The 72,089-nt window shown below is 31.7% G+C and overlaps 2 protein-coding genes across 5 annotated transcripts; one reads left to right on the plus strand and one right to left on the minus strand.

The window, feature by feature from the left end:
* Positions 1-12,690: 12,690 nt before the first annotated feature.
* Positions 12,691-24,336, plus strand: LOC132742967 (limbic system-associated membrane protein-like; the record flags this gene model as incomplete). The annotated part of the gene is made up of 8 exons (XM_060731472.1): positions 12,691-12,800; positions 15,833-16,037; positions 16,774-16,923; positions 17,936-18,064; positions 18,504-18,642; positions 19,086-19,243; positions 22,286-22,420; positions 23,460-24,336. Coding segments are annotated over 8 exons (1,157 nt in total), but the record flags the coding sequence as incomplete, so codon positions are not given.
* Positions 24,337-28,375: 4,039 nt separating this feature from the next.
* On the minus strand, positions 28,376-52,157 carry LOC132742966 (uncharacterized). 4 transcript variants are annotated; one of them, XM_060731468.1, is made up of 4 exons: positions 52,047-52,157; positions 42,136-42,184; positions 30,524-30,803; positions 28,376-29,622 (listed from the first exon to the last, which is right to left on the minus strand). In XM_060731468.1, exons 1-4 carry the CDS (start codon positions 52,140-52,142, stop codon positions 29,091-29,093), a joined length of 957 nt encoding a protein of 318 aa, XP_060587451.1. In that variant the 5' UTR covers positions 52,143-52,157; the 3' UTR covers positions 28,376-29,090. The 4 variants fall into 4 exon arrangements, with proteins under 4 accessions (XP_060587451.1, XP_060587452.1, XP_060587453.1 ...); XM_060731469.1 differs by lacking the exon at positions 52,047-52,157 and adding an exon at positions 50,808-50,964; XM_060731470.1 differs by lacking the exon at positions 52,047-52,157 and adding an exon at positions 45,305-45,663.
* Between the last annotated feature and the right edge of the window lie 19,932 nt (positions 52,158-72,089).

Consider the following 72,089-nt stretch of genomic DNA (forward strand, 5'->3'; position numbering starts at 1 on the left):
CGGGGGGGACATCGCCACCAACGTTAAAGATTTGTTATTGTTACCCTTTTGTCGAAGAAATCGTTCCAACCAGTGTATATGAGATGTTCCTAATATTAGTATAGACATTTTACTAACATAAAATTGAAGAGTTAATCATCCATCGGTGTTTTTATACACATTATGCAGTAATCCAATCGCAAAACGTACTGTAGACACAGATTCCTAAATGTTTACAAAAATGTGAAAACAAAGACAGTCAAAATACCAAACTGTGGCAAACATTCCTACAGTGTTAGCTATTGCCGGATAAGTTGTAACCTTCCTGGACTAATAAGCGATCAAACAAAGTATAAGTACCGTGTATAAAAGCAATTTATTGAAAATTTTTATGAATTATTTCTTCTTCTAAAATGGCGGACTTAATCCGCATCAATTATCAAATTGTACTTACTCATAACGATAACCTTAGTGTACTTACTAGTACGGCTTTTTCGAACCCAATATATTTCGACCTATGACTAAAGACCTAATGGAACCCACCATCAAGCTTGTAAGTGACCATAAAAACATTTATTTTGCAATAAATTAAGTTTTATAAGTCATAGGCGGTCTCTAATGCGATACTCTGAAACATTTTATATGTTTATATGTTTATCATTATATACATTTCAATATATGCACGGAAGAGGGCTGTATTGCTGGTTTTTTAAAGTATTGAAAATGACGTTTGTAAAATACCTCCAAGCCTTCACGTGATTTTGTTAGGTGACTGTTTTACTGGAATCTTCTATGTAGAGTTATGATTTAAGCAAGCAGAAAATAATAACGACACAATGAAATAATTTTGCCTTTTCGAATTCATTGTTATTACATTAATAGGAGTAAGAAATTTATACTTCAAATTAAAATCAACTCTCTCAGAAATAGAATTTCTCTATCAATAACTTGTCCATCAGTGTTGTAGATCATTAGCTGCGGCGATAACAATATTAACAAAATTATATTGTTATAGAAGATTCCAGCTAATATTAGCTAAATATCAGGTACGGCAGCATTTATTTGTTGATGTCGTGTTAGAATCGAAATAATCCAATAAGTTTGTTAAACACATGTATTCTATTTAAGAAATAATATATCCCAAACTGTGATTTTATTGCTCAATAACATCACTGTTTGGAGTTCGGATGCGGGGAATTATATCACGAGGGCGTAGCAATAAAATCACCAATTTGGATATATTATTTCGATTCTAACACGACATCAACAAATAAATGCTGCCGTACCTGATATTTAGCTAATTTTCGCCTGATCTTTTTCCGTACTTTTTGTCAGCGCGTCACATTTTTAGTGGTTACGTCACGTGTATAATGATTACGTCACATGTCTAAATATAGAACGTCAAACAGTGATTTTATAGCATAATAACACACACTTTCGGTTCTTCTATGTTTAATAGGAAAAAATGCGGGTCGTGTTAGAATGCTGTATAAAATCATAACAATCGTAGGAGGAAAACAAATTTTTAAATGTTTGATGCCTGTATAGTCATAAATCATATCTATGCCTGGTATTTTTGGCAAATGATTCATTGTTTTCTTAATAATGGTTAACATTTTACCCTATGTCTTTTTCGGACGAAGTCCATCTGAGAACGGTTTGACTCAATACAATAATCTAGTGACTTATTGTTTTGTTACAAGAGTTAAGTATACAATCTTATAACACGTTATAGGTTTGCTTGGAATAGATTTTGAAGCGAGCGGTTTCTTGGGTTTCACGAAGGCTTCTGTGATATCATCAAACGCTGCCAAGAATCTGCTGTGTTCTGTCGGCCGCAACTCGGTAAAGTAGTGCATTTTGATAGAAAAATACTTAAACAATACCCCAAGGAATGTAAAACTAGACATATTGTAATTTATCAATCACATATCTCTGTCAAAAAGTATCATACAGATAAAGTGACCAAATTGTAATGGTCAGCGGATTTGACAAAGCGTTATGTATCCATAATTGTTTTCGCAAAAAGGCTAATGAGCAGTTTAGGATGAAGGTTGGTTACCTTTCCAATTATAAGAGTGTTTGATAGAAAAACGTACAGATTTAGCAATTTATCATATGCAAAGGGAAAACGAAATACCTAAAAATCGCCCAAAAACGACACATTGTCAATTAAAAATACTGCTGGCTCGGTTTGATTCAGCCTTTTAATGGACGGCAGTGGTAATTGCAAGATACCGTGCACCACCCGCAGAACTTACTATGGTCACATTTTAGAAACATCCATAGATGTGCATCCGATATGACACACTCGTGCCATTCCACTCGACGTATGGTCCTAAAGCAATATGATGCGTGCGCTAGAAAACAATATTAGGAAGAAAAGAAATTAAATTTTGAAAAAATGGAATCGTTCTAGGTTATGAAGCCTGCATATCACATATAAGACGTCAAAAGACTAATCTAAAAAGCAGGCAATATATCCTAAACGGGTGATTATACAGTAGACGGACAGGAATATGGAACAACCCTTTTAGAATAAGAACAAATAAAAAGAACTAAAATACATATAACTTCTAAACTTGAAGATATTTTTGGTGAGCGATAAAAGGGGAGGGTCAATTTGGCTAATGTATGAACCATCGTAGATGAATATCAGTCTTGATATTTAATCAATGAAATATAAGCGCATGTTTTATGATTATCATGTATATCTCATTGCCTTTATTTTTCTGACTGTTAAATGAGATTATTACATTTTTTCATTATACATTTATTGGGATTAGGTATCAAATTGGGAAATCGATTCTTCAATAAGGTAGTGCATCTTTTTTGTGTGCCAAATTTGAATACAAAATTAATTGTTTTCAATCCATAATATTTAATATTTTACCAAAATTTTTGGAATATTTTTTTCTATTTACTCTAAAATGAAAATACTTTTGATGAATTCTTGTACCCATGGAAATTTATTGAACTAAAATGACCAAAATATTCCATCGTCACTATCTATCTATTCAATGCACTCCAAAAATCATCAGTGACTCTTGCGTTACAACAGAGATTTCGAACCAATAAACAACCCAGGCGATACAGCTTGTTACAAAATTCCCGAGGGAGTAAACACAGAACTATCGCATTCAGATACTGAATACTAGTAATGATGAAACCCTGGGTAAGATATGACTCATTAACTGATTTTTATTGACCATGATCCAAGAAAATGTGATTTGACAATGGGTTATTTGATAGTTACGTCAGTTGTTTTTTTGTTCTCTAATTGTTTGAGTAAATACAACAGAGAAGAAAAATTCGGAATATCTACAAAATTGATAATGTTACAGTCTCTGTTTGTTTGAGCCTGTTCATGGACGGTATTAGAAAGTGCAAGTTACCGTCCACGGCCCCTAGCACTGGCGAAAGACTTTTATGCTATTACACTATGTATAAAGATGCAATTGAATCTTAAAAAAAATAACACTTTGGACACTGGATATTTCACAAGTCATGGTTTCATTATCCTTTTATTGCCATGTGTTGACTCAAGTAAATGTACTATCGCCTAATTCAGCGAAAACTTTAATGTGCGATTGTTAAATGACGCCATTATCTCAAACAAGACCCGAAAAGAGCAATTACATGGAATGTTATCTACTCCTTGAAAATCGTTATCGCAATTTTAGCCTGTTTTAAGATCGTTTTTTATTTAGATATATTACCCTTGCAACATTTAAGCCTAGGTATAATCGAAGATTTTAATATCCTTTATTGAAAAAATTAACTTCCGGTAATATAAAAATATTATAAATGTTTACGTGTCCTGTTTGATGTCCTGTTGGGCTCATTGCCAGCGGTCCTGTGTTGAGGGATGCGTTCATTGAATGTCGACCTTCCTTCTTGATCTTGTTTTTCATATAAAATGCGATATAATTGGACTTTTTCGATAATAATTTGAATTAAATATTGATTAAAAGTATGAAGTGAAAAACAGACAACAGCATTACTGCAGAAATCAGATCAGTACATTAGAAATCCTTGGTATCAACATGAATAGATTGCACTATTGGTTTTAAAATTAAGCAAAAAAAACCTGAAATTCAATAGCTTAAATGGCTGCTAAGACGCATTTTCGCTGATGATTTTTTTTAAACTTATGCTTTATGTTTAGTTTTGAAATCATGTTATAATTGAATAAACAATCAAACAAACAAAACAATGTGCTTGCATTTCGATCTAAAAAATATCATGTTTATTCTTAAAATTGGATGATGTAATTAGTTGTGATTGACGAGAAGTGTCTAAGTAAGCGGCATCAGAATATGCCTTAAAAAGATTTTCTTTTATAGACATGGTATGTTGTCATACAATAATGCTACAAGAAATAAAGTGCATTTACTTTTATAAGATTCTATATCAAAATTAAAATGTTTGTAGATTGTAAAAGTGGTCATTCATACTGAAATCAGCTTACGTTTTTCTAGCTGATATTGTAATACAGATTTTCGTCACTCGACATGTATCTTGGAATATTGATAGAGATAATGTCAGATGTTACTGTTTAGCGACTACCATATGGCACATTATTGTCTGTACAGATCTGTTTTACTCAACATTAACTAGAAAGAGAATTATAAATGGTATTACTGAGGATAAAAAAAAATCCCATGATGTTCGATTATTCAGAGAACGTTTAGTGTGGAAAATCTTCTATGAACCTCTAAAAACATAATTCCCCGTGTTTATCACATTTAGAATAATTGGTAATATTTATTGTGCGTTAAATCAACGATTTGTGTTGGTCAGCTAAGCGTCTCTCCACTTTGCGCTTAAATTGAGCTGCGTTTCATAGACTGTCTTAAGTGTATATATAATAAGTGTACAGTAAGTTTCAGAATTTAGACCAAATTTAAGACTATCATAAGACCGTTTCAATAAACATTCTTGTCTTAAATTAAATACTTTGGACTTCAATTAAATTCAATGAAATTTCTCTTACGAAAAGTTTTAAAGAACAACAATGGAACGCGCCTTAATCAGCAAAGTTAGTGTGCATCTTTTCAAAGAGATGGAGTCCTGAAAAAGGAATCATTAGTAACAGACGTTACGACATTTTCTTTGAAATGCAATGCAGATGACAACTAACGTTGCTGATTAAAGCGCGTGCCATTGTATTTCTTTAAAACTTTTTTAAGAGAAATTTAATTGAATTTAATTGATATTAGTTAAACTTTTTCATCACAGTTAAGTTACTGCATTTATATACTCTATTAATTGAACAGACATGCCTCATTTCATATAAGCAAACAACCAACAAAACTTTTTAGCATCATTTCGTGTTGTTGGTTTTTTCTCTTAATGTAATTCGATTTCTCCATTTTTTAAAAAAACTTTTCCTTCTTGTAATAACAACTATTGAAAGACTTATTGTTTTGTTTCAAGAATGAAGTAGACAATCTTGTGACACGTTAAAAGATTTGCTGGCTATAGCTTTTAAGGCATGCGGTCTCTTGGGCTTCACGAAGGCTTCGTGTGGTATCAGGACATGCCGCCAGAAATCTGCTATGTTCTGTCGGCCGAAACTCGGTAAAGTAGTGAGTTTTGATAGACAAATACTCAAACAAGACCCCAAGGAATGTAAAACTAGACATATTGTAATCTATTAATCACATTACTCTGTCGAAAACTATCATCCAGATAAAACGAACAAATTGTAATGGTCAGCGGATTTGACAAAGCGTTATGTCACATAAATGCTTTCGCAAATAGCCTAATGAGCACTTAAGGATGAAGGTTACCTTTTCAAATTATAAGAGTGTTTGATAGAAAAACGTACAGGTTTTATCAAAATATCATATAAAAAAGGGAAAAATGGAACACCTTAATCGCCCAAAACGACAAAATTAAAAATGTTGCTTGCTCGGTTTGATGAAAGCCTGTAAATGGACAGCAGTGGGAATTGCAAGATGCCGTGTACGCCCTTAGCACCGGGTTAAGCAGAATTTAACATTTAATCATGATAATGGTCAAGTTTTAAATAAAGAAACAACCGCAGAATTGTTCATAATGAGACTATCATGAAACCTCTATCATGACACGCTCGTGCCATTCAACGAAAATACAATGGATGTGTTCTAAACAAGAAAACAATGAGCGGAACTAAAAAAGGGGATCATATGTTATGAGGCCTGCATATCACAGACAAGACGTCAAAACAACGAATCTAAAAAAACAGGCAATATATCCTAAACGGGTGATTATACAGTAGACAGACAGGACTACTGGAACCACCCAACTAGAATAAGAACAAATAAAAAGAACTAAAATACATATTAGTAATAAACTTGAAAATATTTTGGTGAGCAATAAAAAGAGGAGGAGGAGGGTCAATATTGGCTGATGCATGAACCATCAATTTACGAAAACTGATTCAAGTATAAGCGCATGTTTTATAATTATCATGCATATCTACTTGCATTTATTCTTTCTGATTGTTAAATGAGATTGTTACATTATTGTACGTTATGTATCTATTGGGATTTAGTATTTTATTGGGAAATCGAATCTCCAGTAAGGTAGTGCGGCTTTTTTGCCAAATTTGAATACAAAATTAATTGATTTCAATCCATAATATTTTACCAATATTTTTGAAATATTTTTTTTTCTATTTACTTTAAAATGAAAAAAAAAATTTTTTTGGTGAATTCTTGTACCCTTGGAAATTTATTGAACTAATATGACCAAAATATGACATCGTCACTATCTATCTATTCAATGCACTCCAAAAATCGTCAGTGACTCTTGCGTTACAACAGAGATTTCAAACCAATAAACATCGCATTGTAACCAAACGATGCTTGTTACAAAATTCCCGAGGGAGTGAACACAAAGTTATCGCATTCAGATACTGACCCTGGGTGAAATATTTTTACGTCTCATTTACTGATTTTTATTGACCATGATCCAAGAAAATGTGATTTGACAATGGCTTATTTAAGAGGTTCGTCAGTTGTTTTTTTTTGTTCTCTAATTGTCTGAGAACGTACAACAGAGTAGTGAAAAACGGAATCCCTAGAGAACGCCCAAAACGACAAAATTGAAAATGTTGCAGCCCTGTTTTGAAGAGCCTGTTTATAGACGGTATTTGAAAGCGTAAGTTAACGTCTAGGCCCGCTAGCACAGTCAAAAGACTTTTATACTATTATCATATATAAAGATGCAATTGAATCTTAAAAAAGGTAACACTTTGGTCACTGGATATTTCACAAGTCATGCTTTTAATTATCCTTTTATTGTCATGTGTTGACTCAAGTAAATGTATCATCGCCTAATTCAGCGAAAACGTTTATGTGTGCTTGTTAAATGACGCCATTATCTCAAACTAGACCCAAAAGAGGAATTATATGGAGTGTTGTTCACTCCTTGAAAATCGTAATCGCCATTTTAGCCTGTTTAAGATCGTTTTGTATTTAGATACATTACCCTTGCAACATTAAAGCCTATGTACTATCTAAGTTGATAATATTATTTATTAAAATATTTACTAATATAAAAATATTATGAATGTTTTCGTGTCCTGTTTGATATCCTGCTTAGGCTATTGCCAGTGGTCCTGTGTTGAGGGATGCGTTCGTTGAATGTCGACCTTCCTTCTTGATCTTATTTTTCATATAAAAATTACTTTTCCATAACAATTTGAATTAAATATCATTTATTAAAGTATCAAGTGAAAAACAGACAACAGCATTACTGCAGAAATCAGATCAGTACATTAGAAATCCTTGGTATGAACATTAAAAGATTGCACTATTGGTTTTAAAATTAAGCAAAAAAAATGAAATTCAATAGCTTCAGTTGCTGCTAAAACGCATTTTCGCTGATATTTTAAACTTATGCTTTATGTTTAGTTTTGAAATCATGTTATAATTGAATAAACAGTCAAACAAACAAAACAATGTGCTTGCATTTCGATCTAAAAAATATCATGTTTATTCTTAAAATTGGATGATGTAATTAGTTGAGATTGACGAGAAGTGTCTAAGTAAGCGGCATCAGAATATGCCTTAAAAAGATTTTTCTTCATAGACATGGTATGGTGTCATACAATAATGCTACAAGAAATAAAATGCATTTACTTTTAAAAGATTCTATATTAAAATTAAAATGTTTGAAGATTGTAAAAGTGGTCATTCATACTGAAATAAGCTTACTTTTTTCTAACTGATATTGAAATACAGATTTTCGTCACTCGACATGTATCTTGGAATATTGATAGAGATAATGCAAGATGCTACTGTACTGTTTAGCGACTACCATATGGCACATTATTGTCTGTACAGATCTGTTTTGCTCAATATTAACAAGAAAGAGAATTATAAATGGTCCTAATGAGGATAAAAACCAAACAAAATTCCCATGATGTTCGATTATTCAGAGAACGTTTATCTTCTATGAACCTCTAAAGCGTAATTCCCCGTGTTTAACACATTTAGAATAATTGATAACATTGATTGTGTGTTAAATCAACGACTTGGACAGACGTTCTGTGCGGTCAGCTAAACGACCCGCCATGCTGCGATTGAATAAACTTTAGTCTTCAATTTAATAATTATTAATCAATGTGGCCATACCACGTGACTTTTCGGGTACGGAACACGCCGATTTTTCACCCGATTCAGGTATGTTTTTTATTCACAACTTATTTATTACTCAACCGATTTTGATCAGATAAGGCGCAGAGTACCCGTAATTATATCAGCTATCAAACGGTATATCAAAATTCTGAAAACCCCTGAATGGTTTTTGAGAACATTCGAGTACAGTTTTCTTTTCATAGCCTGGGCCGAGGGGAACGGTACACACTCATTTGTCATAACAAGCAATTTCTAGCAAGTCATATGCTTTTTGACACTATTTCATAGAAAAATACATGTTAAATCTAATATATTTACTATGTCCAATGTATTTAGTGAATGCAGTGATGTTTTAGCATATTTTCATAAAGTTATGTTGAAATGATACGGAACACACTGTTATTTCAAAAGATACGGTACACACACAATTTCTGTGAAGCGTGATCTCTTGAAATATAGTGCACAAATACATGTAAACATTAAAAGTAAGCATTATGATACATTGCAAAACATGTCCCCGGGTTCTCGTTTAAATTAATAAAATGTATAACTATGAAAAAAATCACTCACATTATAATTTAAATTAATTTTTTTATATATTTTATAGAATTGTTTCAAAGACAGAAATTGTGTGTGTACCGTATCTTTTGAAATAACAGTGTGTTCCGTATCATTTCAACATAACTTTATGAAAATATGCTAAAACATCACTGCATTCACTAAATACATTGGACATAGTAAATATATCAGATTTAACATGTATTTTTCTATGAAATAGTGTCAAAAAACATATAACTTGCTAGAAATCGCCTGTTATGTCAAATGAGTGTGTACCGTTCCCCTCGGCCCAGGCTATGAAAAGAAAACTGTACTCGAATGTTCTCAAAAACCATTCAGGGGTTTTCAGAATTTTGATATACCGTGGATAACTGATATAATTACGGGTACTCTGCGCCTTATCTGATCAAAATCGGTTGAGTAATAAATAAGTTATGAATAAAAAACATACCTGAATCGGGGGAAAAATCGGCGTGTTCCGTACCCGAAAAGTCACGTGGTATGGCCACATTGTAATTCTCAGGCGAAAAGTTGTAAAGAAATACAATGACATGCGCTTTAATCAGCAACGTTAGTGTTCATCTGCATTGCTATTCAAAAAATTGGAGTCAAAAAATAGGAACCATTAGTAACAGACGTTAAGACATTTTCTTTGAAACGCAAAATTGTTACAGCTTTTGTTTTACTGACTTCTGACTGAAGACTTTCTATGAAATGCAAGCCTGGTCTTAGAGAAGTTACAGCATATGTTAAATGTTCTGCCACAATTAACTCGTTATCATCATTTAAACACTAGCTTGTTATCAGGGATATAACATATTTGATCGGATACAAATAACATTTCTCTGAGAGTTTTGAATGCAATATATAGATAAAATCATATTTAAATATCTCCCATAATCCCATAACACTTTATAAGGAATATTCTAAGTTGAACAATCTCTAAACTGTGGGTTTATGTTAAGGCACGTTACGTCCAAGAAATGCTTACTTAATATTTCTTAAATTCTCGTGTTTGGTGTCTTAACAGGTTATAATTTCTGATATATTACTCATTGACCAATTACCTTAATTATTATTTGCTTTTGTTGCTTTTTTGGCAATTAGTACAGATTTAGTGATTTAGTATTTTGTATGGAAGTCAAAATACCACTGCGTTTACATTTTATTACTTTTTTCACAAAAAGAAATCACATTCAACACTTATTTCTTAGGGTGATTATCACAATATAAACACGTGACAACAAAAGTTAGTGAGTTTTTGTTTTGTCAGAAGAATTAAGTAGACACTTTTATGATACTTTAAAGGGTATTCTGTCTACGTGCTTCGAGTCAGGGGGTCTCTATGGTTTCACAAAAACCTGTTTTGTTATCATTACAGACTGCCATAAATCAGGTACGTCTGTCGCCTAAAATAAAAGAATGAGACCTATAAAGTAGAGCTGTTTTGATAGACACATTCTGAAACAAGCCGCCATGGAATTAGTGTACAAATGAAATAAGACAATATATTTAGACAAGCAATCGCAAATTTGAAATAAGCGGAGTTGACTAATATATATATATATAGTCCATGGAACATTCAGAATTAGTATGATGTCTATGGACTATTGAGGATGACGTTCATGGACCATTTAGACCATTCCGTTTTATGTAAAAGTTGACTTCTTTTAAACGAACAAACTTACTACTACTTAAAACTACTACTACTACTGCTGCTGCTACTGCTGCTGCTGCTGCTGCTGCTGCTACTGCTACTGCTACTGCTACTGCTACTGCTAAGCTACTGCTACTGCTACTGCTAAGCTACTGCTACTGCTACTGCTAAGATACTGCTACTGCTAAGCTACTGCTAAGCTACTGCTACTGCTACTGCTAAGCTACTGCTAAGCTACTGCTAATGCTGCTGCTGCTGCTGCTACTACTACTTCTACTGCTACTGCTACTGCTACTACTACTACTACTACTTATTCCTGTTCTTCAATCATTATTTAAAGAATTAAAATTGCACCAAACCACTGTTTTGTTGTATAAAAAAGTTAATTACTTTGAAATGACTGTTATTTTTCATTTTCAAAGCTTATTCAAAATTGGTAACCGAGATATCACAAAGTGAAAACGCGAAATAGTCTTCATTCAGATAACGCAGCCATTATGTCGATACAAAATTAATTGTTTTCTTTCCAAATTATACACATCTATGAACAAAATGCGGAATCTTTTGAAATATGATGGATTGCCTATCAACTTAGGGGCAACAAAGTCATAAATGCGTGCTAAGAACGCGTTTAAACGTCAAATCATTCTCACCCAAACGCTTCTCCCTGTAATTTTGTATAGGGAAACAGACATGGATTCTATTATTACTGGATAGCTCATGTGTTTTTGGATGTTTTTATAAAAAACTATTGTGAAACATTTAGGACTAGTCACATCAATAGAAATGTTTAAAATTTTATTTAGGTCATAATAATGCAAAATCATATTTTGAGAAAATATGTGATAAAGCGTGTAACTAAATACACTTCGACGCAAATTAATGGACACAGTATTTTTTAATAAATTTGAAAGCAAATATACGGTTAAAAAATTTATATATAAATGGCAAAAATAACAAAAAGAATAATAAAATGCAATTGAGGCGGACTATTTTTGATTACTTCGTTGAAACAGAAAAGAGAAAGTCTTCAAAAAAGAAAGAAAGAAAGAAAGAAATGAAAAAAGGAAAAAAGAAAGGAAAAAAGAATGAAAGAAAGAATGTAAAGGAATGTCCCCCCTTCTGCTTGGGGGTTTGAAGGGGGCAGCAGAAAAGAATATGAAAGAATATTTTAGACTTGTGAGAGGCTAAAATGGTCAAAGGTCAACCTTAGGGTAACGTGTAGCCAAAGCTGAAAAGCCTGTGACTCTATCTCAATCCATTGAGAAGTTGCAGCACTTTGGAAACAGTTTTGATGGAAAAATTAACGCAAAATAGTGATTTTGGGCAATTTTGAGTTGTCCCCGCGTTGCCATGATAACAGGAAATTAAAGATTGAGTATGCCGTTACAAAGGCTATGGTCCAGTCAACATTTGCGCATTGAAGCTTTTTTTATAGTTTCATAGCGATTTGAATTTGTAACAGGAGGCTTTTCAATGAAAACATCCTTTCACAAAATGCTCATGCAGTAATGGTTTAATTAAGTTGAGATTTATTATTATATTTGAACAGATGTATGTTTGAACATGTAAGAAATATTTTTTTTTTATAAGAATATTATAAACAGTCAAACGCATTTGATTGACTACCAATATAACATTGGTTGCATGATCATTTATGAGTTGTCTCCCGTTTGGAGAAATTGATGCACATGTACGTATTAAATATTTTGGCTATGTTGATAACGCAGTGAACGTTTTCGACTTAATTCAACAATTTTTAGTTTAACTATCAGTAAAATGTTTTTTTTTTTAAAACGGGTAAAATATATAAACAATTAGTATAGATTCATTCATTGTTAGTATTCTGATTTTGTTATTTTTCAGTATTTGCCGCCGAGCCTAGTTTTGGTATACCAGCCACGAATGTGACGTTTGTTGAAGGAGAAACTGCAGTTCTAGAATGCTCAATACTTCATCTAACAGAAGATCACAATGTATGTATATAAAATACAGAAAAACGGAATCCCTACAGTTTTAATTATAGTCTGAAAATGTTTATGTTTCCTAACGGTTAACCTCGATCTGTTTAGGTTTTTTCCCCCAAAAAATTTTGTACCATTTTATGTAAGTCTGAATTAAAAACCTTTTGTAGCCCTGTTTTTACAGAATAATCATTTTTATTGTACAAAATGACCAAAAAACTGCATTTCTTTTTACTCGAATCGTGGCTTAATTCGTGCAAAGTCGATTTTCAATTCACCACGAAGAACTAGTATCTTTTTTATCATTTACATATATTTTTTTTCATTTAAAGTGCATTACTTGATCTATGCAAAAATTTTAAACTTATGTTGAAAGGTTTTTATAGTCAGTGGAGCTGTTTAAAATATGTCCAATTTTTATTTGTAAAATCAATAAACTCAGTATCACAAATGTTCGAGTATTTTCTGTTTGATAAATACATTATTTGTATATTAAAGGAACTTCACTGAGTTTTTTTGACAATACACGAATGGACATTTTTTTCCAGTTCATAGATTTTAATCTGCGTTCGACTTCAATAGATTAGTACTGTTCTCATATAATTACTCAATGAACAATAAGGACTTAATACATGTATGAATGTTTTAATTAAATAGCAACGAGGCTAGATAACTGCGATATGAATCTGATATGATATTTTTGACTCTTAAAATGAAAACGAAGCTAAATTGTTAATACCGGATCCAATGATGATTTATATTGCATCATCACGTGGTTCAAACGCTGGTGGTTCATTGGTTATATTTTGTAAGTTGTGAAATAAAGATAAACAGTGTGTATAAAATGTTTGGATATGATGTATGAGTCAATCAACATTTTCTTCATCAAGATCATTGGCTTATAAATATATAATATAATTGACTATCATTGGTGTTTACAATTTCGCGGAGGAAAAAACTATTATGACAAAGGGTTTGCTTCCCTGAAAAATTGCTTCCCGTTTTCTGTTTTCTTTCATACCTTAATAGTATTATTCCATTTGGTAAAACTATTTTTCTACGAATTCACACCGAGGACCGCTCACTTAATGCAGTTGCATGTGTGAACTTCCATTCCGAAAGACGGTAAATTTTATCGCATGACAAATGACCTGTTTTATAAGCAATTGAAGCATGTTGCCTAAAATGTCAACGCTTCCTTGAGAAAAGATAATTTCGAAATTGCTGGATTTAAAATATAACAAAACTTATCAAACCAATGCATTCTGTCAATATCATAAAGTAATAATATTCTTTAGAAAAACATAAAAAGGAATCTTAAAATATTCATCACATTTGAAACCTAAAAAAGTCTTGTATAAGGTCGAAGACTAACGATATTATGGAAGTTGTTTATCTTGCTATTTTTAACATTAACGTCGTTTTCCATCAGTCTATAGCGAGTTCCTCTCAACTCGATATTAAAGTCGCAATCGACTACGAAATGTCGCAATTTGATACAAGTATAAGCATTGCCCGTATTTATTGTTTTTAGTCAGAGTCGCGCTAGTTTGCATAATAAAACAATTTTCGGTATATTAGTTAGAAACCAGAACCGCGTAAAGACATGACCATTTTAATGAGCTATGACTTTTATGAATAATTTACGAGTACATAGCATGGCATTTTCAGTTGATTTTGTCATGCAATGGGTAGACAAGGAAAACCTTGTCGTAGGAAAAAATACACGAAGTTATTATGGGTTTGCATAAAACGATATCATGCTATTCTCTATGGTTTTGGTGTTTCTAATTGGTATAACGATGCTCCGTCAATTTGTGTTTTCTTCTTTGACAGAAAATTAGCATTTTGAAAGAGACATTTTTGATTATTGTAAACAGCGCTGTCAACATTCTAATTTGGTTGTATAAATTAAAATAAATACGGCATGTTTTTCTGAAAAAGCAAAATTACAAATTTTTACTTCCCTTTATTTAAGACCATTTCTTTAACTAAAAAAATATTAATGATGAATATCTAATGCAAGTGTTTAAAATTATGAAATATTCTAAAAGAGATTAAAATCGATCGCTCATCATAATCATCGTCGTTATCATCAAAGAAGACATCGTTATCATCATCAATATCATTATCACCATCGTCGCGTGACCGACTACTAATTTCCCACATTATTTCTGAATAACGGTGAGCCGCGTCATGACAAAACCAACGTAATGCGTTTGCGACCAGCATGGATCCAGACCAGTCTGCGCATCCACGCAGTCTGATCTGGATCCATACTGTTCGCTTACAAACCCTATTACAAGTAGAGAAACTGATAGCGAACAGCATGGATCCTGACCAGACTGCGCGGATGCTGGTCGCAAACCCATTATGTTGGTTTTGTCGTGACGCGGCTCAAATGAACATTAGACTCATTGTCCGAGATCAATTGTCTCAAAGAAAAAATGCCTAGCCCGTGGATCGAGCCAGCTTCCATTGAGTCACTAATCCAATGCTTTTTTGGTAAAAGAAAACTAGGCGTTATTGTGAGATGATGGTGAGGAAAAATAAACTTTATTGCATTAAAAATGAGGGTAGATGATATTTTAGGAAAATACTGTTCTTTGCTTTATTTGTGGGGGATTTGTAATGTGCCCTCATTTTTTTTCCCTTGTGGTGGAGGAGTTTAATTTAAGGGGTTGAGGCAACAATATTACAGCCATCGTTTATCTCTGCGTGGTCATAAGAGGTGAATAAATGGTTCCGAATAACTGGAGTCTATTAATCTTTTAGCTCTAGCAGGTAAGGAGGTTTTGAGCCCTTGCATTGCCTTTACGTTTAGTACACTCAATGTTAGCCAAAATCATGTTTCCCGTTTAGGTGCCATATGATGAATTGTTTTGGCGCGCCGTTAATCCAACCAAACAAACAAATCTTATTGTTGTTGTCGATGGTAGCAATAAAACAATATACACTTTATTCAACGAAATTAGCAAAAAAGCATACTAGAGTATACTTAATATTGATATAAAATTTAGCACCAGATTTTTTTTTCCATTTAGGTTGCGTGGACAGACGCACAAGGGTTTCCTCTTACACTAAATTCTAAACGACTAATTGACGATAAACGTATGAGTGTTGAGAGACCCCTGGAACAACTCTGGAACTTACATATACGTGATGTTAGATACTCAGACAGGGGGAAATATATATGTCAGATCAGTACAAGTCCTGAAAAACATAAAGATGTTATTTTGAATGTTATAGGTAAGTGAAAGAAACCACCACCAGCAACTACAAAAAAATAAATAATTAATTTAATTAATAAATTTAATAAAAATCAATCTTTGGAGACAAAACGTCGAATACTAAAAGAAAATCGTTTGTCTTTTATTGAACTGATTATATAGGCAAGTTATTGTCACTCATTCATGGAATCAAAGGGCATAAAGCTATATGTAATGAAATATTTTATAAAATTTATTGACAGTAAAATTATATGGGTTTTCATAATCTTATGACTGATTCTTCAAAGCGTTGCAACATGGAATGTCTGCCTCTCTGTTATTTCACATCCATGAATATTGTGCTGAAACAGAATATATAATAAAATGTTACGGAACAAAATACTATACTGTTATTATAAAAGAAGGGTTTTAACTATGTAGCAATGGTTTCTTTCATGAGCCATTCGCTTTTAAAGCAATATATTAACCATCGCCTGATAACCACGGCCTAACTATTACATGTTCTGCTTCTGATATGAGGAGAATACGAACAAAGTAGTTCCTACAACATGAATAGTAAAAACAGGTGCATAATCAAATAACATTAGTAAAGTTGATTACTTCTATATGAATAATTTGCTATATACTTAATAAAAAGTAGGGAACAATTAACATTCATCATCACTGGCATTTATTCTGTATTTAGTTATGAATATGTATATAGTCGAAGTACTTGAACGTAATTACCGTGTTATATGTCTTTTATTTGTTTATAGTTCCACCAATCATCATTGAACAATATTCAAGCACTGATATGACAGTACAAGAAGGCGATACAGTAACTATCGTGTGTAATGCCACTGGTGTACCGCAGCCAGAAATTAGCTGGTTCCGGTTTCTAACAGATCCTATGCAACAAAGAGAGAGTAAGAGAGAATTAAATCTGTTCTCCCCATAGAGATATTAAGCTTTTAGCCGTCCCTCGTAAACCGAAAATGAACGCTTATTGTCATTTTTATTATGCAATATGATGTTTTTTTTTGTGAACATTAGAAATGATGTTAGTCATTGTCTGGAGCTTTATGTCTCTAAATTGTCTGCTTGTATGATAACTTGTATGCTTGTATGACACATTCAATAGCATGCTGTCAATTCGGTCAAAATTTCATTGTTGAAAATCGTTTGATTTAAAAAGCTATAACTCTTTACAATGATGACAATTGAAAACAAGATAAATTGTACTTTTAAGAATAAAATTTTCCATTGAAAGGCACATTTTTCCTTAAAAAAATAAAAAAATCCGAGTAAATACTTACTTCTTTTGAAGGGGCAACATGAGTTATATAACGTTCAAATAATGGTATTTAAGCATGTTGGATGCTTGTTATTTGAAAAAGAAGCGCTAAATGTGAAATTACGGAAATTATTTGTTATAACAGTAGCACAATGTAAAGAATGCAATATTTGCCTTCCATATAAAATACTATATCAATATAACTGTATTTATCACCAAAAAGCAACAAATATAGAAGAAAAAATGATATAAACGACATAAAGTATGATATACATTTGATAAAGATATTTTGGGCTCTTTAAATTAATAAGAGGCTATATAGGATGAGATATGGCTTTGATATGAGTTTTTGGACTGTGGACACGAAACCGAAGCTATATTGGGTGCGATATAGATTTGATATGGAGTTTTAGACTCCTGAAATGAAATAGAGGCTAAATTAATACGTTTGGATCCAATAATGATTCTTATTGGTGCAAACGCTCAAAGTGCATCGGTTATATTTTATAAAGTGTGAAATAGAATAATGTAAATGTTCCATATCATAAAGAGTCCGGATTGAGATTTTGCATGAGACCAACCTTGTTTATTCTACAAAATTATTAGGCTAAATATTTACATTAATTATTGTTGATATATTTTAGAAATAGGGACTACTGGTGAGGTTTTGATAATCCACAACGTGTCCCGTGAGTGCGGAGGAACATACGTGTGTGAGGCTGAAAATGGGGTGGAGCCTAGTCAGTCACGTGAGATTAATCTAGTAGTTCAATGTAAGTGCTTACTAGTAAATGTTAAAAATGTTTACATGCAAGTATTGATTAGTCATATGCGACATAATCTTAAGCTATAATATATATTTATTTTTTTATTTTGTTTTCATGCATTTCCTATAAGACACATTGTTAAATTAAATGTTTAACAGCGTTTACCTTTTTTAGCTTTGTTCTGGTCGAGGGCTCTACAACGAAATTGTCCAGGGCTCTCATTTATACAGATCACCAAAAATGGGACAGAATCACTGTTAAGTAAGGGTGAAACGTAGGAAATTGAATTTGAAAATGATTCAAAATAAGTTCTTCTCAGCATCGAATAGATGATTAGTAGATATTGCCATCAAGAATATAGTATTTGGATGTAGTTCATTTGTATTCACATGTGTATGTTAAATAGTTTTGAGAGTGTATGATTTTATTTTATGTATTTGCACAGATCCACCAGAGGTTTTCTTGCCGTCTGCGAAACTTGGCCAGCATCCTGGCCGGGAGACTTTCTTACAGTGTGAGGTGACAGCCAATCCACATGGTACCATGTTCTGGGAAAGAGACGGGCATGATCTAATTGCTGACATGTAAATAAATCTTGTACATTACTGTATTTTTATATGTCTAACAAGACATATAATAAGGCTGTTACACCGATAATATAATGTAACCACCATTAGCTACATGTTATTACATGGATTTTAAGCTTTACACATTAAAACGTTTACTTGTATGACCAGATAACGCTATGTGGGTAAAAAAATTAGGGACGCTAAGATAACGTAAGCTATTTTTTCCATTTCATTTATAATTTTAAAGATTTCTTCAACCCCGCCCCGTCCCCGTTTATGTGTTCTCTGTTCGAACAACTTGTCCGTCCTTTTTTGTTGCAAACGATGGAAGATCGCCATTATGAATATGGCATTAATAATGTTAAGGAAATTGACAAAAAAATCCTTTGTCAATCCCAAATATTTTAAGCGCTTATTATTTAAAATATTGCCTTATTAAATTGTTTGAACTGTTTCAGAAGCGGAAAATTCAATGTGGAAATATTTGATACTGACTTCGAACAAAGAAAAATATTAAGCCTTCGAATACGTGAAATAAAAAATGAAGACTTTGGACGATATACATGTGTGGCAGATAACTTTGCTGGTGAAGATAAAGAAACAATGATATTGTATGGTAGGTTAAATTGTTATTATTAAAATTGTTGTGTAGTTTTCTTTGGTATTGCATAACTTATATAAATAATAGAAATTCAACAAAACTATATGCAACGAAATATATATTTTTTCTGCACTTGTAATTTTGTATACATACGCTTTTGTCTGGTCATACATTTGATATTGTCTGATCTTATATTTGTTATTGTCTGATCTTCTTACACTTGTTATGGTCGGTCTGGTCTTACAATTGTATTTTGTTAGGTCTTACACTTGTTATAAACTGGTCTTACACTTCTTATTATCTGGCCTTACATCTATTATCGTCTGTTCTTACATTTGTTATTTTCTGATCTTCTTACAAGTGTTATTGTCTGGTCCTGAACTTGTAATTGTCTGGTCTTATGATTTTCATTGTCTAATATATGTAATTGTTTAGTCTTACACTTGTTATTATCTGGTCTAATATTGTGTTTTGTCTTGTCTTACACTTGTCTTTGTTTGGTCTTACACTTTTTGTCTAATCTTGCACTCGTTATTGGACTTACACTTTTGATTGTATGGTTTTATATTGGTTTATACAGAATTTATTTTAGTTCTATTGTGTAGGAAGCTATAAACTTATAAACACACTTTTGAATCCTTGAACCAACCAGGACTGAGCAATGAGTGCAAAGTTTCTTGCTCAAGGAAACAACGACTTGCCCCTGACGGGGTTCGAACCCATGCGGCTAGCGATCATTAGATTACTAAGTCCGACGCGTTTACCACTCAGTTATGCCGCCATGGTCTTACACTTGATAATGTCCGATCTTACACTTGTAAATACCTGGCATTACAAGTATTCTATTCTGGTCTTACACTGGTAATTACATTTGTTATTAGATTGTCATACACATGTTTTTGTCTGACCTTACACTTGTTATTGTCTTGCCTTACTCTTGTTATTGTCAGGTTTTACACCTGTTATTGTCTGGTCTTATGTTGTATGACATATTGAATCTCTTTATTTCCATTATTTTTCAATGTAATGCTAGCATCCACCAGCTCAAATGTCGGTTTGATTACGAATGATTCCAAGTTTAGTTAATAACTTTAAGTGGGAACAAAAAGTTACCATCTAGTACCCGCCTGTTACATTTTAACAACATAGGAATGATTCTGATATAAATAATATCTCATCGGGGATTTAAAACATTTGAGTGCAGGAAAAGTGCAGTTTGATAATTTCATCTTAACACATGAATTGTTCCCGCTTGACAGTGTTATTAAATTATCGTTAATATTGTCATGATGCGCTGTTTTTGATACTTGTTTCAGACAATTTTTGTATAGCTATATTTACCGTTTTAACGGGAAAAAACCCCAGCAAACTCATCACATGACTTTTATTGTTTTACATATTTATATTATAATAATAATAATGATAATAATAATAATAATAATGATAATAATAATAATAATAATAATAATAATAATGATAATAATGATAATAATAATAATAATAATAATAATAATAATAATAATAATAATAATAATGATAATAGTAATAATAACAATAATAATAATAATAATAAAGACTTTATTTAACGATAGAACTCATTTGAACAACAAACCAAATTCCCATGAGGCACTCAACAAGGAGCAATATAAATTTTACATATTAAAACTATCGAAATACACAAATATTACATGTATGATATTATCAATTTGTATACTACGATGTGTGATAATATCTCAACTATAAGGTTTAAAATGGTTCACAGATGTAGCAGACTTGATATAATCAGGAAAAAGCCGTTCCAAATACAAGATCGAGAATAAAAAAAAAGTCTTATGAAATTGTTCAGTATTTATAACTATATTTTACGCGCGTGTAATATATATCGGCACTTTCTTTCTGTGTTTAGTATAATTATGTATATAATGTTGTTTGGGTTAAAATCAGTCACGTGATAAACATAATCTGACATTCTGTTGTCAGTTGATACAAACTTTTGGTTTAAACATATTATTTAAGCTCAATTGCTGAACAAGGTTTTGCAACTTATATAATCACTTTCGAGTCCGCTTCCTGGAACCAACCCGTTGCGGTACCATATGAAGAAACATGGTCGTGACCCGATTAGTGCTCGAACCCAAGATCCCTCAGTTGAGAGGCAGACACCTTAACCACTAGGCTACCGCTCCAAAACAAACTTTTATTAACGAGTTCAGGAACTTGTTATTAAGAAAGCACACATAATGCCTTTGCTCAATGCAATTAGACCCCTTTACACAACGTAGTAGAGATGTTATTTTTATATCATTATTTCGCTTTAATAAGCAATTTCTAATTGAAACTCATAACTAGTTAACTAGTTTTCTCATATAACGTAAATACCCTTGTTTGTTTTTTGTCATTGGATATTACACACGCAATATAATTTCCTCAGAAAATCTAGCAGTGACTAGATAATTAGAATAAATGAGGTTTAGTTGATCTAAGCTCATACATGGGAAATACGCCAGTCTCAGATTTGTACTGTTATGCTATAGCTCAGAAATTATAACTGCTTATGTCGCTGGGATTTATTTATATTATCTCATCACCTGGTGACAAGAAGTTTCATTCTTTTTGAGACGGTCGGTCTACTTGCATTGTTAGCTACATGCATTTTGAGTTTTGCTAAATATTTGGTGGATAATTTATAAAATTATATACTAATTGCCAATGCCCATGCCACATACACACTTAAACAATTAATTTTTTCAAATACCTTTTCAGCCAAATCGATTCAGTGGTTTACTCTTATATCTAAAATACAGTAATTTTATAGATACACATGTATATTATATATGTATCACACACATAATGAAATTATATGTGTTCTAGGTTGTTGATACATTTACCAGATTAATGACCCGAAGTTTTATATAAAAAAAACCTTTGTTTTCCAAACAGTACATGTTTTCTTGTTGGTACATTTACTAGACTATCCAAAGTTTTTTCTTCTTCTTTTAACATTTTTTTTTGCCAGTCAATCATTTATCGGAAAAAAACATGTTTTGCACGTTTCAGATTACTCCATTCACATGCGTCGACCGGAAACGACGACAGAAAGTCCAATAATTGTAATGCCGGATGACACGGGGCGCTGGAAACCACCGGAAACTAGACCCGAGTACAATCCTGGTAGACGCAATCACTATAATGGTAAATAATAAATTATGTGAAATGACATCACAGCATAATTTTCATTTTATAATTTAGTTGTGTTCAGCCATTGTTATATATGATAGAGTTAGCACGATAATTAATAAACTTAATGTTCCTTTTTTCATAAATTAATTTGAATCGAGATCGCCGAGCTATCGGCCTGCATCCACGCACAAACATTTGAATGAATCACGTTTTCACGTGTACGATTTTGAAATATTAAAAAAGAAAATCATTCATAAAGACCATTTTAATAACTTTCACAATTTATATATAAAAGATTGTGTTCTTTTTTTTTTCTTTTATTTCTGACAATATCATTATATACATACATAAAGTTCCATTTACTTGAAAGTAAATACTAAGCGTTATTACTTATGTGCATTTTCATGCCACAATAGTGCAACGAAGTTTTGATTAAAAAAGGTTGCGTTTATTTGGATCAGACAAACCCTTCACCTCAAATGAAACATAAATAACTGTATTGTGTTTCAGATTGTTCAAAAAATTGTTTTTCACATTCTTGAAAAGTTCATTTGATCACAAAATGCTCGATTAAAGTAAATCTATATTTGCGCCTGTGGTCGAGTGAGTGGAGACGATGACTTCAAAAACCCCGATGACTTGCCCCTCAGCAATGTCGGTTCGAATCTCGCACGGGCATTTGCCTGGATACTTTCATGTGAGGTAACTTACGGAATATCGGTGGTTCTACTCAGGTTCCCTTTTCATGTCTGAATAAATGCACGGAGGGGCACCTGAGGTCTTAACCCAACCAGTTAAGCTGGAAAGTCGCCATATATATGACTTTAAAAATATTTTGTGCGACGTAAAGTCAAACAAACAAAAAAAGAAAAGAAGAATCACATACACATTTCATCATGACTTAAAACATGAAAGAATGAAGGAATATTCATTGTTTAAAGCGTGTATTGCGATCGTTTCCATTGTTTAAAGCGTGTAATTGTGGTTGTTTTCATGGTCTAAAGCGGAAATTGTGTTAGTTTTCTTAATTGTTTAAATTGTTTATTTTCAGACGACAACAATGAAAATGTTGGAGCAATACACGGAGAAGGCGGATCAAATCAACTTTCCATGCCAGTGAAATATATATCTCTAATCGTTTTAATCAATTATTGGACAGTTTTCAACATGCTGACGTCATGACCTGATCCGGAAGTTTGATATCCCGTTACAAACCGGAAGTTCCATAGTGTTAACTGTACATATCTGTAATAAAGCTATATGAAACGATATTTCTAATATAAATTCTAAAGTCATTTATAACTTGTGATGTATTTGAAGTTTTTCTTGTGCATTTACATTGAATTATATGTAATTATACATGTAATTTGAACCATTATCAGTTTTAAATTTACTGGTGTCACAATCATTCTGAGTGTATTAAGATAAACATACAACAATTACTGTCCATACAATTAGCTCTACTATTCCAGTCATAAATTATGATTTGTGTGGTTTTATTGTTTATCGCACGGCTGTCACTTGGAAGAATATTTGATGAACTGACGTCAGATTCACGAATTTTAGGCAAAGGTGACACATAATTATGTGCTTCTGTGACGATATAGTCTACAGGAATATTTAAATGTTGTCACAAAGCATTATGTTACTACAAACGAGTTAAGCGTGGAAACATTGGCAACAAATTTATTACTGATACATCTACGAATATGAAGACATTTTGTATAACCCTGTTTGGACGATTGAAATGATTACCCGAAGCGCACGTCGATTTTTATACCGTTAAAACTTTACAGTGTAACTTGACCAAATTCTTTATTAGACTTTATAGTACTGTTTCATACATAATAAAAACGCAATAAAAAAAGACGTAACAAATGTGCAGTGTTATAAAAAGGCTTGATACATGTATTAAGTGTAAAATACTGCAAAGTTTACTGCACAATCATGAATATTAAAACTTATTACAAATTCTTCATTATATTCTTCATCCGCTTATTTAATCGGTCTGTGAAATGAATTATATTGGAATACTAATTAATCTATATCAAATTTAAACATTACATTAATGAATTGAAAAATACCGCATTCATTTGGTACAACACACATATCCAATTAATAATATGAGAACGCAACAGTATTTTTTTTCCATTAGATAAGGGAGAGAACTCTTGAAAAGAAATTGTTTAACTTATTTACGAGTTAACTTCCTTGCTTAATTAAAAAAATGTTTTTTTTTCTTTTGAATTATCGCGTCTCATGTCAATAAAAATCTAATTAAGTAATCTATATCCAGAAATAAAGACTGGTCAAAATTTAATTTCTTTTGATGCATTTTTTCTATGCTTTGTATTTTCCGCGCCTTTGAATTTTATTGCTGAAATATATAGGGTGATTTGTAACATTTAAAGGCGAATGCCAGGGTAACATATGGATATATAGTTTTCAATCTGGTTTATTTCCATATTTAACCTCAGCATTCGCCTTTAACAAAAAGTTAATACCCGCATTTTCCACATCAGTCTAAGGTATTTTTACAGAAAATAAACAGGTATAATTGAAATTACATCATAGTCTAAGTACAAGAGAACTTAAAGATGGTTGTGTGTTAATGATAAAAGTTACTTGTTTTTTTCTTCTACAATGAATATACTGTTATAGGAATAAGATAATTCTATTAAATATGTGATTATTTGAAAAAAAAGATTATAAAATTATATAAAAACTAATAAAACAGACAGAAATTTATATTTGCATATACAGTATGGTTTTTGTTTATAAGGCAGTCTACGTTACAGACGTGACTTTAGATGACTTTTTTGACCAATGAAAACAGAAGTAAACAGTCATTTCGAATTTGATATAATTGAGCCGTGCCATGGCAAAACCATCATAATGGGTTTGCGACCAGCATGGATCCAGACCAGCCTGCGCATCCGCGCAGTCTGATCAGGATCCATGCTGTTCGCTTACAAATTCTATAACAAGTAGAGAAACTGATAGCGAACAGCATGGATCCTGATCAGACTGCGCGGATGCGCAGGCTGGTCTGGATCCATGCTGGTCGCAAACCCATTATGTTGGTTTTGCCATGTCGCGGCTCATTTATATTTGCATAAACAATATGGTTTTTGTTTATAAAGCAGTCTTTGTTACAGATGTGACTGTAGATGACTTTTTTGACCAATGAAAACAGACGTAAACAGTCATTTCGAATTTGATATAATTATTCTTTTGTACATATTCAATATTGTAAATTTGCTGTTACAATTTAAGTAAATCGCTTGTCTGTTGAGTACAATCTTAAATTTTTGATGTATAAATGGCGACTGAGTCAAAGAATGTGTAATGTATGTTTGTATGAAAGGAAAATGAAACTGGTGAAGTTATCCTTTAGCACATTGTTTTATATGTTGATCTTTGATTCTGTTGTATTTTGTCTGCAGATTGAGATAAAAAACTGCGCTACAATCTTCATTTGTTGTTGCTGCTGTTGTTGTTGAAATTGTTTATATGCTGCAATAATGGATGAATTAGTTGTATTGATTGAATAAAGCTAAATGAAACCGTAGGCTGTGAGAAAATGACTAAACGTTCGCCATTATATTCAAATTGTACTGAAGGAACTTTTATGATAGTAATAAAGATAGAATGTACAGTTGTTCAGCCTGATATTGTTCACGCAGCTATATTGAATTCGGAATAACGTTAAAAAGGGGACATAATCAATAATCACATCAAGTCGGCATGAGTTATCTTTCTTTATGCGTGATCAAACAATATATCGTAACAATAAAATAAATAGTAGAAACTAAAAAGTCATACTGTAGGCATCTATTTATTTATAAAATAGCATACTGAACATATCAAATTAACATAACTTCAAACAATAGATAAAGTTTTTTAAACGATATAGGAAATGGTCCAGAAATAGCAACCGATTTACTTTTACTGATAAATTTTACGGAAAGTCCCGAAACCTTTGTCTTAATTTTGGCGTAATTTACCGAATACAATCGGCTGCTATTACTGGACCTTTACCTCGAAAGGCCACATAAAACGGAAGCAAAATCATGACATTTATTTTGCAGTAAAACTAATCTTTACATTAAAAACATACTAATTACTAAATAAACTTGTGGCTAAAAGTTTGTTTCAAACAATTAAAATACTTATTTCTAAATTATCTATTTATTTATTTCATTTATATTTTTATTTAATTTGGGAGGGGGATTGAGGGGGTAATATATCTTTAATACAGCTAAAAATCTTAACATGAGAAAAACTTTTTTAAAATTTTAAACTCTAGCAAAAATGAATCTTTATAAATTATACTCCTGAATGTATTCACTTCATGTCTATCTAGTTACAAACGGAGTAACCTTTCTTGAAATTTTCTCTCACTTACGATAGCAGATCTCAATAACCGCTAAAACTTTTATTGTAAATGGTTATAATATTGACCGATTTCTAAATTATCAAATTAAAATAAAATAATCAAAAATAAAGCGTGAATCTTAAGAATTGTTGCTTTTAAGTATAAATATAATTTCCATTTTACTGTAATCAAAAACATCACATTCTGATAGAAAAGTACATTGTTCATACATGTACAAATGAAAAAAATAAATCAAGGGAAGTAACTCTTTAAAAAATTCCGCTCGGTGTTTTAATGTATTACCTCCCATTAAATGATTTGAATTTATAATATAATTAACATGTAGGCCTCCAAATTGTTACATTTAAATATAATAATGACGAACAAACAACAATGTACGAATTCAAAATTTATAAACATATTTAAAGAGCATTAATACCAAAGTCACAAAACCACGGAAGGGGTTTTGAGTATACAGTATAGTATTTTGTTCGTGTTTTGTCGGTTATTTGAAATTCTATTTATTATTATCATCGTTTACGTTTTATTAACAGTTAATTTCAAATAATAAAAAATACAATCATTCTATCAGTAACTTTGTAATATATATAATGTACCAAAGATTAAAAAGCTATATCTTATGATTTTCATAGAATTTAAACAGTAAAATTATTTTGTTTTTATAATCAAATGGGCAATGCCCGGAAGAGTTGTAACATAAAATCATTAAAATGTCACATTTATTCAATACATATGAATATTGTATGGAAACAGAATAAAATGTTCCAGAACAAAAAATTATTCTGCTATTCAAAGAAGGTTCTGTTTAGATGCTCCAATCGCTCATAAGTAAATACACAAACGTATTTCTTTCAATCAGGTATTTTGGTTCAGGTATTTAAGAAGAATTTATTTTTCCAAATTCAAATAACAATTTTTTACAGCAGATACATGTATTAGCTTTATAACAAATTCACTAACTAAACTAATGACTGAGTATTAAAAAAGGGGAAAAAAGAAAGAAAAATGAAATGAAAAGAAAAGAAAAAACAAAACAAAAATTTTCTCATTATATCAAAGAAATTTAACTTTCAACAAAGTAAAACTTGCATTTTCTTTCACATTCAAAGATACAATTCATTACATTAAAAACAAAAAGCAACATACACGTTACACCGACTCTCAATTCTTTATAAAATGCTAGTATGACACAAACGAGCTTAGTTGAAGCACCATCAAATTAAAACACATCACATCTGATATGCCGCCGAGAGTAGAATTTTGTAAGATGTTGATATAATGATTCCAGAAATATACAAATGTGCAGTTATATACTGGGCGTGGTCTATCTTATTTATATAACATTTACTGTCAAAGCAGGTGAGTTTCAGATTAATGTTATTCATGTTTGATATTATAAAAGAGCCAAATCTAAATAACATGTGCATAAATAATTAAAAGCATCCATTTATTATAAGATGAATTAAAATTACAACAAACTTTTATTACCTAAACATTGTACCGTACTAAAGTACTCTAAAACAAATGGAAGTAACAATGGTGTTAAAGTCTATCTTTAAAGATTTTCATTTTTGTGTTTAAAGATACATTGACATATGTATGTTTTACTCTATTGAATTATTAATATGTGGAATCATCAATGAATTACTTGTTTAAAGAAAAATTGTCTTAAATGAATATTAAAATATGTTTTCCTATCAATATCATGTCAAAACAAACAATTGACAACTGGTATCTTATAATTTTACGATTGGAAACTGGTATCTTATAATTTTAATCTTTAAAATACAAATTTAAACGTAACCAAAATGAATAACAATTAAGTTCTGTTAAAAAAAGGGAGTTAACTCTATACAAACATTAAGAAGAGTTTTACCTCCCTTTATTACAATACGATTATGCATATAAAGAAATCAGAATGGTGATGTTTATGGCAGATTACCAGGTTTTTAGTACAACAAATAATCGTTTTATTCCTAAAACGTAAAAAAAGCGTTTTCTTAGACACGCAATCTATTTTAAGAAATAACTAATGTTTTTCTTCATGTTTTGACATCATATTATTTCTAGTGATTCTGAAAATATTCAGATATTATGATTACTGCACGAACTGGGATTACAGTCAGATGTGCTTAAAAAGTCAACGAAACAAACTTTTGTTCATGAGCACGTGACGATCCTTTACCGACGAATGGAAAGTAGTATATCGTTTGCGAAGCAAATGAGGTAAATATTGCGTTTGTTTGAAGACATCTTACAGGAAATATAATAATAACCCTGCTTTCAGGTGGTCTGAATACTTTCCCACGTGATTGGATTTCTATATTTAGACGGAGGTGCACTATTACACCGTCTTCCGGGAAGTGTAAAAGATTTGCTCTTCGGAATAAGAGTTTTAGTCCTATCAGTAAGACTCAGTTTTTGAATTGACATAGATTCTGATACCCAGTCTGGATGAATTATAAAATATTCCGGATGTGCACTTTTCGGATGCGTAAATAATCCACCGTCATAATCATATTTTGAATTTTTTGTTGCTGCTGATTTTGGTCTACATACTGAATGTGACGGACTACTTTTTGCACTAGAGCTTCTTGATGAAAGCGCAGACGACATTTCCCGCTCGCCTACAGATGCTGACATGTAAGCATGTGGGATTCGGACAAACTTCTCCATGGGCTTCACAGATGGATAGCTGTGGCTGTGCCATGGGTGCGATGGATTATTTCGCTTCAGGTACGAAGCCGTTTTATGATTCTGCTCTTGCATCATATTGAGACTTACTTTAGCCACTTGTAGCACACGCCTGGGGGATCTGAAATAAAATAATGATAAGCTTATAGAAAGTAAAACTGTATTAAATACCGTTTAAGAAAATCTTTTTTGTGGCATTTTATTGTGTGCATCATATATATAGACCATTTAAATAAACCGATCTATTCCTTCATTTATGGAATTGAATATAGATTTGAAAAATTCTTCACCGGAAGTACCATGATTATTACGCCATTGTCAAGATTGTAAATCCCTCGATAATAGTTAAAAAAAACGTTTTATAGTCTTTCATTAACGATTCTTTTCACTACCATATTGCTACTGTTTAAATCATGAGAAACTTGGTTGTCAACAAGCAGTTGTCGTAAAATCGATAACGTCTGCTGTAAGAACTTTGACACACCAGGCGTGTGATCAGTAATAGTAATAAAAACAACAGATGTTGCTTTTCCATTACTTGTAAAAACGGCTTGCTTTTATTTCCTATTATCAGAGCAGCAGAGTGGCAATAAATGGGATATTTTTTTTTACAACATGCCAATGTTTCTAGTCGATCTTTCCATTTTATTTCTCGGTGATATTGATTCCGAGTGACCAATTTCCCTTTGAGAAAATGTTTCTGGCATTAATCGAAACTTAAAGAGAGAATCTGCATATTTTCTGCAATTTACCAATAACTTCTACCACTATGGGAGTTTTCATTTATTGTTAAAAAAGAACATGTTTATTCATGAAAAGCAATTTGTAACATAACGTTCTTGCCATACACTTAAAAAAGATCGTACTAAAAGCGATATGCTATTCAAGCAAAAGATATAAAACAACAACCCAGTCAGAACCGGTTTTTCATATGGATAAAAAAAAATCCGCATTTATTTTAAAAAATCGGACTCTATTTGTATTAATCACAAGGGTTCATCTATCTCCAGTTACTAATATACCTGTCACTATCATCAGGCACTGGATTGGCCTTTGACACTGCCTTTATTGCATCAACCTGGGGCATCAGTACTGATGCAGGTCGTGCGCCTGAGTCGATATTGTTCACTTTCATCGACTGCACAAACCGGGCAGGGGGAGCTGTTTTAGGTCGCAAATGATGTCGTCTGACGTAAGCGCTTTTTAACGGTCCCCTCCGCGTCTCAGCTTTCTCCTTCTCCCTATGGTGTTTGTAGGACTTGAGAGCCCTTGACATAATGTAGTCATAATCGCTATCTAAATCTGTAAAAACAACAAAAACAAACAACTCCCTGAATAAAAAGAAACAATAAAAATAATCTACACTCACCAAATTCAATCTTAAGCGTATTCCTGACACACAAAATCAATCACAAAAGACGTAAATACTGATATTTTCTCTCACTGTATCATATCAGACGCACAACAAAATGTCCGCCATGTTAAAATGGTGGAAGATTTCCAATCGATCAATACAAATATTGGAACGTTACTCAGGGAAGATGCGGAGTAATTTCCAATGTTTTACAATTATGCAGTGAAAGGCTTTCTAATTTGCCTTAAACAAGTATCACCATGGATTTACCTATGAATGACACGTCTGAATTTGATTGTGAATAAAGTATAGAAATACTGTTTCTTTTTTTTTTAAAAGAGTTTAAAAGCTTGGTATTAATTATATATTATAAGCTAAGATATCGGACTTAAATTTTGCACCATATGCCTGCTTTAAAAATCGTTTAATATACAAAATATTGTAGTATATCATAAGCAATACAATTGGAAAACATGTAGACTTATCAATATAAGATTCAATGAGGTATTGCGTGACTAACGTGACTGTATTTCTATTTCTGTATCTGATAAACGAAATGTATAGCTTGAGGAAAAAATCTCTTTATTTATATAATTTTGCAAAAAAAAACTTATATTGCTCGGACATTTTCTAAATTGTACCGTGTATTGTTCACCCTCAGAAGCAGTATGTATTAATGCCATTTTCTTTATCATGAAGTTCTTGCAATTATCTTTTCATCTCCCTCGTGAATTTATACTTAATACACGTAGATAACGTTTTGATCGATCAAACAATATTTCAGAGAAGAACTATACGTAATATACCGTAATAAAATGGCAGTTATGCTATCCGACACAAAGGACCGCCAGTGTTTTATTATTGTGGAATAAAATTGATGTATATCAGATGTAAAAGCTAAACTACCTGTGTTTATTTAACTTTACTTCAAAGACGCTATGGTATAACTGTTTCTGGCAGTTTGTAATTATAGATTAATATTTTCTTACATTTTCTTCGCTTTGATAGAATAAAATCATTTTATTTGATTAACCTGTCTAATATTATACCCAATGACTGTCAAATATTATACCCAATGACTGTTAAATATTATACCCAATGACTGTCAAATATTATACACAATAACTGTCAAATATTATACCCAATGACTGTCAAATATTATACCCAATGGATGTCAAATATTATACACAATAACTGTCAAATATTATACCCAATGACTGTCAAATATTATACCCAATGACTGTCAAATATTATACCCAATAACTGTCAAATATTATACCCAATGACTGTCAAATATTATACCCAATGACTGTCAAATATTATACCCAATGACTGTCAAATATTATACACAATAACTGTCAAATATTATACCCAATAACTGTCAAATATTATACCCAATGACTGTTAAATATTATACCCAATGTCTGTCTAATATTATACCAAATGGATGTCAAATATTATACCCAATGACTGTCAAATATTATAGCCCCCAATGGGCTGTCAAATATTATACCCAATGACTGTCAAATATTATACCCAATGACTGTCAAATATTATACCCAATGACTGTCAAATATTATACCCAATGACTGTCAAATATTATACCCAATGGCTGTCTAATATTATACCCAATGGCTGTCAAATATTATACCCAATGAATGTCAAATATTATACCCAATGACTGTCTAATATTATACCCAATGTCTGTCAAATATTATACCCAATTACTGTCTAATATTATACCCAATGGGTGTCAAATATTATACCCAATGAATGTCAAATATTATACCCAATGACTGTCTAATATTTAACCCAATGTCTGTCAAATATTATACCCAATGGCTGTCAAATATTATACCCAATGTCTGTCAGATATTATACCCAATGTCTGTCAGATATTATACCCAATGACTGTCAAATATTATACCCAATGGCTGTCTAATATTATATCCAATGGCTGTCAAATATTATACCCAATGAACGTCAAATATTATACCCAATGACTGTCTAATATTATACCCAATGTCTGTCAAATATTGTACCCAATGACTGTCAAATATTATACCCAATGGCTGTCTAATATTATACCCAATGGCTGTCTAATATATATACCCAATGGCTGTCAAAATATTATACCCAATGACTGTCAAATATTATACCCAATGACTGTCAAATATTAAAACCCAATGGCTGTCTAATATTACACCCAATGACTGTCAAATATTATACCCAATGGCTGTCAAATATTATACCCAATGAATGTCAAATATTATACCCAATGAATGTCAAATATTATACCCAATGACTGTCAAATATATATACCCAATGTCTGTCAAATATTAAACACAATGACTGTCAAATATTATACCCAATGGCTGTCAAATATTATACCCCAATGTCTGTCAAATATTATACCCAATGACTGTCAAATATTATACCCATTGGCTGTCTAATATTATACCCAATGGCTGTCAAATATTATACCCAATGTCTGTCAAATATTATACCCAATGAATGTCAAATATTTATACCCAATGACTGTTTTAAATATTATACCCAATGACTGTTAAATATTATACCCAATGGCTGTCTAATATTCTTCTTCTTCTTCCGGGTAATGTGCTGGACCCCTCTGGAGCATCGTCGCACAATTAATATTATACCCAATGACTGTTAAATATTATACCCAATGGCTGTCTAATATTATACCCAATGACTGTCAAATATTATACCAAATGGCTGTCTAATATTATACCCAATGAATGTCAAATATTATACCCAATGGTTGTCAAATATTATACCCAATGAATGTCAAATATTATACCCAATGAATGTCTAATATTATACCCAATGGCTGTCAAATATTATACCCAATGGATGTCTAATATTATACCCAATGACTGTCAAATATTATACCCAATGACTGTCAAATATTATACCCAATGAATGTCTAATATTTTACCCAATGGCTGTCAAATATTATACCCAATGAATGTCTAATATTATACCCAATGGCTGTCAAATATTATACCAAATGACTGTCAAATATTATACTCAATGGATGTCAAATATTATACCCAATGACTGTAAAATATTATACTCAATGACTGTCAAATATTATACCCAATGACTGTCAAATATTATACCCAGTGAATGTCAAATATTATACCCAATGGTTGTCAAATATTATACCCAATGAATGTCAAATATTATACCCAATGGATGTCTAATATTATACCCAAGAACTGTCAAATATTATACCCAATGACTGTCAAATATTATACCCAATGTCTGTCAAATATTATACCCAATGTCTGTCAAATATTATACCCAATGACTGTCAAATATTATACCCATTGGCTGTCTAATATTATACCCAATGGCTGTCAAATATTATACCCAATGTCTGTCAAATATTATACCCAATGAATGTCAAATATTATACCCAATGACTGTTAAATATTATACCCAATGACTGTTAAATATTATACCCAATGGCTGTCTAATATTCTTCTTCTTCTTCCGGGTAATGTGCTGGACCCCTCTGGAGCATCGTCGCACAATTAATATTATACCCAATGACTGTTAAATATTATACCCAATGGCTGTCTAATATTATACCCAATGACTGTCAAATATTATACCAAATGGCTGTCTAATATTATACCCAATGAATGTCAAATATTATACCCAATGGTTGTCAAATATTATACCCAATGAATGTCAAATATTATACCCAATGGTTGTCAAAAATTATACCCAATGAATGTCAAATATTATACCCAATGGATGTCTAATATTATACCCAATGACTGTCAATATTATACCCAATGACTGTCAAATATTATTACCCAATGAATGTCTAATATTTTACCCAATGGCTGTCAAATATTATACCAATGAATGTCTAATATTATACCCAATGGCTGTCAAATATTATACCAATGACTGTCAAATATTATACTCAATGGATGTCAAATATTATACCCAATGACTGTTAAATATTATACTCAATGACTGTCAAATATATACCCAATGACTGTCCAAATATATATACCCAATGAATGTCAAATATTATACCAATGGTTGTCAAATATTATACCCAATGAATGTCAAATATTATACCCAATGGATGTCTAATATTATACCCAATGACTGTCAAATATTATACCCAATGGATGTCTAATATTATACCCAATGACTGTCAAATATTATACCCAATGACTGTCAAATATTATACCCAATGAATGTCTAATATTTTACCCAATGGCTGTCAAATATTATTACCCAATGAATGTCTAATATTATACCCAATGGCTGTCAAATATTTTACCCAATGACTGTCAAATATTATACTCAATGGATGTCAAATATTATACCCAATGACTGTTAAATATTATACTCAATGACTGTCAAATATTATACCCAATGGATGTCAAATATTATACCCAATGAATGTCAAATATTATACCCAATGGTTGTCAAATATTATACCCAATGAATGTCAAAATATTATACCCAATGGATGTCTAATATTATACCCAATGACTGTCAAATATTATACCCAATGAAACTGTCAAATATTATACCCAATGAATGTCTAATATTTTACCCAATGGCTGTCAAATATTATACCCAATGAATGTCTAATATTATACCCAATGGCTGTCAAATATTATACCCAATGACTGTCAAATATTATACTCAATGGATGTCAAATATTATACCCAATGACTGTTTAATATTATACTCAATGACTGTCAAATATTATACCCAATGACTGTCAAATATTATACCCAATGACTGTTAAATATTATATCCAATGACTGTCAAATATTATACCCAATGACTGTTAAATATTATACCCAATGACGGTTAAATATTATACCCAATGACTGTTAAATATTATATCCAATGACTGTCTAATATTATACCCAATGACTGTTAAATATTATACCAAATGACTGTCAAATATTATACCCAATGACTGTTAAATATTATACCCAATGACTGTCAAATATTATACCAAATGACTGTTAAATATTATACCCAATGGCTGTCTAATATTATACCCAATGACTGTCAAATATTATACCAAATGGCTGTCTTATATTATACCCAGTGAATGTCAAATATTATACCCAATGGTTGTCAAATATTATACCCAATGAATGTCAAATATTATACCCAATGGTTGTCAAATATTATACCCAATGAATGTCAAATATTATACCCAATGGATGTCTAATATTATACCCAATGACTGTCAAATATTATACCCAATGACTGTCAAATATTATACCCAATGAATGTCTAATATTATACCCAATGGCTGTCAAATATTATACCCAATGACTGTCAAATATTATACCCAATGGCTGTCAAATATTATACACAATGACTGTCAAATATTATACACAATGGATGTCAAATATTATACCCAATGACTGTCAAATATTATACCCAATGACTGTCAAATATTATACCCAATGACTGTCAAATATTATACCCAATGACTGTTAAATATTATATCCAATGACTGTCAAATATTATACCCAATGACTGTTAAATATTATACCCAATGACTGTTAAATATTATATCCAATGACTGTCAAATATTATACCAATGACTGTTAAATATTATACCCAATGACGGTAAAACATTATACCCAATGACTGTTAAATATTATACCCAATGACTGTCTAATATTATACCCAATGGCTGTCTATTATTATACCCAATGACTGTCAAATATTATACCTAATGAATGTTAAATATTATACCCAATGGGTGTCAAATATTATACCCAATGTCTCTCAAATATTATACCCAATGACTGTCAAATATTATACCCAATGACTGTCAAATATTATACCCAACGACTGTCTAATATTATACCCAATGACTGTTAAATATTATACCCAATGACTGTGAAATATTATACCCAATGACTGTTAAATATTATACCCAATGGCTGTCAAATATTATACCCAATGACTGTTAAATATTGTACCCAATGGCTGTCAAATATTATACCCAATGTCTGTCAAATATTATACCCAATGGCTGTCTAATATTATACCAAATGAATTTCTAATTACATACACAATGGCTGTCAAATATTATACCCAATGACTGTCTAATATTATACACAATAGCTGTCTAATATTATACCCAATAACTGTCAAATATTATACCCCATAACTGTCATATATTATACCTGTACAGGTACCAACCGGCCGATACCTTATATTTCAGCTTTCAAACCTTACCTAAATGTGGGTAAACTGGTTGTACAATATCTGTCTGATGAAGACCTATGATATTCATGATTTACAGACGCTTGTAGAAAACACTTATTAACAGACGCTTGTAAGTAATTTCACTGAAAATAATAATCGTAATTTTGTCTACGCGATACACATTTCTATAATTATATCCTTTAACTTTCTCCTAAATATCCACATGAATAACACTAAAATCTCTTTCAGCTTCTTTATATTCATTCACCAGTTTTCATTTTCGATTCCGTTCCTTATATTAATCATTACTGAACACAATTCTTTTATAGCAATTTAAATACGGAGTACAGAAAGGATCCACTTAAAATTTCATGCATAAGAGGTACGAATATTCTTCATCGACCTTTTGTCCCGACTTTTGCTAAAAGGAAAACGGAATTTCCGCATTTATATATATTTTGAAATATATTTTAATAGTTTGTTTCCCATAATCTATAATGAAATTCTGTTTATTTATCCACAATTTATTTATACTTCAAATTTCATATCTTATTTGATTAGTTCCGTTCAGTGACAAAGTTATTCTAATTTATCTTAATTTAAAATTCAATTCTTATTGTACTTCACGTATGAAACTAGATTAATCAAATATTGTTTTGTTGTTCAAAATCTTAGTAAATTACGGTGCAGCTATCTGATACTAAAAGTCGATCGTTAGATCTTTATACAAAAGTTTTATAAATAATTGCCGATTGTTTTAATGAACACATGGTCTTAATGATCTAAGATAGGTTGAATACTGCCAAATTATCTACAAACAGAGCTTATATCGTGTGAAATTTGAACCTGAATTAGATAAACACGAATTCATCGAGTTTTAATCGGACCTATCAATAGCTTTATTTGTTTTTCATCGGAAAATATAAGGTATTGAAATTTTTGAATAGTCTTTAAATTACGATCGTACGGATAGATTATTGGACTTTTAGGAAAAATAATGAAAACTTATTGTGAAGAAATTTGACACACTTATGTCATAATACGAACGCTATAAAATAGTCCGGCTCAATTACGTATCCCGCCATCGGCCTTTTTGTAAGTTAGACAAAAGGCACGATCCGAGAGGATCCGATTTCGCTCGCGTATAATACACCATATACTGTTTAATAGACAAGATCCGATATGCGTGTGTCAATTAAAACAAAAGACATTAATTATGCATTGAAATAAGAAACTTAATAGATTATTACATAACTCTTTATCTTTCATGAAAAGAGTCGTTCTTTTCTGACATAGCAAATTTACTGTTTTCACAATTTTTATATGTTTTTAAATTACAGCTGATTTGTTGAATTGAAGTTAAATTCAAAGACGACATGTGAAAGTTTAGACTTATCATAAACATATTTATTTTGTTCTGTTCTGTTCTGTTTATTTTAAAGTACTACCGACAGCGTTATTGACTATAGCAATTAATCAAACATCAAAAGGTTGTATGCTCAAAGCATGCTTAAAATGTTTATGTTTTTAATTTCTAAGTTTCGGTGCCTTTTCATAAATAATTATTACGACCCCCAACCCATTTGTATGGCGCCTTCGACTCTTTTTTCTTATTGCTTTCCGACATACGTTCTTTTGTTTACCAAACAAAATCATCTAAACAAACCAATGTTCTTTTATAATGACTATAAACACTAAAAATTTCATTTCTCTTTCCTAAACCTGTTTTTTTTTCACCAACCGCCATCTAACCGATTCAGCGTAAGAATCGTTACGAAATTGCTTAGCAATTAGTATTCACGCAAACACGATGGAATTTGTGTCCCTCTACATTGCATCAAATTTAAAATGTCAATCATTAGAGATAGTAAAACTGATGACAGTAGTAAAGAGATAAAATGTACTATTATACACTGCCGATAAACAAAGCACGCTAATAAATATGCAAAGTAACATGTCGATGCGCAAGACACACAGTCGATACTCAAGGGATACGGCCGACATATAAAGCACCATGTCAATACACAAAGCACCCCGCCGCTAATGCGTAAAATACCAGCCGTTACACTAAGCACACTACCGATAGATAATACACCAAGCACCCTGTCCCTGTCGATACATAAAGCACTCTGTCGATACATAAATCACCCTGTTGATACATAAATCACCCTGTCGATACACAAATCACCCTGTCGATAAATAAAATCACCCTGTCAATACAGAAATCTATCTGTCGATACATAAATCACCCTGTCGATACATAAATCACCCAGTCGTTACATAAATCACCCTGTCGATACACAAATCACCCTGTCGTTACATAAATCACCCTGTCGATACACATATTACCCTGTCGATACATAAATCACCCTGTCGTTACATAATTTACCCTGTCGATACACAAATCATCCTGTCGTTACATAAATCACCCTGTCGATACACATATTACCCTTTCGATACATAAATCACCCTGTCGATACATAAAGCACCCTGTCGATACAGAAATCACCCTGTCGATACAGAAATCACACTGTCGATACATGAATCACCCTGTCGATACACAAATCACCCTGTCGATACATAAATCACCCTGTCGATACACAAACCACCCTGTCGATACATAAATCACCCTGTCGATACACATATTACCCTGTCGATACACAAATCACCCTGTCGATACATAAATCACCCTGTCGATACACATATTACCCTGTCGATACACAAATCACCCTGTCGTTACATAAATCACCCTGTCGATACACATATTACCCTGTCGTTACATAAATCACCCTGTCGATACACAAACCACCCTGTCGATACATAAATCACCCTGTCGATACACATATTACCCTGTCGATACACAAATCACCCTGTCGATACATAAATCACCCTGTCGATACACAAATCACCCTGTCGTTACATAAATCACCCTGTCGATACACAAATCACCCTGTCGTTACATAAATCACCCTGTCGATACATAAATCACCCTGGCGATACACAAATCACCCTGTTGATACATAAATCACCCTGTCGTTACACAAATCACCCTGTCGATACACAAATCACCCTGTCGATACACAAAGCACCCTGTCGATACACAAAGCACCCTTTCGATACACAAATCACCCTGTCGTTACATAAATCACCCTGTCGATACATAAATCACCCTGTCGATACACAAATCACCCTGTCGATACATAAATCACCCTGTCGTTATACAAATCACCCTGTCGATACACAAATCACCCGTCGATACACAAAGCACCCTGTCGATACACAAAGCACCCTTTCGATACACAAATCACCCTGTCGATACATAAATCACCCTGTCGTTACACAAATCACCCTGTCGATACACAAAGCACCCTGTCGATACACAAAGCACCCTTTCGATACACAAATCACCTTGTCGGTACATTAATCACCCTGTCGATACACAAATCACCCTGTCGTTACATAAATCACCCTGTCGATACATATATATACCCTGTCGATACACAAATCACCCTGTCGATACACAACCACCCTGTCTATACATAAATCACCCTGTCGTTACACAAATCACCCTGTCGATACATAAATCACCATGTAGATACACAAATCACCCTGTCGTTACATAAATCACCCTGTCGATACACAAACCACCCTGTCGATACATAAATCACCCCGTCGATACACAAATCACCCTGTCGTTACATAAATCACCCTGTCGATACACATATTACCCTGTCGATACACAAACCACCCTGTCGATACACAAACCACCCTGTCGATACATAAATCATCCTGTCGATACAGAAATCACCCTGTCGATACATAAATCACCTTGTCGATACATAAATCACCCTGTCGATACACAAATCACCCTGTCGATACAGAAATCACACTGTCGATACAGAAATCACCCTGTCGATACATAAATCACCCTGTCGATACACAAATCACCCTGTCGATACATAAATCACCCTGTCGATACACAAATCACCCTGTCGATACATAAATCACACTGTCGATACATAAATCACCCTGTCGATACACAAATCACCCTGTCGATACATAAATCACCCTGTCGATACACAAATCACCCTGTCGATACAGAAATCACTCTTTCGATACACAAATCACCCTGTCGTAACATAAATCACCCTGTCGATACACAAATCACCCTGTCGATACACAAAACACTGTCGATACACAAATCACCCTGTCGATACAGAAATCACACTGTCGATACAGAAATCACCCTGTCGTTACACAAATCACACTGTCGATACAGAAATGACCCTGTCGATACACAAATCTCCCTGTCGATACAGAAATCACACTGTCGATACAGAAATCACACTGTCGATACATAAATCACCCTGTCGATACACAAATCACCCTGTCGATACACAAATCACAGTGTCGATACACAAATCACACTGTCGATACACATATTACCCTGTCGATACACAAATCACCCTGTCGATACATAAATCACCCTGTCGATACATAAATCACACTGTCGATACATAAATCACGCTGTCGATATAGAAATCACACTGTCGATACAGAAATCACAATGTCGATACATAAATCACCCTGTCGATACACAAATCACACTGTCGATACAGAAATCACCCTGTCGATACACAAATCACCCTGTCGATACAGAAATCACACTGTCGATACACAAATCACACTGTCGATACATAAATCACCCTGTCGATACACAAATCACCATGTCGATACATAAATCACACTGTCGATACATAAATCACCCTGTCGATACAGAAATCACCCTGTCGATACACAAATCACCCTGTCGATACAGAAATCACACTGTCGAAACATTTAGGGAATATTTATTAACAACAATATAAGTGAAAATTTACGCCGTCTGATTGCCAGATAAAGTAAAGTTTCTCAAGTCTGAGCAGCACTCATACAATAATCATACTTATTTGACCTTGTTCCAGGCAGCAAGCAGTTGAATCTTTATCACACTTATCATATTGAAGTGAAAGCATACCGATTTGAAATGATACTCACCATAATTGGAGGCTACGGGAACCCTGATTGCGTAGTTCTGACTGTCAGTCTGAAAAGACAGATTTTAATATGAGAAACAGTTAGTATATGTTATATGAGAAAGACAACAGTTAGCTGTTATATGAGACAACAATAAGAATATATTATATGAGAGATATGCAAGTTAGTTCATGCTATATGAGAGAGACAAAAGTTACCATATGCTAAATATATGGGACAGCAGTCAGTATATATTATATGAGAAAGAAACCATTTAATAGACATGCATGTTATATGAGATAGACAAAAGCAAGCATTGTTTAAACGAAAGAGATACCATTTGGTATACGTGTATGTTATAAATGAAAATGATACAAGTTAGTATATGATATAAAAGAAAGACACCAGTTAATGTACGTTATATGACAGAGACAATATTAAGTATATGATATAAAAGAAAAAAGCCAGTTATTATACAATTATTGACTAGCCATTGAATATGATGTGATATTCACCGGCAGATGACATATTGACCGAGGCGATAGCCGAGGTCAATATGACTTTCTGCCGGTGAATATCACATCATATTCAATGGCTCAATAGTCAATAATTGTTTTATTATATGATAAGGCTAAGAAATAAAAAAAGAATCACGAAAAGTACAACCTTATATATATGTACAAATTTTGCCTATTTGAAGCGCGGGAAAAAAGACGCACGTGTTAGGCGTGCAACGACTTCGCGAACGCTGCGCATACAAAAGTAATTCAAGTTTATACTCATCATTGCGGTGTAGCCTTTAAGTAAAATGGTAATGTATTGATATTTTAATCGAGAAATATGCCATAAAGAACAAAAAGCAACAATTATTTTTTAAGTAACACGCATATTTAACAGTCTACGGTTTATGATCATTGAATATGAGTCTCAATCTATTTTTAGACTGGGAAAATCCAATTTAGCCAGTGAATATGATACTACATCCAGTAAATATGATTTTGTAAAAAGTTCTGTTGACTACTGTTTGGACCAATGAGATTGCAGCTATATTTAGATCATATAATAATATACGTTATATGACAGAGACGAAATTAAGTATATGTTATATGACATAGACGAGATTTAATATATGTTATACGAGAAAGACAAATATATGTTAAATCAGAGGAACCCTTACTGGTTAGTATGTTATATATGAAAAAGACACAAGTGTGTATATGTTGTATTGTATAAGTAAGTTATGTAATATTCGAGTTATATACATGTATGTTATATGAGAGAAATGTCAATAAGTATGTGTTGTACAATGCGCGTTTGTTACATCGATTTTCATTGGATACAGCGCGTCATGTATATAATGTATAAACACTGCTGCTGTCATTTTATGAAGTTATTTTCGTATTTCCAGACACAAAATTGTCCTATTGTTATTTCAAATCGTTATAAAGTTTTCTGACCATATATTCACCGTTGTTTTTATTGACTTCATTTTTTGTAAAAAATAAAAAAAACAACAACACGTTATTAACATAGGCTATGCTGCTGGTAAACATAAAGTGTTTATGAAAATATACAGTAATATATTTTTTTTTGCATCCAAATAACGTTTGAATTTGGTTTCAATATGGTTTGATTTATTTTTATTAACGTAATTTTCTGTGCACTGACGAATCGAATGAGCTCTAAAAGAGAGATTATGTTCGGTGAATTAAGCACGTGCATATTATGTAGGCTTATTAAGCACAATATCTCTATTTTTCCTACAACTTTGATTTAAACTTGATTGATATACGAATCCAATATGTGCATAGCAGAGCAGTTAATATTGCAAATTAATTCAATTTGACTATCTGAATATCATTACTTCAAAATTAAAATCTTAAATCCGGGATTAACCTCAAAATCCCGTTGATATTAACTATTACTTAATTAAATTCTTCAGTCAGTTGCATTTATGTAGCGGATTAATCGCGTAAGATTACGCGTTTCCGTAATCAAACATGCATAATCCAATATAAAATAGCTTATTGCGCGTTTTATGGTCCCAGATTGATGTACAATTTGAATATATAATACCCAAACCGTTACGTCACATTCGTCAATAAAATAACATGTCCATGTACATGTTTAAAGTGGATTGGTCTACAATGGCAAAATGTTCCATAAATGATTTTAAAATTTTTAAAACAATAGAAATGTATCATTGGGACAGTCTTATAACATATTTCTAGGAAAATGATGATAGAGTTTTGTATATGCTATATATAAATATGTAAACATCGGATCATGTATCTCACACTTTGCTACAATACCCATTTCTAATTCTTTTGTATTTTTTGTATGATACTAAATACATTTTTACGTTTTTTTATGGTATAACATAACTTCCATTTCGGACCAATTCACTTTAAGTCTCCTTTGTAGGAGTTATATTAAAAGTAGTTTATTAATATGTCAAAGGTCTATCAGAATCTCAAACTTTAACAAAATATTATGTGCGTGTAAAACAAAATGAGTGCAAAATAAATTGACTCGTGTTTTATGGCACCCACGAGAAAAAGGTAGCAATTTCATAGCTATCATAATTAAACATCTTTTACAACATATATATAGACATGATTTATTGGAACATAGGTTACAACATCTTATAATCCCATGGCATATCAAAATTTTTTTATTACAGTAAGGACTATAATTATAATACATGGACCACTATCGGGAATATGGTATATCCGGTCTGGGATCTTGCTGGTCAGATCACACGCGAAGCTTCCGAGTCTCGTGTCATCCTAGTCTTCGAAAGTGCACTCTGGCAATAACACGTGACCGTGACATCATTTGCATTATATACAAACAAAGCGTTAAAGCGCGCAAATCAATGTTAGCGTTTCACTGGTGCCTCAACGAAAAAATAGTAGTTTTTACTATAAACCACTCTTATTTTAGATGGGAATATGTGATAAAAAGAAAATTATATTCGTGTAGATTCAATACTAAATTTATTTAACTGGTGAAATAAATTAAGTATCAAATCCACACTCATTTTTTATCTTTAAAACCCTAATAGTGATACATTAGTAACACACATAACTTTACCATTTGTATTTGTTTATATATTCAAAAACTTGCAAGATCAACAATAAAATTTATATTCAATATAGAGAAAAAAGATGTTCACGCAATAGCTAACCTTTTCAGTTTGCACTGGCTCTTCCATTATTTTTCAGTTATGTATTGTATAACTTCTCTTTCAAAGTTCTTTTAAAATCATAAGTATCCATTTTTGCTATTTCCTTTTAAAAAATTCATAAACACTGAATTAAAATACTAGCACAAACTGTCATAAAAATCCATCCAAAATTGTGCATAATCCGTTAACATTCATTTCCCCGCATAGTGTATATCTTATATATATTTAGTAGGCGTTAATCCGCACATCCTTTTTTTATATTTGAACACACTCGCATTTAACTTCAAACTTTAATGTTTAAAAGTACATTTCAACCAAAAAACGATACTCATCAAATACAAAATTGCCACTACTCTTTATTTCGTTATTCAAATACAAATTTAACTTTAATGATTTAAATACCCAACCACGTTTAACTTGTCATGATTTATATTCTTAAAGATTATTAAACATTCAAAAGTTGTTTACTAAAAGTTTAAACTTGCATTCAGTGTTAATAAATCTCTTTTGATATATCTTTTTGATCAGATTTTGTTAGGCAAACATATAGTTTGATTAATTTATGCAAAAAATAACCCTGCGAGATTATCATTAAAGCAGATATCAAGAATATGAGAAAAAAAAATGCGAAAGGTTCTTAGTAACATAAGAATGTGAGTGGTTTAGTGTAAATTTAAAATAAAGTCAATATGTCTCTATTTTGTTTTTAAAATTAGATATATTCGGACAATCTAGAAGCGAACTTCACTTAGCTTAAAGGCCCATTATGCCTCGCAAATGCGTTTATATTATTTCTAAAGCATTGTTTGTTTTTTTCTGTACTTTTGTAGTTTCCAAAATGTTACTCATTGGCCAATTACTATAACCAGGTTTATCTTCTGTTGCTTTTGTCAATAAGAACAGTCATACTGATTAAGTATTTTGTATGGGACTTTGTTAACATTTTAATACTTTTCACATTTAGTTGTACTTTTTCATAGTTCATGTTCTACCATTCTTAGCATGTTAACATTTATTCGTTTCTGAGGCATAATATACCTTTGAAATATATGAATAAACAATACATATAAGATTACTTATATGATATACAACATTTCTACGATGATAAAATTAGATGGATTTTATTGCAATTCTATAAAACAATACGACATTTAAAAGATAAGATATACATGTGTAACTATTCTCGGTCATACGTTTAAACTTTGTCCCTCTTTCATTTTCAGTCTCGATATATATATTATGAATATATATAAATTCATACTCTATTTTTGTCTCATTCCTATACATACATTTTTTAATACATATATATACAAATATTCACATACAACATGCATACGACTATTCTATTTAAGAATTTTAAGAGATATTATATCGATGAAAAACATATTCAAGACCTATTACAGTATGACTAAAATCAAATAGTAAAAGTACAATGCACAACGGTATATGAACAGAATATTAAAAGTTAGGTAACCGAAAATAAAAAAAAACTGCACTAAAAAGATCATGAAAGAAACTGAGACCCTAGACTGTAATAGGTATTGTAAGCGCGTATAAAACATATTATAAGATGGATTATCACCCAAGTCTGTTTAACTGTGACCAACGACAATGCACCTGACTTTGACATCAAGGTTATACCATTCACTAATTAAAATATATATTTTATATTTTGGATACGAGATTTTGGGAGTTGGGAATAATTAAAAATTTTCTTCAAATAATCTTAAGTGCTCTTGTAATAAATTGATTATGTTCTATATAAAGTTAAACTTTAGCATAAATATAGAAATTTAAAATGAATTACTACATTTTTTCACATTACAGTAAAACGAAAACAGCCGAGCAAGTTTTTTAAGGTAATTATTTATCCTATTTAAATTACGAAATTTGAATTTCTTGGACACGTAAAACGGAAATATATGCAATTGTGCAAACATAAAATAATAATGAAGTAATATCATTTGGTGCGCTATTTTTAGCCCAATTTGAGTGAACAGCATTGCAACGCTTTAAATTTTCATAAAAAGAATAATTAGCTGGAAACAGAATGAGCGAAATATCTGAAATTTTGCACACAAATAATTGGTCTAGACCCTCATCAAAATTAATGAAAAATCAATCTCGAAATATTATTATTATTATTTGCAAGCCCAAAAATCCTCAGTGGAGTCCCTTTAATACATTTTGATTTGAATATCAAGTTTACAATACATCTACCTTGGTTTTCAGTAGTATGAATTTAACATTAATTACACGTATATTTGTGAAAAACAGTAATTGCAATACCTCATGACTATTAGTTCTTGATTGCACATGTTTACATTTCAAAAGTCGGTCAATCTTTTAATGGTGTAAAATCAATATCAAATTAATGCCTATTTTCCGATTTTAATACGAATAGTAAATTTCTTGTTTGCAAAATAAACATATTAACATTTTAATGACCGTTTTGCTAACAGTGTGTCGATATGCTATGATCTTGTACATTTTTTTACCTGTCAATTTAACTGTTGACAGACAATTCAGAAATTTCTAGAATTTCCTTTAAAGGAATACTTACCATTTGTACATTAAAGGGTCATTATGCCCCAGAAATGCTTTTATAATTATTTCTCAGACGTTTTTATTTTTGATTTTTTGGTGTCTTATTATCGACTTTTTGGCCAGTTACCGGAACCATATTTTTTCGTTTGCTTTTAGAAAATAAGTTAGTTAGAGTGATTTGGTATTTTGTATTGAAGTCAAAATACTACTTTGTTTATATTTTAAAAATACTTTTCACATTCAGCGATACTTTCTTCATGTGTAAAGCATGACCTAAATATATAAACATTATAAATATCTAATTAAAGGCCCATTATGCCTCAGAAATGCTATCATTTTTATTTCTCAAAAACCTTTTATGTTTGGTATATTGTTATAGTTGCATTTGCGCAGTCTGATCAGGATCCATGCTGTTCGCTTACAAACCCTATTACAAGTAGAGAAACTGATAGCGAACAGCATGGATTCTGATCAGACTGCGCGGATGCGCAGGCTGGTCTGGATCCATGCTGGTCGCAAACCCATTATGTTGGTTTTGTCATGACGCGGCTTACATCTCGTTTTCTTATTAATTAAAATTGAAGTAACTCTTAAGAAGAGAAGATCAGCGTTTTCGGCACAAAATATGCAAAGCAATATGAAAATATGGAGAGGTATAATGAAAGTAGGTATAAATTACAAATGTCAACATCGTACCCAGGTCAAATACCATTGATTAGCGATCTTTTATTGTACTTTTTATACGATTTCTGTTTACTACAATAATGTACCATAATATTTTTAAATCCTGTGAAAATAACTCTCCGCTCTTTTCTATTTGAACAAATTTCTTGAATAAACGTTTAAATTACACTGTTTACAGTCAAAAGAAAAATGTGAAAAGGTGAACACCACCAAATACAATAGCTGGTTCACTGACAAGTATATATTTTATGTCAACTTGACTATTATATTGCAATCTGTTCTCTGTTTATTTTCAATTTGCCGGAAGGATGCACATGGCTTATTGAAATGGGTCTTGTATATAATTAGTTGCACGAGTTTCTGAAGGGATATACTGGAGCATGTCTGCATGAGAAGCTTTATCTAGCTATACCTTATCTGACCACATCCCCTACCTTATCTGACTCCTAGCCTGATCCCCAATACTCTCCCTACTCTTACGCTATATAACTTTGCATAGAAAGAACTTGAGTGCTAATTGTTGTGCAATCACTTGTTAAAAGTAAGGAGCGCACGTGCTCACTATCAAGTGCGAAAATAATCATGATTTCGTGCGGACGCATTATTTTTTACTTCCGCAGTGATCGAATTGCAATATCGAAATGATAAAGTGTATATTTAAGGGAAATTCCGTATACTTATTTATTTTAAGCAAAACTATTGTCATATTTGGTATCAAAATTTGTAGTTAATTGACTACACGATGGGTTACATTTGTTGAAATTTGATTATTATCAGAACTTTGGTTAAGCAGCTGAGGGATGTAAATATATATATAACTCTCCGTTCTTTTCTATTATATTTTAATATTAATCTCTATATATATATCAAACCATTGTATTGTCAATACATTTTTGCAATTTTGGTACCAAATTAGGCAATATTTCCTTATGTATGTGTACGGAATTTCCAAGTTATTAATTGCGCACTTTCTTTTGCAAGTGAGTATATCAGATATTATTATTATTTTATTATGAATTGATACCGGAAAGTATTGTATGAACATGACCACTTGTTAACATAAAATAAAATGCGTGCGGGCGTCGCAATAAGAACATGCGCATATATGATGAATATAACTATTTTCCAATATCCCCTCTGTGCCTACGTAAATAGTATTGATTCAACTTCAAGTAAGACAAGAGAGACCATGAAACAAATGACTTAATTATCTCGCAACACAGTTGTGTCCCTTGCACCAATATCGCATTTACTTAATATAATATTTGTTTTAAATTTAAAAGAAAAATAAACAATATGCTCAAGATTTGTTTATAATTTTGATAATTTTTCTTAAAAAAAAAAAGGTTTGATACTAAAAATATTGTCAAGTTTACAAATAAAGTAATGTTTTTTTTATTAACATAAAAAATACCTTTAATTATAAAAAAATGCAGATATATTTAGTATGGCTCTACGTATTAAATATTTGCTTATTAAAATGTTCATGGTGTCATAATATAAAAATATAAAGTTCCACACGTGCTGTGAATATTTATATTTATAGTACTTCTTCTATAAAAACAGTACTCTCACATTGATTAGCGTGTGGCTGTAATTTTGAAAATGTTATCAATAATATCAATATATCAAAACAATTATTATGAGATAAACATATGTTGCAATCTTTTAACTATAAAATGCTTTGATATATATATTAGAGAATGAATATCATTTTCTATTAGTTTGCCTCAAATACAGAGAACAAAGGCGTAAATTTTTGAAGAACTATTATTGTCATTGGCCGACATTAACGAAATTTAGAAATCATATGTCTTCTACATCAAATGCAACTATTATAAATTTGTCCAAATTCATATATTTTGCAACAATACAACGTGTCTCTTGATCAAAATTATACAAAAAAAGTATTTACATGAAGTGCTTTTATTTAATTAAACAGAGATATACATCAATACACATCATTATACTGTATAGTTATCTTTTTTTCTTAAACTTCACACAGCGTCGCCTTATAGTATTGTTAATATTTATGTTATCACATAAAATCTTATTTCGTAAAATGTTTAGGAAATAAATTACTATGTATTTGTCTTTACAGTACTCCTCTGTAAATTATATAAACATGCATGTCTTTCCATTTTCACTGAACTGGTTACATTTTGTATGGCTATAAACTTGTTATTTGTTTTATGCCAATAAAATTATTTGAGTTTAGTTGAGTTGAAAAAAATGTGATCAAAATTTGTGCTGTGTATACTAGAATACGTACCTTGATTTGAACACAGTGGTTCAGACTGTCCAACTCGCTGTTGGCAAACTGATAATAAACCATTTTATCCGAAAGAGAAATTTCATTCAAACTAAAACTCAATTTAACACTGTACTTCCGTTCAGATAACCATTATAAAATTTTATATCAAGATTATCGACAGACAAATTCTTTGGGTATTATATTTTGTCATTTTTTTTACCGCTGATTTAATGTCAGTAAGATCAACGAGAATAACTAAGCGGAAACTCACGAAATATCCCGAGTTGTATATCTTATATACCGGAAAACACCGATCGTCTTCACGGAAATCTACGAACATATCGTCTTAGGTATCCGATAACGGGGACATATCCGATATCAGTGACATAACAGTATAGCTTTCACTTAAAACAATAGTAGATTTATGTACAAATGAGAGTTTAAAGATTAATCACTAACTGATAAGATCGTTCATGGGTTTAGAAAAAATTAAAGGCCCGTTATGCCCCAGAAGTGCTTAAATTTGTATTTCCTAAAAGCTAAAATGTACTGACTACACGATGGTTTAATTTATTTGAAATTTGATCATTTTCAAAATTTTGTTTAAAAAACCGTTGCGTAATTTAACACAATGAGTTACTTTCTTCGGGACTGGTAATAATCATCTGACATGCACTAAAAATAAGAAAGATGAACATTATTCGTTTCTGAGGTATAATGTGTCTTAAATTTATGACCTAATAACAACAACAACAACAACAACAATAATAATAATAATAATAATTATGCTAAAAAAATATTAATAATAAGTATATAATTATATTACGCATTTAATATCGTATGTATGTATATAAAAATGAAACGTAAATAACTTATTAGACTATGTTAACCAGTAAAATATTATATCAGTGAAATATAACCCTTACCACGCACAGGAAAACACTCAAACATTCATAGTATTCTTAGTATTCTTATTGGTAATCATATAAAAATGCAAGATTAAAGCAGTTTGCCTCTTGCGACACCCACACTCACCTGCATGCAATTCCCACCCACCCCTGTGTTGTCCTATGATGTAAACCCGTGTATTTAGATATACAAGGACAAGCACGAAAGTACGAAAACACGACAAAGAGAGCACTTTATGTTCGTGTTTTCGCCTAACGCCTCGCGTACGAAAATACGACATGGCATAAATCAGCCATCATACATTAATCTTATTTTTACAATTTTCAAAATTCGAAAGTACTCACTTACCCTCTTCTTCGCAATCAGACCGCATTTTAAATGACCTGCCGACCAGTACTCGGGGTATTCAACTAATCCTAGACCAGTGAATGACGTGAAAAACATTATCGTCTGCTTCTCAAGCCACCGTTTCCTTTGACGTGATGAAGAACTATAAGTTCATCCTCAATACGTTTTCTTTGCATTGTCAAACCACTTGTATCTTCCAGCACTTGCTTACTAAAATATGTTTCAGGGTTTGCTATAAACTTTAGAGAGAAAAACACAATTATTTGTATATAGCACATACATGTAGAAGAATAGCTAAACGCGCCGAATGTTACGATAAATGTGCCAACGTTAGCGAAAAAATCTGCCACGTGCCGCAAACATTTTACCATCTTTTCACTTAATGAACACCCGAAATTCGCACATATAAATAAAATCTGGACTTGCCAGTTTGAAGTATGATAAATATATCAAAGGGACTACACTGAGGTTTATTGACATGAAGAGACCGAAAATATATTTTAAAGACTGATGTATAATTAGATGTAGGTTTGGAACATTTAAATTATGTTCATTTGCTCACACCGTTTACCTGGAGTAATGAATTTTATTGTGAAATTGACCCAAAAAATGAGAAGCGTTACAACGCTTTTTACTCAAATCTGTAAAACATCGCATAAAAATGTCGATTATCAATGTAATACCGGATTTATTCATATATTATTTATTGCATAGTTTTCAATATTTAGTGTACCAGTTGATTCAAGAAAGAAGAAAGAATTTCACAGCTGTTAGATCTCAGTTGAGTTCTTTTATTATGAACTTGAACATATCAGAAAAGAGTAGAAACTTTCATAGACCGCTAAGACTCACCATCAATGTTCATATAATTTAGCTTTAAGTGATTGTGGCTGGATAGTAATTGCAGAGCATTGATATTAGAAAATCTAGAATAAGAGTCTACATTTCGAAACTTAGACTTCGTTACTTTTTATAATAATTCCGCCTGGCTGAGTCCTATGAAGAGTCGACTGTAAAAACATCCCAACTGAGTTTAACAAAAGTATATGAGCCGCGTCACGACAAAACCAACATAGTGCGTTTGCGACCAGAATGGATCCAGACCAGCCTGCGCATCCGCGCAGTCTGATCAGGATCCATGCTGTTCGCTATCAGTTTCTCTACTTGTAAAAGGGTCTGTAAGCGAACATCATGGATCCTGATCAGACTGCGCGGATGCGCAGGCTGGTCTGGATCCATGCTGTTCGCAAACCCATTATGTTGGTTTTGTCATGACACCGCTCATATATATACATGTATATATATATATTTTTTTTTTTTTGGTTTTAAGCAACTTTAAAGTTTATATGACAATCAATGTTTCTATATGGTATTTTAGTTTTATGTCAGTCGTCAGTAAATGTATCTTATGATGTATTTTTTGGAATATTTCTTTTCGTTTTCTATTCAATATTTAGGTAATAAATTAAAGCAATTCCGGGAAAAATACCAATCACCCCTCGTATATACATTTCCGCACAGAGCAGAGGGGCACGCGGTCAATATTCCGATGCGTGCTACATCTGCTCAGGACTCTGTATACATGTAAATTATATCTTTATAGATTTTAGAAAATAAAATCTGTTTGTTTGTTTGATTGTTTATTTTTTACGTCACACCGACACAGTTAAGGTCTTATGGCTTCGTTCTAGCTTAACTGGTGGAGGAAGTCCTTAGATACCATTCTTTGCATTATTTGAGGCACAAACCTGAGGAGAAAAATAAAATCTTAATAGCGCTTATAACTTGCCATTAAAGATTAAATTACAACCGTTATATGATAGTTTAATGATTGATATTAATTAATTACGGTATATTAATTATAATCAGCTGATAACAAAATTTGTCAAACTATCAGCAAAGTGAAACAAACTCAAGTTAAAAGCGTCGTTGTATCAGTTTTATTTATCAAGGGGAAACAAACGTATTTGAAATCATTGATAATATAAGTACACGTTATCTCCCTTTATCTTGTTCATTAAATTATAAACGGATTTCGTTTATTTTTTATTTCGGCCCAACGTACATTTGCAATATATAAGACAGGAAATGTATCATTAAGAAACCATGATGCCTTCATTTAATCATACATCAGATTTAACTTGAGTGAATAACCCATTTTTTTAATATTTACTTTTTCAGGATTTTCACTCATAGAAGAAGAAGAAGAAGAAGCTTTATTCTTTCATAACTCTCACAATACACAATTGACAAAGCCATTATAGCTCATAGTCACATTTTGGTATATACACTTTTGAATTAATATTTGCATTAGTCAACAATAAATCTGTCAGGAAATTTTTTTTCCCTTACATTTCAAAATCCCGATCAGACTGCGCAAATGCGCAGGTTGGTCTGGATCCATGCTGGTCGCAAACCCATTTTGTTGGTTTTGTCGTGACACCGCTCATATATATATATATAGTTTTGGTTTTAAGCAACTTTAAAGTTTATATGACAATCAATGTTTCTATATGGTATTTTAGTTTTATGTCAGTCGTCAGTAAATGTATCTTATGATGTATTTTTGGAATATTTCTTTTCGTTTTCTATTCAATGTTTAGGTAATAAAGCAATTCCGGGAAAAATACCAATCACCCCTCGTATTTTTATATCCGCACAGACCAGAGGGGCATTCGGTCAATATTCCGATGCGTGCTACATATTCTACGTTAGACTGCTCAGGACTCTGTATACATGTAAATTATATCTTTATAGATTTTAGAAAATAAAGTCTGTTTGTTTGTTTGATTGTTTCTTTACGTCACACTGACGCAGTTAAGGTCTTATGGCGACGTTCTAGCTTAACTGGTGGAGGTCCTAAGATACCATTCTTTACATTATTTGAGGCACAAACCTGAGGAGAAAAATAGAATCTTAATAGCGCTTATAATTTGCCATTAGATTAAATTTCAACAGTTATATGATAGTTTAATGACTGACATTAATTAATTACGGTATATTAATTATAATCAGCTTATAACAAAATTTGTCAAACTATCAGCAAAGTGAAACAAGCTCAAGTTCAGGGCGTCGCTGTATCAGTTTTATTTATCAAGGGGAAACAAACGTATTTGAAATCATTGATAATATAAGTACACGTTATCTCCCTTTATATTGTTCATTTAATTATAAACGGATTTCATTTATTTTTTATTTCGGCCCAACGTACATTTGAAATATATAAGACAGGAAATGTATCATTCAGAAACCACGATGCCTTCATTTAATCATACATCAGATTTAACTTGAGTGAATAACCCATTTTTTTAATATTTACTTTTTCAGGATTTTCACTAATATTCACCGTTATTCAAAAGTATCGTATATTTTTTTGAAATATATTTATATCATTTTTATTTTCGTGTCATTATTGTACAAGATATTGTTTTCTTAGAATAACGTCGTTTGGTTATTAGGAATCTAGCAGTAAATTTAAACGCTACTATAGGAAAATAATAACGGAGGAAATGACATTGATTTTCACAATAAGAATAATTTAACAACTAAAGGTAAACCATTAAACATACTGTAGAATATACAGTCGAAACTGTATTAAGAGACCACTCAAGGGACTGCAAATACATGTAAGTAGTCTCTTAGTAAAGTCGTCTCTCAATAGAATTCTGGAAAATTCAAGATTAAATATATTTAAAGGGTTTCATTTTTATACTACATGTCATACATATTATAACATATTTTATGATAAAAAAACTGTACACTATTATGTATGTATTACAGTCTCATAACTACTTTTATGCCTTTTTAAAAAGTCATAAATATATATGTACAAGAAAAAATATCTGACGTTTTTTTTGCGGTAAGGATTGGAACCGCAACATATGACAGATATTATTACATATAATTTCAAGCATGACATTTTACTGATAGATATATATGATAGATGACTGAGTATTTGCTACTTGTACGGCTTATTCAACCCATTAGATTCTTTATTGAAACATATAAATGCTTCTTGAAAATTGTAAATTTAATGTATTATTAAAGCTTTATAAGTCTTCATTTGTAAAGCTTTATAACGTTTTTCTTGAAGTTCACTGATATATCACGCACTGAAATTTCTTCACTTTTCTTGCGTTTCAGTAATGGGGCTCTTAAGACAATCCTGGAAAGTTTAAAAAAGTAATATACCATATTAAGTTTTTCGAACCATAGTGCATTCTGGTACATGACATTTTCTTCTCTAGAGAAACACATATACATACCTTATAAAGATCTGCGATGGATTTGACATTTTCATGGCATGTGGATATTAACTTGATAAAAAGAAACAGTTTTTTTGCTTGGGTTTTTACGTCGCACCAAAACATAGGTCATATGGCGTTTTGAGGAACGTCTCGGGTGCTTTTCCGTGTATTATTTCAGGCACAATTTTAACCGAGCACCTGAGTAGAGTAGAAACACCGACCCTCCGTAAGCTATGATAACTTCCTAACATAAAATTATCCTAAGACCCTGTCGGGATTCTTACCCACGGCGATGAGAGGCAAGTGGTTTGAAGTCATCGATCTTAAACACTCAGCTACGGACGTCCCTTTGAAAAAAATCAGTTTTATGTTAATTACCATTGAGTTAAAAAAATTTACTTCGATCAAAATTATGTCATGTTCAGTCAGTTTTACCCTAAGTAGTTAACTGGTGTATCTTTTCACGCATTAAACGTGCGTGCACAAGTGTTTTCGACAATACAATACTTTTGGCGGTGTGCCTCAGTCAAACAAGTTATTTGGAAATGAGCATATCATTTGTCAGACGAGCATCAATTTTTACGATTTTCTCTGGGTTTATTTTTCTGGTAAGTCCATGGTTATTGATAAGTTCACTGTTACACATGTATAGTGACAGTGATTTCTTTGCTTAATAACAGCAAAAGCACACAACTACGTCGTACATGAACATGTGTAAAATACCGAAACAAAAAATTGCAATTCCCAACATTTTGCAACGCATAATCAGTCCTCGGAAATAACAAAAAAACATTTGTTGGAAAGACTGTCAAATGACGTTGTTTTGTAATGATTAATCTCAACTTTCTTTTCCTGACCAAACATAGGATAAATAAAGGCACAAGCAAACAAATGTCTTTCATATTATTTGTCTTTGGAATTTTAAGATTTTTGCATAATTGACCTTTATGATAGATTAAAGCCATTAACAAAACATATAAGCCGCGTCACGACAAAATCAACATAATGGGTTTGCGACCAGCATGGATCCAGACCAGCCTGCGCATCCGCGCAGTCTGATCAGGATCCATGTTGTTCGCTATCAGTTTCTCTACTTGTAATAGGGTTGGTAAGCGAACATCATGGATCCTGATCAGACTGCGCGGATGATTTTTGGTTTTAAGCAACTTTAAAGTTTATATGACAATCAATGTTTCTATATGGTATTTTAGTTTTATGTCAGTCGTCAGTAAATGTATCTTATGATGTATTTTTGGAATTTCCGGGAACTTACCAATCACCCCTCGTACAGAGCAGACGGGCATGCGGTCAATATTCCGATGTATGCTACATATTCTATTTTTAAACTGCTTAGGACTCTGTATACATGTAAATTATATCTTTATAAATTTTAGAAAATAAAATCTGTTTGTTTGTTTGATTGATTTTTTACGTCACACAGACGCAGTTAAGGTCTTATGGCGACGTTCTAGCTAAACTAGTGGAGGAAGTCCTTAGATACCATTCTGTGCATTATTTGAGGCACAAACGGGCACCTGAGGAGAAAAATAAAATCTTGATAGCGCTTATAATTTGCCATTACAGATTAAATTTCAACCGTTATATGATAGTTTAATGATTGATATTAATTAATTACGGAATATTAATTATAATCAGCTTATAACAAAATTTGTCAAACTATCAGCAAAGTGAAACAAACTCAAGTTCAAGGCATCGTTGTATCAAGGGGAAACAAACGTATTTGAAATCATTGATAATATAAGTACACGTTATCTCTCTTTATCTTGTTCATTTAATTATAAACTGATTTCATTTATTTTTTATTTCGGCCAAACGTACATTTTATTAAGAAACCACGATGCCTTCATTTAATCATACTTCAGATTTAACTTGAGTGAATAACCCGTTTTTTTTTAATATTTACTTTTTCAGGATTTTCACTAATATTCACCGTTATTCAAAAGTATCGTATATTTTTGGAATATATTTAAATCTTTTTTATTTTCGTGTCATTATTGTACAAGATTTTGTTCTAAGAATAACGTCGTTTGGTTATTAGGAATCAAGCAGTAAATTTAAACGCTACTATATGAAAATAATAAGGGAGGAAATGACATTGATTTTCACAATAAGGATAATTTAACAACTAAAGGTAAACCATTAAACATATTGTAGAATATACAGTCGAAACTGTATTAAGAGACCACTCAAGGCCAAGGGACTGCCAATAAGTAGTCTCTTAGTAAAGTCGTCTCTCAATAGAATTCTGGAAAATTCAAGATTAAATAGATCTACAGGGTTTCAATTTTATACTACAAGTCTTACATATTATAACATAGTTTATGATTACAAAAACTGTACACTTTTATGTATTTATTACAGTATCATAACTACTTTTATGCCTTTTTAAAAAGTCATAAATATATATGTACAAGAAAAAATATCTGACGTTTTTTTTGCGGTAAAGATTGGAACCGCAACATAAGACAGATATTATTACAAATAATTTCAAGCATGACATTTTACTGATGGATATATTTGAAAGATAACTGAGTATTTGCTACTTGTACGGCTTATTCAACCCATTAGATTCTTTATTGAAACATATAAATGCTTTTTGAAAATTGTAAATTTAATGTATTATTAAAGCTTTATAAGTCTCCATTTGTAAAGCTTTATAACGTTTTTCTTGAAGTTCACTGATATATCACGCACTACTAACATTTCTTCTTGCGTTTCAGTAATGGGGCTCTTAAGACAATCCTGAAAAGTTAAAAAAAGTAATATAACATATTAAGTTTTTCGAACCATATTGCATTCTGGTACCTGACATTTTCTTCTCCAGAGAAACACATATACATACCTTTTAAAGATCTGCGATGGATTTGACATTTTCATGGCATGTGCATATTAACTTGGAAAAAAAGAAACAGTTTTTTTTGCTTGGGATTTACGTCGCACCAACACAGTATAGGTCATATGGCGTTTTGAGGAACACCTCAGGTGCCTTTCCGTGTATTATTTCAGGCACAAATTTAACCGAGCACCTGAGTAGAGTAGAAACACCGACCCTCCATAAGCTAGGATAACTTCCTAACATAAAAGGATCCTAAGACCCTGTCGGGATTCTTACCCACGGCGGTGAGAGGCAAGTGGTTTGAAGTCATCGACCTTAAACACTCAGCTACGGACGTCCCTTTGAAAAATCAGTTTTATGTAAATTACCATTGAGTTAAAAAATTTTACTTCGATCATAATTGTGTCATGTTCAGTCTGTTTTACCCTAAGTAGTTAACTGGTTTATCTTTTCACGCACTTAACGCGCACAAGAGTTTTCGACAATACAATACTTTTGGCGGTGTGCCTCAGTCAAACAAGTAATTTGCAAATTAGCATATCATTTGTCAGCATCAGTTTTTACGATTTTCTCTGGGTTCATTTTTTGTTAAGTCCATGGTTATTGATAAGTTCACTGTTACACATGTATAGTGACAGTGATTTCTTTGCTTAAAAACAGCTAAAAGCACCCAACTACGTCGTACATGAACATGTGTAAAATAACGAGACAAAAAATTGCAATTCCCAACATTTTGCAACGCATAACCAGTCCTCGGAAATAGCAAAAAACATTTGTTGGAAAGACTGTCAAATGATTAATCTCAACTTTCTTTTCCTGACCAAACATACGATAAATAAAGGCACAAGCAAAAAAATGTCTTTCGTGTTATTTGTCTTTGGAATTTTAAGATTTTTGCATAATTGACCTTTATGATAGATTAAAGCCATTAATGAAATATACAAAAATCAACATTGAAACCAAGTCAACACTCAGCAATTAATCTTTAATGAAGCAACATCAAATATTATCAAAAGTGATAACGTAATGAAAATATTTTTACATTTTGGATGCATCACTTGAACTATGCAAGAGTTTCAAATCTTATGTATTTTAGGTTGTTTCTTTTTACCTCATTGGAGCTCCATTAATGATTTATCTCTGAGGACAAGTCACACTATCATCAAAGTGAATTTCACTTTAATCCCGTTCAAGGCAAAGGCAAATCCCGCCATTGACCGACAATTCTTGACACATTATTGTCTATGTGGTGGGTTTGCAAAGTCCAGGATAAAGTGGTTCATTAGGTACAAAGTATGCTATGGATGAGGATTATAGTTTGTCTGCGACAACAATTGCGTGATGTATTTAATAAGAAGGTCGTGGAGATAAACTTTTGTCTTTAACTAATGCTTAAACCTGGAGGAACCAAGTAATGTTCAGAGCTACAACAGCGAAAGCCGCTATTTATGATCGTGCGAGTAAATAGCCTAATACCTATATTCAGCAACAACCTTTGAAGGACAGTGTTGTTGAAGTTGACTACCTTAATTTAGAGGTCTGTCTTATCAGGGATTGATTATTCTAGGAGATTTACATGCATATCGATACTGTAAAACCTCGTAAATATGCATACGCGCTTATAAATGAAGCTTCTTTAGTAATTATTTATTTTGCCATCAATGATAGTTCGATACAATTTGTACAATTTTTATTTGTATTTGAAACTGAAACATTGTTAGCAAAACAACACATCTTAAGAGGCTATGGCAAAACAAGCAATAAGTACTGATTTGTTAATTTTATCATTTTTGTTTTCAAATATATGTTTGACTATTCTGAAGTTGTTTTTTTAATTCAAACTTAAACTTTCCTGTTATTATTTTACCTATTACAGAAAACAAATATCGGTACACGTCATACTTGGATACTTCGGAGCAAATTAGCATTTCTAGTTTGTAAGCAGCTATTTTACTTACCAACATAAAGCTCTGGCTTGTGTATAAGAAAAATCGACATGCGTCTATCCTCCTTACATGCTCAGCTTCTGTATCACGTAATTGCAATTCGGTACAACCATTAGTGCAAAAAGTACGTTCTCCATTTTCACAAATGATCAAATAACAAAACAGGTTCATCTGCATTCTGTATGTTTTACCTATAACGTTCTAAAAGTTACTTAAGTCATTCAATCGTTAGGCTACTTTAGATGAATATAAGAAAATGCTTTGACATTTCAAGAATTGGTATGAAATGACATTATTGTGATTTTACTCGAATTACAATTGTGTAAAACATGGATGTAAACGTGATAACTAACACTTTGGTCAACAAAAATATGAATTTCATTTCTTTTGTCATGCAAATCAGTAATATACAGTTCGCCTTAATATTCATAAGGCCAAACAATTATCACAGTAGTGATGACAGTTGAAGCCACGGTTAAAAGTAACTATTGCAGTATAGATTTTTGTTTGTTTGTTTGATTTTACGTCTTTTCCCAACAGTATTTCAGTCATATAGGCGGGTAGTTTCCTAACCATCGTTCCTGAAGAGTTACACCAGTACTAGACTACCTTCCTCCGCGCTAAACTACCAAAGCATCTCCCGGGGATCGAACCTACGCCAGGGAGGTAACTGGATTAGAAGTCATCGACTCTTACCCCCTGACCACGGAGGCGGTTATCAGTATAGATTAATTTTAATTAAAACTGTATATTCCTAAGAAAAGCAGTGTGGCAATGTGTTTTATGACGTACACGAAAACTATTACGTGCCGATTTCTTAAATCATATTGTACATAAAACAATTCAAACATTTTGGGAAATTGTTGTTTTGTTTCGTTGATACAGCATCCACATATCAAAACTATAGTCACGAGAGGGCGGGGGATGAACCATTCATGAATGTAGTATCTAAGGTGAAGATTCGATGAAAGATGTTTTCTCAGTCGTCTTCCTTATCATTCACCGAATGCCTTGCTACAACAAATCGGCACAGTGAGCACTAGCGATACAACTTCTCAGCTACTGATGTTATATCGCCGTGCACTTGGGGAATAATTGACAACGAAGAGGTTGACCAAATAGCCTGGACGGGTACATAACTGACCAACAAATATTACATGAAAGTTATAAGAATAATGACGCTGTATTCAATTCACTCAATTAGCAAAATCATTTCTATGTGCTCACTTAAAGTCAGCTCTGTAAAATGTTAATGGTTATCTATCCCTATGTAAGCTCTGTCTATTACACACATGCAACACTAAGGCTTCTAAAAGCTAAATAAGGTATTGCTGCTATTGCGTGACACCTTAGGCGCTTTCATAAAGAAATATAGACATTTCTTTACGGAATTCGTTGAATTTATTTCCTTATTTTATGACCATTTATTTGACATTTTACCGCTAATTATGATTATGAATGTGCCTTCCATGATTCATAAAACGTACATCTATAGGCATTTTATATGAGCTTCTTATTTCTAAGAATAATAAAGCAAAAGTACGATATCAGATGGTGTTTTTTCCAAGTTGAGTAACGATGAGGCATGATATTTAATTGCTAAAATAAATGAATTTGTAGACGCTATCTAAAAAAGTGGTGTCGTGGGAGTGCCTATCGCGAACATTGAGGGAATTTAGTATTGACCATAATTATAAGACGGAGTGCTTCAAGCGTGATCCCCCGGATACAATAAAACATTAATATGATATGAAAATTGCAGGCTCAGTTTTATTACGTTTGCTAAGACAGATCATGACAAGTGCAAAATAGAAAGAAAAAAATCCTTAAAGAAGTCCAAAATGACAAAATAAAGGCAACGACAAATACATTTCTATTATCACAAATACTGGCTTAATTGGTATTAAATCAACAAAAATGATTGTTTTTTATTAACCAAATAAATATTGAATTATAAAAATTGTAGGATGAAGTACACAAAAAACGTTTGAAAAAAATTAGATGAAGTTGTTTCCATGTGTGACATCAAAATATATACAGGATGGTTTATAATTTTGTTAGTTCAGTTTAGATTGAATAACGTTGACGAAATGCTACGTTATTGTGCAATTAAATTTCATGCTATATGTCATGTTAAAATGTTAAAATGTAACAGTAAATTATCGTTTAAACCAGAGAAACAAAATGTAATAAACAATCCCAAATGAATTTAATTGTAAAGTTGACTCTTTGTGGGCGGAATATTACGTTTAAAAATATAGATATCTTCTAGCAGAAATGTTAAAACTATAAACATGTTTCTTTATTTTCAGATTCGTTACATTTATTTGTTGTGTGTTGTTTTTTTAAACGACCAATTAATCTTTGACACGTTATAGTTCCCTGTTGTCACAATATGAAACTCCGGAGAAAAGTAACCAATGAACGAACATTTGAATATGATATTTCTATCGCTTTCCCTTTCTCTTCCGTCACAATAAGTAAACCGCAGCAACAATGAGCCAATCAATGGGCATGCTCTGGAGTGCGGGTAACTAATACCTGTACTCCAGTTAACGCACGGTGCATGTATATGTATACGATTTAACTCGGAAAAGGTCCCGAAACTATGATACAACTATTTAAAACGGACGAAAAAAGAACAATTAAAGATTACCTCTATTTAGTATGCAATCATTAAAGCAGAGTATAAATAAGCCGTCTGCCATCGAAATGTCATTATGTCTTTCTAGAATTCAAGAATTTATTATCACGTCATTTCAAGCCCATTAACAAATATGTGACTGCAAGTCGTAAAAATAGTAATTTTCTGACTATATCAGTACGCAGTCAAAAACTGTTTGTTGCATTAATGTGTGCTTGAACTATAATTTATCATATTCTATCAACAGCAGCAACAAAGTTTTAAGATAAATAACTTCAACAAAAACGGACGAAAAAAGAACAATTTAAGATTGCCTTTATTTAGTATGCAATCAATGATAAATAAAGCAGAGTATAATTAAACCGTCTGTCATCGAAATGTCATTATGTCTTTCTAGAATTCAAGAATTTATTATCACGTCATTTCAAGCCAATTAACAAACATGTGACTGCAAGTCGTAAAAATAGTAATTTTCTGACTATATCAGTACGCAGTCAAAAAGCTTATTCGTTATGTGAATGTTTTGCTATCAAATGCGATAACAGAGCAAAAGAGAAATATTTAATTTAGAAACATCCACAGATTGTTCATACGACGGTTATCATAGAACATTCAATGTGTCACGTTCGTGCCACTCCATGAAAACCGGCGAATGGGAGGGAGAGAGAACAACAAACATTTTAAATAACTTATAAAATTGAGATGCCTCAAGTTACAATATCAACCCAACTATAAAGAAATATCATCGAACATTCTATTATGCCCTAGTTATCATATAACAACGGCTTATTAGCTTTTAAGTGCACAAGTTGTGTACATTTTGGAAATAAAATTAGTAATTAAAAACGTATAAAAGTGTTGTTATCCATCATCATCATGTGAAATTACCAAGTTTTAATTAGAAAAATACCACAGAAATTTAACTCTTCAGAGGCTTTGACAAAACAAAATCCAGGTCTGACTCATTAACAGTACCTGATTTTAAAGAAGTGTTTATAAATAATATTGAAATATTTTTATGAGATGTTTATTTTGTTACGGTCATTGTGATTTCCTTTAATATGTATCTACATGATCATCTTAGTGATTTACTTATTCAACCATCTGTAACCATAACAATTGTTAAAACATTGTCTCGTACGGTAGATATTCCCCCCATTATTTTCACTCCCCAGTCCCCTAGTCCCTTTCCTTACACCCTTATTCTTGTTTGCCTTTGAAATTTTCTTCTTTTATTTCTTTGTTTCTGTAGTTTTCTATTTTGAGTTTTTTTTTAATTAGGCCATGTCCGTGCTTTGCACTTGTTTGGTGTCCTGCTGGGCTCCATGGTTCTGTGTTGTTTTAATATGCCAATTTTGATAGAAAAGAACATTTTACTTAAAGATGTAATTCTTGCATTTCATTATATTTAGTTATTACAGAAAACAAAACCTGGTCCATGGTCCATTTTATAATTGGATAATTCGAATCAATTTACGCATTGAGTGTTTGTATATAATTTATTTACATACATTTAAGAGCATGTAAAAAAGTTGGAGGGGGAAACCCTGGGCCAAAGCATTGTTAACCATAATCACAAATGGTTGAATAACATTATATGTCCAAATGTATTCTGTCTTATTTGTCTCTAATTTTAAAAGTTAAAAGTTACTTATCATTTAATGTTATCTGAAAGGAAAGAGAGTGCTCTACAAACTTCGTCACCGGTCCATATATAATGAGGTTTTACATATACCCGGTAGTTTGGAAAGAAAGTCCCCACCCGAGAACCATATGCAAGTAACGCAACCCCCTCCAGTGCATCATTTTACACTGGAGATAAATTTTGTAAACTTTAAGAACTCTTTTAGATATATCTATATGGAACGATTGTTAGATCACCACTTTTGTTGTCTGTAGTAAATTAAATGAAGTAAATGAAATATTCTTCTATTTTTTTGAATTATCGCCTGCCACCAAACATATTAATATGTAGCAAATTTTTGTGGCCATTTCTTAAGTTTTGAAATAAAAACAGAACAAAATTCATCGGAAAAACAATATCTTTATCATTTTTGTCAACTGAAAATTAACGCCAAAAAAAGGCAAACCACATTAAATCAAACAATACCATATAAAGTGAGAAATAATCACAATATACTATGAAATTTATAAGAGCTTCAGAAGGAATAATCATATGGTTTTTGATTTTTATTAATTTTTTTTCTCATTTTCTTCGGCGTTAAGGCCTTTCTTCTTAGTAGAAATAGGCAAGTTCCATAAAAAACGACTTTACCGAACAATTTTACAAAACTGATCATAGTTTGGCCATCCATCTGGCCATCAATAGTATTACTTTGTCTAGTGATCCTTTACAAAAATATCTCAAAATGGTAAAATGACGTAGTCTTGCGTGACTTTCAGGAGAATGACCCATACTATAATAAAACATGAATATAATTGCGTATTGATGATTATAAATAGAAGAGCATTCCATGAATTTGACATTTGACATGACAATGCGTTGCACGCACATTTACTAGAACAAGAAACGAAATATCAGTTTTTCTTTGCATAAATAACGGAATAGAACTCTGAATACACGTATAAAATCTAAAAGCTATTAAGGTTCAATATTTGCAGAATAAATATTTTTTCAACATTTCTATGTGCTCACTTAAAGCAAGCTTCGAAAATCTTTAATGGCTACCGATCCCTTGATAATCTCTCTATTGCAAACATGCAATAGAAGGCTTCTAAAATACACTTTGTATTGCGTGACTTGTAAGGAGCGTTCATAAATAAATAAAGACATTTCTTTACAGAAATTATATTCTTATAATGAAAATGATTCACAAATTGAACTTACTCCTAATCATTTCTATATGACCATTTGTTTGACATGAAATGATGGATGTGTCTTTTATGATTTTTTAAAACATGACTTTATTGAAATTCATTTTATATGATTCCATTATTATTTAGAAGATTTATAAAGCAAAAGAACAAATGAAGATCTTCTTTGATTGCTTACATTTGTAAACGCCGTCTAAAAACGGGATGTGTCATTGGAACGCCAGTTGCGGGCACGGACGGAATTTTTGTTTTTACATGAGTACTTGCTACAAATTCACTTGAGACAAGTGTCTGACGTGCGATCATCCAGAAGAAATAAAAACACCAATGTAATATGAAAATTGCAGATTCGGGTTGATTCGATTTGTCAATGAGTGATCATGTTAAAGTGCAACATTTCCTTTAACTCAAAACTCTTTTTCATAAATTCGCGTTCGAAGTGCCCAAATCAGTTTATAAAAGCATTAGCAGCTGCGACAACAGAAGAAAATAAAAACAACAAATTAACAAGAAACAGACAGGACAGACTTCATACATGTTTGATTCTGTAAATTTAAAACTTAAAAAAAAATCAATGTTTTTTTTTTTGGCGAGAGTTACTTGTTTTCAACTTACGTCGTTTAACTGAACTTTTCATAATAAATTTTCCTACAAATCACTTCCATTGAAATACCCTTCTTCTTAAATAATTACAATTGTACACATTTCATTGAAAATTGTTTCATATCCTTATTTGCATTCATTTCATCCTGCATTAAAGTAATGTATCGATCTTTGAAAGTAATTTTTTTATAGATAATGTTATTTGGTCTCTTTAATGATTTATATAAACCGTAACAATTTTATTTGTTTCTTTTCTTCAAAATGTGAACAGTGAAAATTAGATTTATAACAAAACAACCATTTCGAAGAAAGTACATTTCGACATTCTAAAAGAAATTGACACATTTGATAGCGGCATACGCATCGAAAACGATAACAGATTTTTAAGAAAATATTTTCCGGATTCAAAATAAATCATAAATACAGAGTCTGTTTTTTGGGGGGAATGTTTGTGAAAAGTGCAAAATCTTCGGCACCCCATATCATGTGTGTATTAAAAGTGCAACAATTTTTAACAATCTCTCCATCCATAATATGAAAAAACTCACGTGAATCACATAAGCACTTTCCTTGTTCTTAAATATAGTAACTGACATTAAAATGCATTTAGAGACGACGCAAAAGGTAACATTTCAGCTTCTTTTATTCCCGGTAACATACCAAATGAACAAAATATATAACAGATCATAATATCATCATAGATGTGGTAGGGGAATGATAAATACTATTGCAGAAAACTTAAGGTATGGCCATCCTAATGCATTACCTCCGCTTTGAAGAGTATTCAAATAGGCAACTTAGGGCCGTGAGTTCAAACCCTAGAAGTTCTTTTTTTCCTTTTAACATTATTTATGTATCTCTCATATCCCTTAATGGAAGAAAAAAATGTTCAATTTTGATTATTTAATTAATATATTAGGTATTTATTGGCTAAAAAATGCTAAATCTAATAACAAATATGGTACCTGATACTTTAAAGTGTAATAGAATTAATACTAAACGGTAAATGTATTTAATATTTTACATGATTAACCAATATACTTTTGAAAAAAATAGGGAAACTTTTAAAACATGCACTCATTTAGGTAAATGTAAAGGATTTTTTTAATTAGGCTCCCTAAGTAGGAAAATGACCAAACACGTGTTAAAAATGGGTGGGTTAGGGTAACATTTTTATACATATTTCTTGAGAAGAACCATCATTTTGCTTATGTGGATTGTTGCTGAATAGTGCTACTGCGTATTCACTTATTTTCGCGGGCATGAAATTTCGTGGTTTTATCAAAACGGGCATTTTCGTGGGTTCTTAAATTCGTGGATTTTCATTTTCTTGTAAAACAATTTAGTTACCTAATGCAAAGTAATCTTTAATTTAATCGCCGAACATTTTACGTACAGCATGTACATATCTTTACGTGTTACACAGCGCTTGTCAATAAATTTAAGGTGATTCCGCTTTGTCAGCCATGTTTATTTTCACCAAGTCTGTCCAAAGTGAAAGTAGGCCAAAATTCATATAATAACAAAGCTCACAATGTAAAATGATGAGCCATTTGCATGTACACTTTTAAGGACTTTTTTAAACAAAAATAAAAATGATAACAATAAGAAAATTTACCTTGAATGTGCTAAATTTCTGAAGACCAAGTACAATCTGTTGTAAAGTTTTATGCACATTTCATGAATGGCAAAATCCAGTTTAAAGTCAGTTTTAGTGCAGACAAATGCTATTTGTTTCTTACCAAAAACTATTTGGAAAACATTTTTCATAATGACGATATTAAAGATTATCTACTGAAAAAGGGTATTTCTAGCATTCTAACATTTTATCATTCGTGTATTACATTATATTACACAATTGGTACTATTCACTTCCTTTGATGAAGATTAGCAAGGTGGTAAGTGTTAAACAGATGGATACGTTACCGGTTTTCCCCCCAGCAGATTTACAATACTATCATTAAATCGGGGCGTTTTAGTACCATAACATAGTCAATAACATAGATTAAAAATCGTAATTAACCAAGATCATAGATGTTTGGAAATAATTGAATGAAGTAACAAATTATGTAGCGTGCATTTACCTAAATGTGTCACAATTAACAGTATGAAAATGTGTTTTTTTTACACCCTTGTGTATATACACTTGCATAAATGTTGTCATGGAACCACCTTTGTCCAATCTGAAAGTGAATGAGAAACTTTGTTATAATCTCTCTTTATATGAATTACCGCCAAACACGTTGATGCGTAGCATTTCTAAAACAACCAAAACAAAACAGAAAAAACTAATTTATCTTTAACATGATTATTCTATAAGAATAAATCTTTATAATTTTTGTGTTTCAAATGAAAATAAACCGAATAAATCAAACAATACCATTTAAAAAAAAGAATCATTATAAAATAGTTTAAACCTATTTTGATTGATTTATTTATTCTTTTTTCTTTCATTTATTTTCGGCATGAAATATTCTATTCTTAGTATTCACACAGAGATGACTTTACATTTTTAATATTTCTTTGTCTAAATATCTTTTTTAAAAATATCTCTACATGGTACTTTGCGTAATCTGTCTTGCGTGACTTGCAACAGCATGCATTGAAATGAATGCACACTATCATTATATGCAAATAAAAACAATATAAAGTTTTTTTTTACATTTACGAGGGTGGATAAAAATACGTGAACTTTTGTTATAACTTAAAAAAACTACTCGACGTAAATCAATTTATTATATACTTTAGTTTCAATACATTAGAAGTAATAATTTTTATATATTTAGTGAAGACTATGTGAACGCAGATATTAGAGTAGAAATTATATGAACATCATGAGATGGGGCCTCATTAGTAGCAGTAAAGATTTATTATTAAAAGATACCATAACAAAATATGTGTTGTTTTGTTTTCAGTTATATATTAAAATCTAAAAGATATTAATGTTCAATATTTTCACAATAAATCACTTTTTCAACATTACTATGTGTTCACTTAAAGCAAGCTTTATCAATTTTAATGGCTACCTATCCCTACATAACCTCTCTCTCTATTACACACATGCAAACAAAAACAAGCGTAGTATTGCGTGACTTGTAAATCGCTTTCATAAAGAAGTATAGACATTTCTTTACGGGAATTATTTAATAATGAAAATCTCGAGTAACAAATTGAATTTATTTCCCATCATATTTATATGACTATTCAAATGACATAATGCCGCTTTGATTAATGTGCCTTTTATAACTTTAATAACATAACTGTTATTGATAATCATTTAATATGAAATTATTATGAAAATTAACTTCTTATTTCCAAGAATAACAAGATGATTTTCTTTCCAAAATTTAAACAAATAGTCATTTCTTTATTAAATATGTTCAATAATGCTTTGATATTTGTGTAAGATAAGAATACGGAAACATTTTATTCTTTTGAGTTAGGGAAAATAAAAAGAATTGTAAGTGAATGATACTGTGTTTAAAATGATTTTAAATTGAAAAACGTAAATGGTGATACCCAAAATGATAACATTGAATAGTTATCAGAGGATCTTACGTATTCTTATAACTATCTATATGACTATTGATACATGCTAGTATATAGCTAGCTTACGTAACGTTGGTAGTTCTACCCAGATGCACGTTTGTGCCTGAAATAATACACAGAGGGTCACCTGAGGCTTTCCTTCGCCAGTTAAGCTGGAACTCAAAATGCTACTTCGTCTACATTTTGCAACCTTTATGACACATTGCTACACATCCATCGAAACTTTCTTCAGCTATATTACACCTAACATGCTCTTTACTCATTATAAAAAACATTAGTAATCACATGTCTGACATTTCTTGAGTCTTCAAGATTTATTTGATTTTTAAGGTATATTGTGCCTTTTATCATTCGGAGCATAATCTATATAAAAATTTAAAATAAACTTGTTTACCAGGTGAGGTTACTTATTCTAAAAATAATAGTAATATGTATACTAAAGCCACTTCTCGACTGCGAAAAAGTAAAATAAAGAGTACATTTGCTTGAACTGGCACATGACGTTACAAAGACTTTGTAAACTGCTCACTGTTTTTTTTTACGAAAGAAACTTGCTTTTTTTAACTTACATCGTTAAACTGTTAATACAATAGATTTCTACAGCGATTCCTGTTTTCTAAAAGAAATACACTTTTCACATAATGCATTACTGCATTTAACATAGCTTCAGTTTTCATTGATATATATTTTTTTTCTTTAATGGACTACTCATTTCATTGAAATTAATTTTGTTTTATATCTTAATATGCATGCATTTCAACTTTTATTAAATATGATGCATCAAACATTGAAAATAAATGTTTAGATAATATTGTTTGATCTCTTATATTAAAACCGTAAAAAATCCATGTGTTTCTTTTCTTCACTAAAAAAATAGTTTGAATGCATCCGTAGCGTGTCAAAAAAGGAATATTTTGACATTTTAAAGAAAATGACACACACAAATGATAAATTAGCGACCTTAAAAGAGTAAAGTATTATATTGTGAAAGTAAATATTCATGTCAATATAAATTCATGAATATAAAAATATATGAGTTGAGAACCTTCAGTTAGTACCAGTTTGTAACATGGTATTGACAAAAATTCAGGTTCAGTTTTCAATTTCCAACACATGAAACTAAATTCTTGATTGTGAAATCCTTTCAGTGCGTTGTAACAAAACTAAATAATTGGATCGTTATCGCAAAGAAATAATTATCACATTATTTCAAGCCAGTGAACAAACATGTTCTAGCAAGTCGTATGAAAAGAAATCAGTCAATTAAATAGTAATTATTAGCTATCCCAGTACGGAGTTTCAACGATGTTTCCTTTCATGAATGCTTTGCTATCAAATAGTATCAAATGTTATGAAATGCAA

This window comes from Ruditapes philippinarum, unplaced genomic scaffold, assembly GCF_026571515.1.
Source record: "Ruditapes philippinarum isolate M1 unplaced genomic scaffold, ASM2657151v2 ctg1547_1_1_1_1, whole genome shotgun sequence".
Lineage (NCBI taxonomy): Eukaryota > Metazoa > Mollusca > Bivalvia > Venerida > Veneridae > Ruditapes > Ruditapes philippinarum.

Bases quoted from the DNA above. Each gene is read 5' to 3' on its own strand.
- LOC132742966 (XM_060731468.1), bottom strand. From the start codon at position 52,142: ATGTTTTTCACGTCATTCACTGGTCTAGGATTAGTTGAATACCCCGAG. The intron at 30,804-42,135 runs GTGAGTATCATT...TTGTTTTTACAG, and splicing joins TCCCGTAGCCTCCAATTATG to ATTTAGATAGCGATTATGAC. The intron at 29,623-30,523 runs GTATATTAGTAA...ATTTTATTTCAG, and splicing joins GTGCCTGATGATAGTGACAG to ATCCCCCAGGCGTGTGCTAC.